Source organism: Pinus tabuliformis, chromosome 6, assembly GCF_031772625.1.
Source record: "Pinus tabuliformis cultivar Carrire ecotype Pingquan chromosome 6, CPIR1, whole genome shotgun sequence".
In the NCBI taxonomy this organism is placed as follows: domain Eukaryota; kingdom Viridiplantae; phylum Streptophyta; class Pinopsida; order Pinales; family Pinaceae; genus Pinus; species Pinus tabuliformis.
In genome coordinates, this window is record NC_142292.1 from 758,287,964 (window position 1) to 758,360,052 (window position 72,089).

A 72,089-nucleotide genomic window follows, 5' to 3' on the forward strand; every position below is an offset into this window, starting at 1 on the left:
GGATTTAAGATTCATATTTGGTGAATCCCATGATGTACGAGTAGTTGATTAGATTGATGAAGTACTTGGTTAACACCAGGATAAATATTTTCTTTGCAACGAAACTCTTGAACAAGTTTATGGTTGAGCTGAGGAATTTCCAATGGCTAACAACAAAACATGTGGTACCTATCTTGTTCAATTGATTTGGTTTGAGATATGTCTCATGAGGTGTAGTGAGTCTTTGGAAGAATATCACAAGTCATGAAGTAATGAGGCTTTTGAAGCCAGAAGGACATGGCTGGGTCACTTCATCTAAGACATGAGGAGTAGTAGAGCTATAATATATATCCACATATGAGTAGAATGTGGACATACTTCAAAGACGAGCTTAGTATGATGTTGAATGTCTCCCTCATTGGAAAGGAATGATCAGGTCTTTGTAGGATTTATTGACCATCTCCTGAAGCCATAAAGGACTTTGGTTGGTCATAAAGGAATTTGACCAAGGTGAGATGAATACATTCACCTTTAAAACCTGGAAGGAATTGGCTAGGTCATAAAGGAGATTGACCAAAAGGTGAATGTGCCAAGTAATTTATAGGCCCAGACAAATCTTCTCCTTAGAATCCAAAAAGACTTGGCTACTAGAAGGACTTAGATAGGTTATAAAGGACTTTTCCCAAAATGTTGAATGGTCCAAAGGCAAATTATCTCCTAAAAAGCTAGAAGAACTTGGTTTCCAGAAGAACCTGGTTAGGTCATGAGTAGGGGAGATTGATACATTTGCCTAAGGAGCCATAAAGGACTTTGGCCAAAAGCCTTAGCTACTCATTTACATATTACATTTCCCACTCCAGGTCGAAATTATTTTATAGACATGCATTAAGATGAAAAGCTCATGAACTTTTCTTAAGGAGAAATTTTAGCAAGGAAAATATGTTACAAACCTCCATTGCTAAGAGGGAGTGTTGATTTTTGTGTAGCATCAGGAGGTATTCCTGCATGCCAAAAAGGCCTCCAAAATTGGCCAAGGAAAAGTATGAAAATGAAAATGAAAATGAAAATTATTATTTTTGGGCATCATGTAGGCCCCAACTGTCAAGTCAGCCCCACAAATGAATGGGTATGACTCTTGGTGAAATTCCACCCCATTCGATTGATATAAATATACATAACACTCCTCCCTTTTGAACAATTTGGACATCACATTCTCTCTTCTATTTTAATCCACATGTGTGAGAGAAAGAGAAGGAAATATGATGTTTGATCGAGTATAGGACCTGGCTCATTCGACCAAGTTTGATCTACTTCATTTGACAAATATCTTGGCCCTTTGACTGAGAATTTGGAAAAAAATGACCACAGGAAGATGGCTGAAATTAAGCGCAGGAAGAGATTATTTGATTGCAGTTCTGACTGTAGGAAGTCAAATGTAGTTCCTTTCATCGCAAGGTTCAACCACAGGTCTGACTGTAGAAGATAGGTTGACAAGGACGGAAATTGACAAGAATTGACCATTTTTAAGGTTTGACCGTTGTTGGCTAAGCTGGGATTTTGACCAACTTTGATTGGTAAATAGACTTGGATTTTGGCACAAATTTCTAGAATATTCTTTGAATTGTAAATATTGTTGAAGAACAATTTCTTGAAATAAAAGTTGTTGGGTTTTTCCCAAGGTTGTGTTTTCCCACAGTAAATTTTTTGTCTCTATTGTGCATGGTTGTCTCTTATGATCCTACTATTTTTCATTGCATTACTGCTGACATTTTCTTTGTATAATTACTAAATGATATATGTGACATAAGGTAACCTGATTGGAAATCATTGGAAAATAATTATCATATCAGAAGGTCAGTTTCTACTATGCATTATTGTAGAAAATTCAACATTGGGGAGAAGGTGGAGGACATTGAGCTAGTGAACATGGCATTGAACGATTTCTTGAGTTCCCGAGACTATTCGTCTAGTGAGTTTGTGATTGTGAGAAGCTTCCAAACTTCAAGACTATGTGGTGACTATATCCAAGAGTAGACTCGAATGGAGTCAAAAGCCAATAAGAACGGAGGTGACAAGAACCTGACCCTAATTGGGAAAACAAAGAAGTAAAAGGAAATGGTTTTAGTAAGAGTAAGGGAAAGAGTGAGGATTCAACCTCATAACTAGAGAAGAAGAAGGACATGTATAAAATTAGGTGCTTCATTTGTCATAAGATTGAACATTATGCATCACAATGTCAAAAAATAAGAAGAGCGAAGGGAAGAAACAACAAGAAGTAGGTAGTGGTCTCAATAGAAACTAAGTTGAGTTAGTTTGTTGCAAATTTGAGAAGGATTTCTCATTTGTTTCTTGCCTTTCTATGAGTGCAATTTCCAAGGAATGTTTGGTACGTGGATAGTGTTGGAAAATGTAACTAGTTTTGACCTTCATAATTGTCATTGTACTCATGTCAATATGTATATCTTATGTAATGAGAAAAACAAGAAAAAAATATATTATTTTAAAGCATGGGTTTCATGCTTCTTTTGATTGGTCTTCTAGGTTAAGCATGTTCTTCATGATTCTAGGGTTTGTCATGAGTCAAGAGAGTTAATTTCATGAATATAAGACCCTTTTGGGCATGATGTACCATGTAAAAGAATTTATTTTGTTTCAAGATAGTCAAAATAAGCCTCTAGACAAGTCGGCCTTGCGAGAGACAAATCGGTCTTGTGAGAGACAAGTCGGCCCAAACAGGGCTATTCGACCTCCAAAGTGTTAGAAAATCAGAAAGGCAAAAATATTCTCTTATGTTGATAATTAGTTGTGATATTCTTATAGTCTTATTAACTTATGTTCTTCTTTTATCTTCCTTTCATCAAGCAATCATCAAATCAAAACATGAAGATCAATGACACTAGATATAGGCGCTCAACCATGGCTTAAACCCATCTATAGGGGAAAACCTAGTCAAAATCTTCCACTAATAGATTCAAATCAAATTGAGACCAACCAAGACCTTAGATCAGACTAAAAGACCTTCCTCCTCCACCAATTTAGCCTTCCAAGATAATTATTCAAAATTCAGTAGTCTCCTCTTGCTTCCAGCTACAAACCAACAATGACACAAAATTTCCGGCCCCCAACTTCCATAATTTTGACCTTATTGCAGATATGAAATTCAACCTCCCCAACAGTTTCAAAATTTCGCATGTGTGAGTCAAAGATAGAGAAAAACAACTTCTTCCTTGAAAAATTTCTCCTTTTTTGCTAGAGTTTTTTCCTTCTTCTTGGGAATTTCACTCTTCTTTTCTGCGTCCAACTACTGTAGATCAAAATTATTGATTGGTGCTTCAAATTAGGTCGAATAACTACCAGTATATAGTGAATTTGTGAGGTCAAATTCGCTTGATGAGGCTGGCTTGGTGGAGGTGGTCTAAATGACTTAATTCACATTAAAATAAATTTCTTTCTTGATAGATAAAGCCTAAGAAGGGTCTTTGACATGATGACAAAGACAAGGACTCTTGACATAAACCCTAGAAGCCTAAAATGGAGGATTTGACTTAAAAATCATTGACCCAAGCATGAAACCGATGCTTTAATAAGTTAATTTAATTTACAATAAATTTTATTTTTCTTTTTTTGGAAAATACATTACATTATGACTCAAATAGAATTATGAAGACGTCACTAGTTATATTCTTCAACACTCCCTCTTAACTAGGAAGGTATTCATAATTAGATATATACAGAGGTAGATGGAAGACCTCAAAATGATATTCTTTATGAAGATTCCAAACATGCACAATGCTATAGATTAGATACCTTACCAAGGTACTCTAACTAGGTAGGACGAAGGTGTACTCAATATTTAGCAACTCTAGGTACCATGAGGATTTTAAGCACCAACCTAGGGATCTAGGTGCTTATCCAAGGTCGGAACTCCAAGACCAATTCCACCCTCCCTACTTTAGAATTTAGACAGCAACATATAGGTTGAGTAGATGTCCTCCCAAGAATCTTATCGCCTGAGGATGCTTTATCTATCCTAATCAACTAAATCCGATATATATCCACCAATCCAAGCATGTTTCAAATGTTCAAACTTTTATGGAGAGATTCTGCACAATCACAATGCCAATTAGTAATAAACCTTCATATATATATATACAAGTAAACAAAAGCCTTTAGGGTCCTCAATCATTTTGATGCTACTTATATCATCATCAAGTTTTCCAAATACAACTTTTCTAAAGATTTCTTCTTTCACTTCTTTAATAGCACCAAATGCAGCCTCAGTACTTCTCAAGTCTTTTGTTTCCAAATCTACTTGTAGTACTTTCATTCATTTTTCAGTTCCATTCTTTCTTCAAGGTAATTACTATGACTGTCATAGTATGCCCTCCCTCTTAACTGAGGATATATACCCTTTCTTCTATCCAAACTCCCTCTCAACTCAAAACTTTGATCTTTTTGGAGAGACTTTAATCTTTCAAGGATTTATTTCTTTGGGAACATCATTCTTTCTCATGGAAATAAGGTTATCTTAGTCATCATCATTCCTATAGCTTCCTTTATTCATCATGCTCATCATTATTATCAAGTCATCTTCAATTATGAACATCTCCAACATCTTGATGATTATGTATGTACAAATATTTAATAACAAGTAAAACCAAATACAAAAGCATCAAGTCAACTATATCAAAATCATGTCATTACAATTGAAGCATTAAAACATTCAAGCTTTAGACATCAAATACCTAAACCTAGTTCATAAATATAAAGGGTCACAACTTTTATACACTAGACTTCAACATCTTGCTAGGTTTTTGACATAAAACCTAGACTCTATCTTTGATACATAAAGCCTTAGATATCGACAACTCAATCAAGATATCAATCCAATCATAAGGTTTCAACAATATGATCTTTTAGAGTTTCATGACAGATTCTCCTAGGGTTTTGTTATATACCCTAGATTTCATTAATAAAGTTAAATCATAAAAAATCAAGTCAACATACTCACATATACATATCTAGGGTTTCATTATCTTGCACTAGCATCTCATATCAATATCTACTAGGTAAAACCTATATACAAACATAAAAATGTCGAAATTAGATATACAATTTTGACTATGCTAGGGTTTCGATCATACAAAAGAATACACACCTGGATTTTCATTCTTAGGATCTTACTATAACGAGTAAGGGTTTTGTTTATAAACCCTAATTCACCAAACCCTAAAATATAAGGTTTCATTATATAACCTAGACATTAATAACAAATACTAAAGGACTAGGGTTTTCACCAGAACATTATGAAAACCCTAACTTCAAAAGAATAAGATTTTATTATATGTTATAGACTTTATCAACAACCCCTAAGTAAATTAGGGTTTCATTAATGAAATTGACATACCCTTATCATCAAGAGGCTAGGGTTTACAATGAACCCTAAAGGTTAGGGTTTCACAAAAATGATCAAATAACAAGATCTAATATAACAAGGGTAGATTCAATCTAATGATTAATCACCCTAACAAGAGTCTCTATGATTCAAAAACCCTATACATAAAGGTGCTATTAATATAAAGTAAATTTCAAGTGAGAATGATCATACCTTTTGCAAAAAAACTTGTAGTTTCATACATTCCTTGAGTTGTTCTTTAACAAACCTTGTAAAGTATTATTATGAAGGGATTCCTTTTCAATAGAGCTTCTTTCATGACTTAAATATTTCCTTTAAAGTTTCCTCCCTAACCATTGTGTATACTGCAAGTTTTCCTACCAAGGAAAATATAAAGAAAGGATTGTGAGTATACAATAAAATAAATCTCGATGTGTGGAGGAAACCAAGCATGAAAGATCAAACAAAGAACAATATACTTATCTTTTGGTAAAATGGTGAAGGCTCCCTTGAGGAATACCTACAACTTAAACAATCCAAAAAGTTCTAACAATATATATTAGATCTACAAACTCTAGAAATAAAAACATAAAAGAAAAACATTACAAAACTTAAAGTAGAATGATATTCAAGGGAGAGTATCCGTAAGAGACTTTAGCGAATAAGTATTTGATTTTAGATTCTTCAGTCTTGTTTTTCTTGGGTGGAGCTTCATCAACAATATTTTCATGTTCTCTTTCTCTCTTATTATTTCTTGGATTCTCAGGATATTGACTTTGTAGTGTTCCATATTATGACAATTGTAGCTTCAATATTTGTTAGATAAACCTTCTTCATTGGTCCTTTGAACTTATTGTATACTCACTTTTTCTTGTGATGGGCAGAGTAAGCATTTGATGTGTTTTTTTCTTCATCCTCCTTTTTGTTACTCAATAATGAGATGCGAGCTTCTTCTTGACTGAATGCATTCCACATTTTTCTAAAGGTTGTTGTATCCTTCCAATTTCTAATTCCTGATGCAAAAGAGATCCAAAGCTTTGGTAGACCTAGTAGTGCAAAAATCATGAGTTCTTTCTCTAGTACAAATTCATTAATAGCTTGGAGTTAATCTCTTATTCTACAGACCCTTACAAAGTATGATGGTACAATATCATCTTTTGTCATCTTTATTGTTCTTAGTTCATTCTCGAGACTAGCTATCTAACCAACATTCTTGATGGCAAACAACTTGGAGAGGGATTCGTACATTTATTATGTAGAGTCTATATTGGATAGCTATGAGATTAGATTATCCTTCACTCTATCTACTATTAGATTCATGGTCAAGATGTTAGTTTCCTTGTATATTTCCTTTCCTGCATCATTTGTAAGTTTCTTAACTTTTCCTTGAGAAAAATCTAAGACTTTATTCTTAGCAAGAATAAGATCCATCCTCTTCTTTCATGACCTGTAGTTGGAGGCTCTGTGTAGCTTATTTTCTGTTTTCATTGAGGTTTCCATAGACTTTATAATATCTCTTTCATGTGATACAGATAGTAGGCATTTATTTTTATATTATCCTTTCCTTAATGAGTAACCCTTGTTTCAATAGACCTTCAAGTTGCCATTTTCTTTTCTTCTTCACCTTAGCTCTGATACCATGTTAGAAAATCAAAAAATCAGAATGACAAAAATATTCTCTTATATTGATAATTACTTGTGATATTCTTATAGTATTATTAACTTTATTTATGTTCTTATTTTATCTTCCTTTCATCAAGAAATCATCAAATCAAAACATGAAGATCAACGACACTAGATATAGACGCTCAGTGAGGGATAAAACCCCTCTCTAGGGGAAAACCCAGTCATATCTTCCACTAATAGTTTCAACTCAAATTGAGACCAACCAAGGCCTTAGACCAGATCAAAAGACCTTCCTCCTCCACCAAGTTAGCCTTCCAACATGATTCTTCAAACTTCAATAGTCTCCTCTTTCCTCCCAGCTACAAGCCAACAACAACACAAAATTTTCTGCTCCAACTTCCAGAAGTTTGGCCTTACTACAAATATGAAATTTCAGCCTCCCCAACAACTTCAAAATTTCACTTGTGTGAGTCAAAGAGAGAGAAAAACAACTTCCTGGTTGACAAATGTCTCCTTCTTTTCTAGGGTTTTCTCCTTCTTCTTGGGAATTTCACTCTTCTTTTATTCCTGTAGCTACTACATATCGAACTTCTTAATTTGTACTTCAAATTAGGTTGAATAAATGCTAATATATAGTGAATCCATGAGGTCGAATTCCCTTGATGATTCTCTCTTGTCCTTATTTGAGGCCGACTTGGTGGAGGAGTCATAAATGACCAAATTTACATTAAAATAAAATTCTTTCTTGGTAGATATAGCCCATGAAGGGTCTTTTACATGATGAAAAAGACAAAAACTCTTGACATAAACCGTAGAAGCCTACAATTGAGGCTTGGACATAAAAATCATTGACCCAACCATGAAACGCATGCTTTAAGAAGTTATTTTACAAAAGATTTCTTTTTCTTTCTTTCGACAAATACATTACATTATGACTCAAATACAATTATGAAGACCGACACTAGTTTACATTCTTCAACACAAATGAGTATAAATAGAAGTTACTTGACCTCATCTGGCAACCAATTTGATCTGCAATCAAGAAGTTCGATCTGAAGTGAAAAATTACCGTAATGACATATATAATTCATTACCAGCGATCTCATACAAAAAGAAGTGAGAATTGATCTTAGAGTTGGTCGAAATGAATCAATCTCTCTCATTTGCATCATGTCAGATCTAATCATGCTAGAAGTAAGTCAAGAAAGGCAATGAGAAAAGAAGTTGAAGCTAGAAGGAAGGAAAATCGAGTTTTGGTCAAGGTTTTCCCTAGTTTTCTCTCACTCGTATGAAGATTCTAAGCTGCTGTAGGGGCTGAAGTTGTAGACCTATTGCAGGTTTGAAATATTGAAGATGGAGGCTGAATTTATGAGTTTGGTGCAGTTCTGGAAGGGTTTGACTCTTTTTGACTTGGTTGGACTTTGAACTATTTGGAAGGGCCTCTTGGAGGTCTGGCTTGGTGTTGGAGGAGGCTTTGGTCTTTAGGTTTGGGTCTTGGTTTTCTCATTTGAAGAAGATTCTATAAGAAGAGAAGAGTTTTTCTGGGTTTTCCCCTTGGAGGGGTTTTGCCTTGGCTTGGAGCCTAAGTTATGTGTCCATTATTTTAGCTATTTTGTACTTGATAATTGTTTGATGAAGAAAATCTAATAAAGAAATAAAGGAAGATAAATAATGTTCACGAGCAATATTAAGGTTAAGGAGAAATTGAATTAATAGCTTCCATATTCCATTATCCAACGGATAGTGGGGAATCTCTTCATATGACATTAGCCCGACAATTGTTTACAGGTCTAACATAGTAGGATGAACAACACAAATGGGACTTGGTGATGATGCCAAATATTCAATAGCCGGAATTGGTTTGATTTCATTTGAGCATGAGTAAAGGAGCACTTTAGAATTGAGGGATGTGTTGTTTTTTATAGGGCTCAAGAGGAATTTGCTTTTAGTTTCTATCATGGAGGAAAAGGGTCTTGTAGTGGAGTTCACGAAAGGGAAAGTATCTATAGGAATGGAAGGATCTAATCTAGATATATTTTAGGTGATTGGGGTTAGAGAAGGTAATTTGTACTTGTTTTATGGTGAGCATTTTTGATCTCTATTTCATAGGATTGATATCTTGCGTGAATTGTGGCACAAAAGGATAAGGAAACTACATCATGGAGCATTTCCAATTATGAGGAAGATGGTCATAGGTCTTCCATATTTTAGCATTGAGAAATGGGGTATATGTAGATGGAGCATGCTTGGAAAGTATGTCAAGGTTTATTTCCCAAGTAGCACGCACATGTGCAAGGAAATTTTGGACTTGATTCATTTGGATGTGTGTGAACCGAAGTTAGTAGCATGAATTGTGAAGCTATGTACACTATTTCTTTTATTGATGATTTATTTTACAAAACATGGATGTATTTCTTGACGACAAAGGATAAAGTTTTCAACATGTTTCAAGAGTTCAAATCTGTTATTGAGAACCAGGCAAGAAATAAGATGTATGTTTTGAGATCAGATGACGGAGGTGAGTATACCTCAAATAATTTTAATGATTTCCGTAAGTTGGCAGGAATCAAGAGGAAGTAGACAACTTTGTACAACCCACAATAGAAAGGGGTTGTTGAGTGAAAAAGTTGGTCCATCATGGGGGTTTCTAAGGCCATGATACTTGATCAATATTTTCCTATGTTTCTTTGGGTGGAGGCATGTAATACAATAGTCTACATTAAAACCATAGTCTCATAGGATCTTATGGGACAAGGCACTAGAGGAGGCATTCACTAGTGTGAAGCTAGAGGTGAGTCATTTTCACATTTTTGGTTGTCCACTACACATATTTGTATTTATAGAGGAGGACCAAGATGGAGCCCTCTAGTATGAAGGGTTTGTGGGATATAGTGAGACCTCCAAGGATTTATATTTCAGTGCAATGGAAAACAATGGTATGCTGGGATGTGAAGCATGAGGAGGACTTTTCATCTGGGAAGTTGCATGAGCCCATTCTAGCGAGAAAGGATGGGAAGTAGGAAGCTTTGAAGGTTGATCTAGGATGATCCATGACACCAATGTTGTTTTTCCATGATAGTGGTGTCTAGGATAGAATCTTAAATCACTGACGTTACCAAACCAAGTAGCACAACAAGTCTACTTTTCCCAACGGAATATAAACAATAGTAAATCTGCTAGTGCACAAAATATACACAACTTTTTACGCAATTTTTTACTATAACCCAACTTCGTTATATTAATCAAACTGATAATACAATAATCTAGGGCTCCTATACCAAGGATAATGGCCATCATACATCCACTGATACAAGACAACAACAACTAGGGATTGGTGTTTATCATGATGACCTCCAATGTACCTTGATCAATATACTCTAACAATTTGGCTGTAGCATGCTTTCTCAACTCCTCTTAGTCTTACCCTGAACACACTTGCTCAGTCCTTTGACTCCTGATCTACAATTCCTACCCCTATCAATGGACCAAGTCAATCTGGCCACTGGATCTTAGCTCCAATATGCTCTCTAGTTCATTTTTCATCCTTCAATGCATCAACGCAGCGAGACTCCTGTTGAGTTGTTCACAAATCTATTTGTGAAAAACTCTCAAATGCCCACTACTATTCCTCAACTACTTAGGGACTTAAAACCACTATAATCTTCCCATGCTACTATAATGAAGACTAACATAGGGCATGGAGGGATGCCACCTATCACTGCTAGAAGTCCTTCTCCAATAATGAACATGGGCTAGGAAGACTGCCCAACTTTTGCTGTAGATGTCCTTATCCACATGGCAAGTCTAGGGCTTCTTAACTTTCTCTTGGATGATAAGACCTATGAGATCTTCTTATTCCACATCTAACAATCCCTTAGTCTTTCAAGAGACTTGTTTATTCATGCTTGAAGCAAGCCTCTACAATCCTCCCAAGTTGTTCTTTAGGCTGCTCCAACTTTGCCTTATCTAGGCCCACATTTGGTCCACTCTTACGTTGCTTGCCAATAGACCACGAGTGTTTAATATAATGCTGTACCATTTTCCAATTGATTAGGGCATCCAACCACTATGAATACCCTTCCTCTTAAATATTAATAGACTTCACAAACTACCCTATTCTAGGACTACTTCCATCTCATGCGCTGATGTGTCTCTGCTGCAAAGTTTGCAACCTGGTTAGGGCGAATATCAATCCACATTATCCCTAGATCCTTGCCTCTAGACCTTCTCTGTAACTGTAGTTTTCTTCTCATTGTAAGCTATTCACTTTGCTGCCAGTTGGGGACAAGTCTGTGGTGGTTTTCACCCCTCCAAACAACCACTACAACTTCGGCCCTCTCTGCAATAATACCATGGATTTGCAGCCAACAATTTTGAGCCAAAACCACACCAAAGGCTAGGAAACACTAGCTCAAAATTTTTCCTATACTAGGATCTCCAACTTGCACCTCTCCTCCTTGAAGACATCCACAATTTGATCTTCAAATAACCTTGAAACTTGAGCTGACCTCTTTGAAGAACTTGGCCCTGGTTAGGGCATCTATCCCTGCACAAAGACAAACTTTCTCCCACCTACAATCTTCCTCCTTTCTGTGTTCTATGTTGATTTGGGTAGAATAAGATGTGATATAGCCACAAAAATTGGTGGAGAGGCTAAAGCACATGAGATCTCCAATAATTAAAAATGGTTTGGGTAGATTCTAAACAATTTGGGAGATATTAAAATAATTAATATTTTAATGGAGTCCCTAAGTCTAAACTTAGGGAAAATAAAATATTAATGTGAATTAATATAAAACTGTGTTAGAATGGTCCAAAAGTCATGGATTAAGCTGAATCTAATATTATCCATTGATTTGTCAATGAGAAAAGTATGAGAGGAGGCTTGAGGGTCACTTGGAGCATACACCAAGAGATCAAGATTTTGACTTTTTGGGACTCGGTTTGTTGAGAAAGTTGAGAGAGTGATCAGATTTGTAGCTGAGGGGTAGTGAATAAAGAAGCAGAGAGGAAGAGATAGCACCAGGAGGATCAACGTAGTAGCTGGAGAGGGGGATGCAGAAGTAACCAAGGGTTCACATAGAGCTAGCCAGGGCTCACGCAGAGGCAGCCAGGAGCTGCGCAGTGCCTCATAGGGCCAGCGTGGGTGAGGCAGAGGGCCAAAGGGATGACACAGGCCAAGCCACAATATCGTTGGGCTAATGTTGGGCCATAGAGAGGCTGATGCAGTCCTTATAGGTTGACGCTGGGGTTTCATGGGGCAGAGTGGAGTTGTGGAGCTTCCAGAGTGTTTATCGGGGTTTCAAACAGAATATCTGCTTCAGAGTAGAGGGGTACTATTACTGAGATTTTTCTCTATTGGGTGAGCCAGATTTGACACCCAGATTGTATTATAAATCAAACCCTCAGATAGCTGCACCGGTTTTCCCGCATTGGGTTTTTCCGGGGACATTAGTCCAAAAGCAATGGTGTCACTTGTGTGCTTGTTTCTATTTCCTTCAGTTGATGATTTGTAATGTGTTGAGCATGTACTTGTATTTATTTCCAGTATTTACATGGTAATTAGCTTGTTAATTAAAAGAACAAGTAGGTAGGAATAAATCAGTAAAGTGCATGAAGGGTTTCTAATGTGTCAGATTTAGAAATTTCAACATGATATCAGAGGGTGGTTGCATATCACAAGAGAACTGAGGACATCAGCCGAGCATAACAACAACAATAGAAAATAGCTATTCTCAGAGACAAATTTTGTTCCTAGCAGAGTAGCAACAATTTAGGGGTGACACAGTGCCTGCTTCATCAATATTGAGCCAATAAGAGGTTGCGTAGAGGCTGAGGGAGGTAAAGCCAGGCTCACACAGAGGCTAGGAGGGATGACGCAATTGGTTGAGGAAGCTGATTTTCTGGTGTCAGGATTGCGTAGATCCTAGGAGATTTAACCTTTAGTTTGCTGGGGTTTAGGAGGCCATGGGTAAGTTGCAGAGTGGAGCTGGTGGGGTACTGTAGTCAAAACAGTACCTAACAAGGCAAGGCCAAGGTAGAGGGAGTTGCTGTCGAGGCAGATTTCTAGCCAAGGAATCCAAATCAGTGTTGTTGTTGCACAAACGATTGGAGAGGGGAACCTTGAAGTTGGTAGAAGGATTTCTTGGTGGGAAATCGGGACTCAAAGGGAGTCTAGAAGAGAACTTCCAAATGGGAAGTAGAGAGACTTAGCAGGAGTTGAACCGAGAACTTCCAGACGGGAAGTGGAGAGATTCAGTAGGAGTCGAACCGAGAAATTCCAGATGGGAATTAGAGAGACTCAGTAGGAGTTGAACCGAGAACATCTAGACGGGAAGTGGAGAGACTCAACAAGAGTCGAACCGAGAACTTCTAGGTAGGGATTAGAGAGACTCAACAGGAGTCGAACAGATAACTTCCAGATGGGAAGTAGACTTAGCAGGAGTCAAAAAAAGAACTTCCGGATGGGAAGTAGACTCAACAGAAGTCGAACAAAGAAATTCTAGGTGGGAAGTAGAGAGACTCAAAGGAGTCAACAAGAAAAGCAGAGAGATGGCCAAGAATGGGGGATCAGGACAGGTTGGATGAGGCATCTAACTTTGTCATCTGGAAGGCTAGGATCCTTTCTCTTCTATGTTCCATGAGTGCACACACACCACTTGAGCAGAAGTGGGGAGACATCGAGCTGTAGTCAGTAGGACTACAAGTGATGAGGGGCAGGATCCTAGAGGTACCCAACCTCTTGGATTAGACCTTGCTATGGGAGCCCCGAAGAGGAGTTGCAGTCCTGGCGATGTCAGTAGAGATGGATGCGGATGGAGCGAAAGAGGGAGCTACAGTGCAGGATTCCCAAGGCAGCGTGAGGCTAGTAGGCTGCAACGGTGCAAGAGGCATGGGAGTGTTGCACCAGTGCAGGATGGTATAGAGAGGTGTGAAACGGTGTGAGATGCATGGAGTTGTTGTAGTAGCACAGAGGTTAGAGAGGGAGCACTTTTCAGTATCAAAGGGAGCTTCAACATCAGGAGTGTTTCTAGCCTGACGAAGATGTCAGGGTTGGGAGATCAGTTACTTACTTCTTAGTAACTAGGTTGTAGTGCATCAGTTAGCACTAGTAGTGCTATGGGCAGCACGATGCAACATGATGAGAGGGGTTGTAGTGAAGATGCAACAGTGGTAGTGGCAGAGCCATGGGCAGCAGCATAGATGCAGAGGGAGTTGCAGTACGAATGCAGCAATGGCAGGGCCATGGGTAGCAGTACATGATGTAGCAGTGTAAAGGATGTTGGGCAGTAGACCTAACATCAGTACAGGGACTGATGCCAGATGACCAAAGTGATGCTCAGTGATGAGTATTACTAGAACACAGTCCTCACGAAGAGGGAGTGTTGATTTTGGGTAGCATCAGATGTGCTCTAGCCATGAAAATTGGTGGAGAGGCTAAAGCACATGAGATCTCCAATACCTAGAAATGGTTTGGGAAGATTCTAAATAGTTTAGGAGATATTAAAATAATTGATATTTTTAATGGAGTCCCTAAGTCTAAACTTAGGGAAAATAAAATATTAATGGAGTCCCTAAGTCTAAACTTAGGGAAAATAAAATATTAATGTGAATTAATAAAAAACTATGTTAGAATGCTCCAAAAGTCATGGATCAATCTAGATCTAATCTTAGCCGTTGTTTAGGGACTTCTCGGTCGTTGATTTGTCAATGAGAAAAGTATAATAGGAGGCTTAAGGGTCACTTGGAGTATACACCAAGAGATCAAGATTTCAACTTTTTGGGGCTGGGTTTGCTGAGAAAGTTGAGAGAGTGATTAGAGTTGCAGCTGAGGGGTAGTGAATACAGAAGTAGAGAGGCAGAGATAGCACCAGGAGGATCAGTGTAGTAGCCAGAGAGAGGGATGCAGAAGCAGCCAAGGGTTCACGCAGAGCCAACCAGGGTTCACACAGAGGCAACCAGGAGCTACGCAGTGCCTCAGAGGGCTAGCATAGGTGAGGCAGAGGGCCAGAGGGCTAACGTAGGCCAACCCACAGTGACATTGGGCCAACACTGGGCCAGAGAGAGGCTGACTTAGGCCAAGCCACAGTGACGTTAGGCTAACACTGGACCAGAGAGAGGCTGACGCAGTCCCTAGAGGTTGACACTGGGGTTTCATGGGGCAGAGTGGTGTTATGGAGCTGCCGGAGTGTTTAGCCTAGGTTTCAGCCGAAATATTTACTTCTGAGTAGAGAGGCACTGCTACTGAGATTTTTCTCTGTTAGGACCTGGATTTGGCACCCAGATTGTATTATGAAACTGCTTAATAAATGAAACCCTCAGATAGCTTCACCGGTTTTCCCACATTGCGTTTTTCTAGGGATATTAGTCCAAAAAAAAATGGTGTCACTTGCATGCTTGTTTCTATTTCCTTTAGTTGATGATTTGTAATGTGTTGAGCATGTACTTGTAATTATTTCCAGTATTTACAAGGTAAATAACTTGTTAATTAATAGAACAAGCAGGTAGGAATAAATAAGTAAAGTGCATGAAGGGTTTCTAATGTGTCAGACTTAGAAATTTCAACATTATAAATAGAGACAGTTGTGGCCATGTTTAGGGGGCCTTGTACACTACTTGACCTCCCTAAACAATCCCTCCTTCCCATCTGCCACATAAGGGTACACGACCTGTGACAAGGAGACAACTACTGGTAATTTGTGCCTAGAATAACTGTTAACTCACATGACCATGTCTCCTCTTCAACACTACCTTCACCTACAACCCACAACCCTTGAAACAAACCCTAAAACCATCCCCAAACAGTCTCAGCCTCCATTCCTTGGCTGTGGTTACCTCAGGGAAATCGACCCTCTTATTTTAGTCTTCACATGAGGAATGGATGCCCTTGTTAGATGAGGAGTGAGGCTCCTCCTCATTCCTTATATATTGTATTGTGGCAACATCTAGCCCTCTTATAGGGATTTCCTAAAGTCTAGCCTACCTTATATTTTTTCCACAAGTCCACACATTAACTTCAAAAATTAATATCTTAACTTCCACAACTCAGATTTCGATGATTTTTGTTGCCTCCGGTTTCTCTCGAGGTCATATATCATCTCCGTCACTCACAAGTCAAATTCTCCTCACGGTTTCAAACCCACATGCTTGGGTTCTAAGCTCACAACATCATTTTGTGTGCCCATTTTCCACAACCCTCAAGCCTAGGGTTTGGAGTACCTCCCAAGCTACAAATATCAACAACCAATTATGTTAGGAGACCTTGGTAGTTTACACAAACATTGAGGGATTCTTAGGAATATGTTGAGGCTACTTAGAGTAAATTCAAGAAGAGCATGCCTCCAAAGAAGTTTCAGCCATATATGGTATTGATGAGAAACATCATTGATTTTGAATCCCATAGTCTTCAGGAGGCAACAAAGCATTGCGAATGCCGAGATGCCACAGTGGACGATTATAAATCCATCATAAAGAATGATGTGTTAGATATATGTATAGCCTAAAGGGGAAATCGGTTGTAAGTTCCAACTGGCTCTTCAAGATTAAGGATGCTACATATGGAAACATCAAAAAATTCGAAGGAAGGTTTATGGAAAGATGGTTCTACAAGAAGGTATACTTCTATTAGAGTTGTGATGTCTATTTTCTTAGTCCTGGGATGGAGGATATATTAGATGGATGTGAATAAATCATCGATTAATGGACTCATTGAGGAAGAGGTGTGCATAGAGAAACCTGAGGGATTTGAGGTACACGGGAATGAGTCTCATGTGTGCAGGTTTAGGAAATCCTTGTACAGATTCAAGCAGGTATCAAGAGCATGGTATTCTAGGATTGACAATATTTGTTGAGCTCGGATTTCATCAAAAGTGAAGTAGATACTAAGTTTTGCTACATATTTGTTGAGACTGAATTACTTATTTTGGTGCTTACACAATGCTTTGTTTCTCACAAGTGAATACAAGCTCATTGCAAGGTGAAAAGTATATTTGGAAGTGGAGTTCAACATGAAGGAGATGGGATTGATGCATTACTTCTTGGGGTTGAAGGTTTGGAAAAGACTAGGTGAGGTTTTCCTTGGATAGGGGAAGTATGCAATTGAGATCCTAAAGCGATTATGGATGGAGGACTACAAGCTTATGGCCACACCTATGACCACCAATCTAAAGAAGGTGACCTATTTGGTGGATCCTTCCTTGTACATGAAAATAATTGGTTCTTTCATCTATTTGCTTAACTTAGGTCAGATATATATTTTGCATAACACCTTGAGTTAACTTGTGGTGGAGACAACATAGGATCGTTGGATAGAAGCATAACATGTGCCCACATATGAGGGGAAAAATAAAATATGGTTTGAGGTATCTTGGAGATGGTGAAATGAAGTTGCAGGTGTATGCAAACTAAGATTAGATAGGAAATGCAATAAACAGGAATAGCACCTCAAGGTATTGCTTTAATTTTGGGATCAATGATGATACATGGTTCAACGACAAGTAGACTTCCGTGGCACCTAGTTTAGTAGAGGTAGAGTATATGGAAACAAGTAGAAAGAGTGTTGAGGCCATTTTGTCTTGCAAGTTACTTTCTGAGTTAGTTGATTAGGGGTTTGATCATATAATGTTCTACTTGTTACCCACCACCATTGGGTGACCCCATAGGAGTACTCTTGAGCCTGTCACATTTTGCCTTAAGACCTTTGTGTCCCAAACCACCTCATCATTATCCACATGAAACCTACCACTTAAAAGATGTACCTTGGACATGTCCTCCCATTTAGGGACTGGGAACATCCAATAGGCTTGTTTATTAACCACTCCTACCTAGGGTTTTAGGGGAGCGACCCCCCCCCTCGAACCTACTCCCAAAGCATACTATGGGTAGGAGAAACCCCAGGAGCACATTCCCGAAATTCGCTTCCTAATTTTTTTTCGCTCCCTTCCAATTCAGGAGTGATAGAGGGAGCTATTAAAGTTTGTAAACAATAATTTGACCCTAGTGATGATATGCAGTTCATGTTAATGTTAAATTCTTAAAGTAAAAGTGATATTCTTAAAGTAAGAATATCACTTTTACTTAAATTTTTAACATTACCATGAAGTGACTCAGGATGTTTGAGAGTGATTCTGACCTCATTAGATTTCATATGGAGAAAGTGGAATTTTAGATCTCACTCAAAATCCAACAAACTTATCATTTTTTCAGGATTTCAGGATTGGGGGGATTGCAATTTTTCCATTGGATTTTTTCATGTAATAGGGTATGAAACTTGTATTTAATCAAGAGCACCAAGCCCTCTATGCAGGGGAAAGTCCCAATAATCAAGATCACCAAGCCCTCTATGCAGGGGACACTCCCAATAATCAAGAGCACCTAGGGTACTAGGGTACGGAACTTGTATTTAATCAGGAGCACCAAGGTCATTCGAATATGCAGGTGGAGATTCCCAATAAAGCACAAGACAAGAAGATAAAAATTTATCATGGAAAGAGTGTTAAGCAGTAGATAATAGACTTACTTGTCTTTTCTAGTTTCTAGTACTTTTTATAACTATTGGTTCTTTCATATTTATTATGGTACTTTTCGGAAACAATATATGACAATTTAAGTTTGAAGTTTGAAGTTGGTAGTTATAACTCATTGGTAATAGATTATGAATATATTGCTTCATGAAAGTTGAAAGTTGCAATATTTCATTTCATGTTAGATACTATTTGCTATCATTTGGTTACTTGGTAATGGTAATGATTACAAGTACAAGTTACAACTTTTGTGATCAATGATGATAAATGTTATGTATCGAATTTTGAAAGCTTGAAACCTTAAGGTTGATGAATCATAAGACTCGATATGTTTTATGTTACTAACTTGTGGACGTGGCTGATGAAGATTATAAATTCTAGATGATTGATGTTATATGGTTCAATCCTTATTTTATGCCTTTTATACCATATTCATCTTCTACATGCTTTTGTTGACATATATGCATCAAAATATATAAAAATTCGCTCCCGAATTGGGAGCTTTTGAAAATGTCACTCCCTGCTCTCGCTCCTGCTCCCAAGTAACCTTGCTCCTACCTAGGTAGGTTACACCATTACATGCTCAAAGCCCAAAATTTGGAAGGGAAACCCATTATGAAGTGTCATTTGTGCCCTTTACTAACAATCTTGATTCATTTAGATGCACAAATGAATTATTGTACCTGAATATGAGGAGACACACTGGATCTTATACAAGATTGCTAGGTGGTTTCATCATGGGCTGGGAAACTTCACTGAGGCCTAAGCCCATTTGAGGATCATATTAACACTTGTAGGGGATGCCTTGAGAGCCATGGGACTCCATCATGTGATATAGCATTGTCTTGTCTTATGGGCGTCCTCTAGACCTTCAACAACGTGTTCATGGCCTTACATTATATGCAAGATGATGCACTTAGACCAACATTTCCCCCAACTGACTTAGTAGTATATACAGAATTTGGCAGTTGGTCCAAGGCCCAGAGGAGGTTTGTCTCATCGTTGAGACATGAGAGGGAAGGTACCATCTTCCATGCCCTTGTTTGGAGTAGTCTACAAGCTTATTTTTCGTCAGGAGATGCATGAGACCACTACTTTTGACCCAGAGCCACTTGGGACACCACATGATGTTTTTCTTAGAGATCAAGGGGCCACCCCCTTGTCTATCATTCATGGAGTCCTCACTCTCATTATGGCACTTTGAGGACTTAACAAGGCTCTCCAACAACCCTTATACACCATGATTTCATCATTTCAACTCACTTTTGGATGGCTTATTATTCACCTTATGAGTTACTTGGTGGGGTTGTAACCAAGGACATATTATTTTTCACATTAAAATAATGTTAGGGGTATTTTAAGCTAATTCTAAGTATTAGAGGATCATATAAATAGATGAGGCTCTCATTTGTTAGAGCATCATCATCACTTCTTGGAGACTTCTTTTGATGCATTTTGATATCTTTGGAGGCTAAAATTTTCATTCTCTCTTGTAGCCATTTATTGTTCTATGGATGGATATATCTCTTGTCATCTTGTAAGTGTTGTTTTGTTGAATATCTCTTGAATAATGTCTAATGTGTGGAATTTTTGCAATTAATTAATGATTTTTGTGCCCTAGTTTTATTGAGTATCGTTGCAAAAGGTTGTTTGATTAGAAATTGCACATGTTACTCATTGTATGGCAAGTAGATGAATGTTCCTAGTGTATTAGGATTTATTTCTTCCATGAAAATCCATAGAGCTTGGGTGGGTAAATGTTACTGAGTGGTTTCTAGGGCATCAATTTTTATCCTCAAATATGATTTTGGTGAAATTTTAAATCATGATAGAATCCATAGCTGAGGGATTAGGCACTGATTGAAGTAAATTTGGTGGTCACTTTCCCTTTCCTTCTCTTTTCTCTCCTCAACCTTTCAACCCCTTTCCCTAGACGACTAACTAGGGATTCCTGTGAAATCTTATAGAGGGGTGATTTTTCAAAACTGTTTAGATAGGAATCTGTGTTGGTGTCTCGTCTCTACAAGGTCTCCAAGTTTGGTTGAATTCCCTCTTTCATATCTCCGGAAATTTGATACCCGAGCTGTGTCTTTGGATTGAAACCTAGTTGTTTCTTCCCTTGTATATGGTGGTTTTCTTAGGGGCTGCAAAACTTGGTATTCATTGGAATAAATCACTTAAGACCCCATTTCTTCTCTCACCTTGACCTAGTAAGTACACTGGAGGGGATCCTCCCATGATCATTCATAAACCATAGGTCTTGTGTGGGCTTCTTTCTGGGTCTCTCAAATATAACAAGAGCCTATTTCAAGAATTAAACCATCCCGATTAGCTTCCCGAGAGGTCCTATATCACATTTCAAGTCTTCACCTCAGGCATACTCATCATCGTTGAATAGATCTAACCCTAGGTCTAGACCTTTCTTCGTAGGTCTTTCTTGAGGAGCCCTTAGCTTCTCTTGAAGCATTGAGCCCTAATTGAGCCTCTCCTTGAATAGGCCTATGGAATCACTTCATACCTTATCATTGATCCAATCATTATTTGTGACTTCCTTCATATCAAGAATCCTCCTGTTGTTGAAAGTTCGTAAAGAGCAGGGGACAATGACTAAGGTGACAGTGGGTCTTTTCCCCATTGTTGTCATTTGGTCTAGTAAATGTCCCATAGGTACCCCTTCCAGGACCCTTGCTAGATTGTGTGGCAAAATTTTTGGCAGCGTTGTTAGGGAGGATGTAGGTCTACCTCCTTGGTCTAATATTTGAAGAGGTGATTCTTTCAACAACAATATAGATAATATTCTGGTGATTTCATTGGAAGAACGAACCCCTTGATCTTCTTTGAGCTTCAAAATTCGATGGTTGTAGGGTGAAGCAAGCATTCTTTAAGACAATTTTGATTCACTCTGGCAACTCCCATGTCATTGGCATATAGAATCGAGTTCTTATCACATCTATTTCACTGATGGCGTTTAGTGGCTTAAGTCTCGAATATGCCCTTGATGGCAGTTCAAATTATATAGCCTGGAAGGATCGCATGGAGGCAGTATTAGAAGATAACGGTCTAAAGGACTTCATTGATCAAGAAGTCCAGAAGCCGACTGATGCTACTCAACTGGTAGAATGGAAAAAGAGTGTGGCTAGAGCAAGGAGAATCCTCCAGGAGGGAGTTAGAGATCACCTTGTCTTGAGCCTCCATGGGAAGGCGATTCTGTTTTTGATGTGGAAAACATTGAAAGATATTTATCAGAATAGTAGTGATCAGAGGAAGCTGGCACTGAAGGACAAACTTCAAAAGATCAAGTGTGAAAAGGGCGACAAAATCTCTACGTTCTTGAACAAGCTCACCACCTGTAGGGATGAGCTTGCAAGTGTAGGGATCGTGATTGCTGATGATGACATGGTGAATCTAGCACTCCTCAGTCTTACTAAGAGTCGGCATAGCTATCAGGACTTGGTTAATGAAAAGAGAAACTGCCATATTGGGAATGACTTTGGTCGGATTTGATGCAGGAGGAGATAAGGCAGAGCACCAGGGATGGATCTTCATCAAAACGAGATGATGAAGAAAATCTAGCTTTAGCAAGTAAAGCTAAGAAAGGGAAAGGGAAGGTGTCCTAATCCAAATCTTCTCATGGTGAGAAGAAGGTTGACAAGTCGAAGGTGCGATGCTTTCATTGTCATGAAGTGGGCCATTATGCTATGAATTGTCCACACAAGAAATCCAAGAAGGGTTCCTCTAAGGGATCTGATGGTGATGCACTAGCTTCACAATTTGAGCTGGATTTCTTCCTTATCACATGCATGGTTTCATCCATGGTGGGATGTGTTTGGTAACTAGAAAGTGGATCCTCTTTGCACATGTCAGGTGACAATAATATTTTTAGTAAATTGGAGGAGAAGGATCTCCAGATGCAGATCGAGATGGGCGATGATGGAAAATACTATGTCTCAGGTGAAGGTATTGTTAGCTCTACTATAATCCAACAATTCGAGGATCAAATACAGGCCTGATCGAGTCATTTATGCTCAGAAGGGATGTGCATCAGTCATTCTTCTCCTACTCCTTCACTCCGTTCGCCTTTTATAAACCCTGCTACCTCCATTTTTACTCTATAACTCTGTGAAAATCCAGGATCTTTTAGCCCCTAGGTGCTAAGCTTCAAACCCATGTAACCACGTGCCTTCGCCTAATCCTCAAATTCACCATTTCCCTGTCATAACACTCGGAAACCCGTGCGATTAAACCCGCACCGTTCGATCATTGCATCACAATCCGACGGTCTCCATGCTTTCCCCACTTGTTAAACTCCATTTTTTCCCCCAATATCCGACTGTCCGTCACGTGATCCGACGGCATTCGCTCATTCCACACCCGTGAACTGCCCGCACGTTAGCCCGCGGGGAAAGCGGTTTCCCACCTGTCGCATCCGCCATGCGTCGCAGTTCTATTGCATCGCTTCCCCGCATACGAATACCGCTGCAGCTCCAAAGGTGGTGCGATAATTATCGCCCACTGGTCAAAACCGTCATCCCCGCCAATTAAACCCTGCGCAGCTTCCACCCCGATCACCGTTGGATCTGCCCGCCCGCGATCCAACAGCCCTCGTTCTTTCACTCCCATTTTCTCCCGATACCCTCTGCAAAACAATTCTCGCCATTGATCCACGCAATTCAATGGTTGATCTTCCTCCTCCATTCTTCCGCCATGCAGTCTTCACCTCCTTTGACTGTCCTGTACTCCAGAAGGACGAAGGTGGCCTGCAATTATGTACCCGACGCAGTTAATCCTCAACAATTGCATTCAACAGAAAGTATGGCTGAGAAGGAAAGTACAAACCTCGAGCAGTTAAAGGCATTAACTAGTTATGGAGCTTCTTTCAGTCAACACTCCATCTGCTCGAGGAGTACAACAGAGCATCCAAAAAGGTCAAATTCATTCGCAGACACAGTCAGATTGTAGTAGAGACTCCATCAGAGAGTTAAAGCAGTTGGTGGTCCATTATGACCCCTCCACATCCAGAATAGCAAAATATCTTTGTAATAAAACTCTATATATACCCAGCAAACAGATGCAATGAGGGTTGATGGTTGTTGTTTTGATGTAAGGTTCAACTTTTGGAGACTGTAACTACTGTGATACCTGCAACGTCTGGTTTTCATTTTTAGCTAATATAAGCTTATTTTGCTATTAATTGATCACTTTCCATTACTGCTCTGTTCTAGGCTGTGCCTGTTATGCATTTTTCATGTGCTCCTGATGTTTAGCATTAGAGGGGCTGTCATCCCACCTCTGTGTTAGAATCTAGTATGTATCATTGAATTTGTTATGCAGGTTTCTGTTATCTTAGTGCCAGAGAGATGTCATCCTGTCTGTGCATTAGGAAATATATTTGCAGACCTCTTTATTGGTTGCAGTCGGCCATCACATGGTCTTGTGCATCTGCTGGTGTGATCAGTATTCTCCATGTTCACTTAATCCTCAAACCATGAGTAATTGGTGGTCTAAAGCCTTGAAGTCTAGGAGTGTTCACCCATGTCTGGGGTTAAGCATAGTAGAAGTGGTTATTTGGCTTGAATATGCATCAATCCTTCCATTCATCCACCTATTTCCAACATTTTTGTTGAGTTTGTAATGTTCCTGAGCATCTCTGAGATACAACCTAGGAGAGTTTCTTGGGGTGATAATAGGTACAATTATGTTTCAAAGGGAGCATGGTGCTCCTCTCACCCTATTTGTTGTTAAATATGTACCAGGTTTGAAAAAAAATCTTGTGTCTGTTTCTATGCTAGAAGATAAAGGCTATGATGTAGTCTTTAGTAAAGGAAAACTGTTCCAGAGGCATATCGACACCGGACAGACCAAGAGAATAGGAATTCAAGTAAAGAATCTCTACAAGCTAGAGGTAGATGACTGTGCTGCACTGAGTTCCAAAGCAGAGGTGGTGCAAAGCCAAGATGTTGACAAGCTGTGGCATAGGAGACTAGGCCACTTGCATCACGGGGCATTGAAGATCATGCAGCAAATTTCTACTGGCTTACCCGAGGGAAAACTGGATCAAACAGATACATGCAAAGGATGCACCCTGGGTAAGTATGCAAAAGCTTCCTTTCAGGATTGGGATAGTAGAGCTGGAACAATCCTGGAGCGAGTTCACTTAGATGTATGTGGACCATTCTCTACAGCCTCCATCGCTAAGAAAAGGTACTATATTATTTTTGTTGATGATTTCTATCGTAGATGTTGGATATACTTTATGCAAAAGAAGGACTAGACCTTCTTGAGGTTTTGTGAGTTTAAAGCCTTGGTAGAGAAAGAATCTGGGAATAAAATAAAAGCCTTGTGTAGCGACAATGGTAGAGAGTATGTTTCCCAACAGTTTAAAGACTTTTGTGCTGCAAAAGGAATTAAATGGGAACTGACGACACCTCATAACCCACAACAGAATGGGGTGGCCAAAAGGAAGAACAGATATATTGTGGGAGCAACTCGAACGATGTTGCATGACCAAAGCCTACCACGTCATCTGTGGGCTGAGGCATGCAATACAACAGTGTATCTTCAGAACAGAAGCCCTCATTGTGTTTTGGGGATGAAGACACCTATGGAGGTTTTTTTGAGGAAGCGACTAGATGTGAGTCACTTCCGCATCTTTGGATCACTAGTTTTCTATTATGTGACCACAGATGCTCGGAAGAAGCTAGACCCAACAACTGAGTTGGGGATACTTGTGGGGTACACAGATACACCCCACAACTATCGTGTGTTTCTACCTGCCAGTCAGAGGACCATAGTGTGCAGGGATCTAAAGTTCGACAAACAGAGAGCCATGCGAGTGTCACTTGAGAGGGAGCTCAAGTTGCATGGTGATGAGGAAATTTTGGTTCCAAAGGAGGAGGAGCCTCCTGATGCTCTGGATCAGCCACATGCAGAGGATCCAGTAATGGGGACCACCATCACTGGAGAGTCTTCCAGAGACAGGTGGAAACACTTGCGGGAAGATGACAGATTGATGAAGGATGCGAGAGAGAATGTGGGGAAGCCATCCTCTCAGCACAGACAGAGGAGATCTACCGAGAGATACACTGGCTACATGGCCCTGGTTGGGGAGTGTGTAGCGACCGAACCTTCTTATTTTTAGGAGGCAGTGCAACAACCAGTCTGGGTTGATACAATGGTAGAAGAGTACGATTCTATCATGTGGAATAGTGTGTGGGATGTTGTCTCTAGACTTGCGGACAAATCAGTGGTTAGTTCTTGATGGCTTTACAAGGTAAAGTAGGCAGTTGATGACAGTGTTGAGAAACACAAGGCAAGGTTTGTTTCCTGAGGTTTCTCACAGGTTGAGGGGATCGAATACGATGAGTCAAGGTACTCATCTATCAGATTGATGCTAGCTATATCAGCTCAGATGGGTTGGAAGATCCATCAGATGGATGTGAAGACGGTGTTCCTCAATGGGAAGATTGAGGAAGCGGTATACATTGAGCAACCTGAAGGATTTGATACCTTCGATCATGAGTCGCATGTCTGCTAACTTAAGAAAGCACTGTACGGGCTGAAGTAAACACCCCATGCTTGGTACACCAGGATCAACAACTATTTCACAGGTTTTGGCTTCACCAAGAGTGAAGCAGATGCGAACCTATACCGCATCATGGTAGATGGTAAGCCCTTGATTATTATACTTTATGTCGATGATCTAATTTTGACAGGTGATGAGCAGATGATACAGTCTTGCAAGGAGGACCTTGCAAGGGAGTTTGAGATGAAGGACATGGGCCTCATGCAATACTTTCTAGGCATGGAAGTGTGGCAGAAAGATGGGGAAGTATTTGTGTCTCAAGGAAAGTATGCCAATGAGATACTTAGGCGCTTTCACATGGAGAAGTGTAAGCCCATGCAGACTCCTCTATTTGGGAACTAAAGGAAGGAGGATGCTACTTCAGGTGAGGTAGTAGCTGCTACTATTTATTGGAAACTGGTGGGTTCACTTATGTATCTGGTGAACACAAGACCCGACTTATGCTTTGCGGTGAACCATCTGAGTCAAGCTATGGTTCAACCTACCAAGCCATTTTGGAAGGCAACGAAGCATGTGTTGAGATATCTTAGAGGCACTACACAGCATGGATTATGGTACATACGGACTGAGGGAGTGAAGTTACAAGGCTTCATGGATGTAGATTGGGTAGGTAGTCCATCAGACTGAAAGAGCACTTCTGGAGGAATCTTCAACCTTGGTTCGACTGTAGTTTCTTGGTATATCTGGAAACAAAGATTAGTTGCACTTAGCTAAGCAGAGGCTGAATAAAGGGCTGCAAGTCAGGAAGCATGTGAGGCCGTTTGGATGCAGAAGATTCTAGTGGGATTGTTTGGTCAGATGATGGATCCTATGGTGATATACTGTGATAATCAGAGTTGCATAAAACTCTCTGAGAATCTAGTGTTTCATGACAAGTCGAAGCATATAGATATCTGTTACCATCATCTACAAGACTGTTGCAGTATGTTTCGACCAAGGAGAAGGATGCAGATATTTTGATGAAGGCATTGTCAAAATGCAAGTTCGAGTTCCATAGAGACAAGATCGGGGTTGTTGATAATCCCTTTCTTGTTGAGAGGGAGTGTTGAAAAGTGTGCAAAAAGAAATGCTAAAAATAGAAATTACTAAAAATAGCACTGCTATAAATATCCAGGCTATAAATAGCAGTTTAGCCATTGAAGGTTTTAGCAACAATGGGTGAAAAGTGAAAGTGCTAAAAATAGCTTTTCTGAAAATAGCATTTCGGGATCCCTTCTTACTTTAGTCAGTCCCTGGACTAAACATAGGAAGTAAAATTTGAATTTGATATCAACAACAGTTTGAAAATTAATTAATTAATTCATCTTGAGTTAATTAGTTAAGGAAAATCAAACTTGAAGTCTATGCGAGGACATGCAACAATTTCTCCTTTGATTGAGGAATTTATCCATCAGTTAAAGAGATAAGGATGAGTTGTAATATTGAGTTGTAATCAGTTGACTTAGTTTAACGTAGTCAAGTCCAGTTAGATTAATTTAACAATTTGTTAAATTAATGAGAGTTCAGTTTGTTAATGCTTGCATGCATGTAACTACTATAATTCAAATAACTGAGTATTAACTCATGGATAACTCATGCATGTCAGTTCAGTTAGAGACCCAGTTGAGATCAGATGGAGGGACAATGTACTATCAGTTGCTAGGGTATTCCTTAGTGAATATTCCTTGCATGCAGAAGGAATATTATTCCTTATGGATTGCGCAGTTGGACTTGAGGTTACAGTGAGTGTGATGAGGCCAATTCACACATGTGGTATCGTTGGACCCCAATCAAAACTGCGCAAGGAAATAGGAGACTAGGAGGGCTTGAGGAAGATGTATTCTATGTCTATTGAGTCCGTGAGTAGTATTGTTTAAGTACAGAGAGAGCAGGATAGCTTGAGAGCTGATTCTTTTTGTAACTTGAACAAGATTTCCACTTGTATGATAATACAGAGTTGGGGTTTTAGGCTAGTGCTTTCCCCAGTGATATATCTTCTGTGTTATGGTTGATTACTTCTCATTCTCAGTTATTACTATTCATGCTTGATGTTGCTCATGTTCGATTAAGCTTTCGCTAAATTGTTTGTAGAAGTAGATCAAGTGTTTTGCTTTAGTACATTGCATTACCAGGTGATCTATAGCTGGGAATTTATACAACTTTAGAAACCCTAATTTTGGTAGCGTGGTCCCTTTTTCCCGTTCCACATTTTTCACTCCCCTTTGCACATTATGATGGGCCTCATCATTGGGAAAAAAATGGACCTTAATTCACCTCCTATCTTATTTAAATCAACCCTTCTCACAATTTATTACATGTTTTGATTATATTTTGTTGAGATGAGTCAAAGTGAAATATTATGCCTAGTGGACTAATGTGCATTGAATGCAGGTTTGTGAGAGAAAATCAGGGAATTTTGGAAAGATTAAAGGCTGAAACTCGAATGGGACAAGAAATAGATATTGTAGGAGGTATCCTCTCATTTACTCCTCCCTCATTCGAATATTCCCCCATTAATGACACTAGCTCGAAGTACAAGCAACCAAGTCATGAAGATCAAAAGGCAGTTGAGCAAGTGACAGTCAAAGAGTTAGTTTATCTCAAGTTTGGGATTTGAGCCTCCCTAGATTTAAAGAAGTTGTTGGGGACTTCAGTTATATAAATAAAGGGGCCTAGAGCCTCATGAGGATTCAAATTCTTATTGTAAAAACACTAGTTATTTTTGAGCTCCAGACTTATGGAAGACATTGCTATGTAATTTTTTGTTTTGATAATGAGAATGCATTTCTTCTTGATTTAGTGTTGAGTTAACTTAGAGAGATGAAGCTCTTGGGTTAGGACCCAACCCTAGTAGCAAAGGCTCCTCTGATTGTATCTGTATGCTTAGGTTAATTTCATAGATTCATGATTAAATTGTCCTTAGAAGTATTTCATTGCAAGTACTGTACATTTGATTAGTTTGCTTCCATTTGTGCTTTACTTCAACAATATGTTAGAAGGGATTAAAGGAGCATAAAAAAGCTGCCAGTAGGTATCTTAGCCCCACCTCTTCCTTCAGGTATCATGATTTGAGGAACATTCCCCTATACAACCCCAAAAAGACAAAATTCTACTTTCTCATAGAATTTAGAGTTTACTGTACTTGAACCACCATTTGATCAGTTTACAAGTGTAGGATTTAATTATCATTTCTCCCATATTTAGTCTTACAGTAGATCTCATCAACGATTTCATCTTATTCTGCAAATTTTCCTCATGCATGAAGTAGACAACTAGCTCATTAAACTCTGTTTTTCTATCTTATTGAAATTCTTCTTGTTTACATGATTTTTGGGCAAATATCAATGTTTGATGTAGTGCAGGTTTTTTAGAAGTGAAGAGAGATCTCATAGTCAACAAACTCCTCCCAGCTTCATCCATCCATGATCATTTCTTTCTTTCACTAAGACCCTCACCAATTTCATCATTTTTCAAGGAAACTTCTCCAAGCATGTTGACCAAATCCAACCATCTCCCAACCTTGGTTTTGAGTTCTGAGTGATCCTAGGCATTTTCTCACTCCATTCCACCCACCAACCACCTTCCCTAAGCCTTCCATCACCTTCAACACCCATCATTTTTCTCTCGTCTGTATCCTGTAGAAATACAGGAAATCCTGTAGGTTTCGAGGACATCCTGAAAGTTTTCTTGTAGTGGCCTATTTTGAGGCCAAATTGAGGGAAAACCTCTAGGAAGCCACACAAGGTCACCTAAGGGTCTCCCAAACCTTCCAAACATCCACCAGCAGCCCCAAGCCACCTGCCATGTCACAAAAAGAGATTAGCTTTCACACTTCTCCATAAAAAGGGAAAAATACAAAAAGAAAAAAACAAATTTGTTGTACCCATTTACATGCATAGTAGTAGGATGTTGTTGCTTTGAATTTACATGCTTAAGATAGTTGAATTTCATACATGTTAATATAGCATTATTTCTGAAACATAGTCTCTTAGCAGTTAGGTAGGAAATGGTGTGTTTTAGCATTGGATTTCAGTCTTTTTCCTTACTACGGTAGACAAGATTTCTGTTAGAGTAGATTTATTTTTCCATCATTAGTAATCAATCTTCTTATGAATCCATAGAAGTCTAGCTTGAAAAACCCTAGTGGTCTCTCGCCAGATGAACAGTGAAAAAAGGAAGAACCATCACTTTTACTTATGTATACATCACTGTCACCTCCAAGTTTGTACGAACCCCGGGTTGATAAAGTAAAGTTGGTAGCCCCAAGAGTTGCAGCGTTCGTGTTGCAATACTAGTGCTCATCACTTTTTGGCACCATTTACGGGGAGGTTTCTGAGTAATATGTGATTACTTCTTTCTTTCTTCCATTTCTTGTTTATGATATTCTGCTAGTAGTTTCATTTCTGCAAGAGTAATCTAATTGCTTTCTTTTCCATTTTGCACTCTTTGTTTTCCTTTCCATTCTGCAAGTAAGATTTCATTAAATTAGTCAGTTTTCATTAAGTCAGTTAATTTTCATTAAGTCTGCAATTTCAATTCTGCAATCACTTTCAAAGCTTGAAAAAAAACTCAAAACAAGACAAAAACATTTTTTTCATGCCTCGTAGGAATAGGGATAACTTAGGGAATTTTTTGTCAAATACCCCCACTGCTTCAAATATCCAACCTTCCCTCTTCTTCAGCGTAGTGAATTGGAGGAACCATTAGGTGAGCAACCTGAAATATTTGAAGACCCTACAGGGTAAGAAGAAGAAGAAGAAGCACCCATTCCTACTGATCCAATTGCTGAAAACAGAAATGATAGAGGAAATAGTGAAAGAGTTGAGGGTGCCTTCCCCATTAGGGAAACCAATGGGGATACTAAGATGAAGAATATAAGCCCCTCTGCCATTCCTCATCACCATGGTCTGGCCTCAAAATATCTAGACACTTTCCTATTTGAATTGACTGTCATCTACCGAACCTATGACTACACCAATGATGAGCAGAAGTTAAAACTATTCCCATCTACTCTCAAGGATGCATCTTTGCACTGGTTCATGGGTTTACCTAGGGATAGCATTAAAAATTGGGCTCAGATGTAGCAAGCCTTCAACAACAAGTATTGGGACTACTGTAGGTCTAAAGACACTAAAGAGGAACTTTTTAGGATGACCTTAGGGCATGATGAATCCCTCGAGGATTATGAAGAAACATTCCAGCTTAGCTACAAAAGGGCTAGGTGCACACTTGACCTTGAGTCCCTGAAGCTAGTCCTATTTAGAGGAGTAAGGGAAGATCTTCTGGATCCCCTGAGCTTGTTAGCAGGAGGGGAAATCTACCACTTACCTTATGAGGATATCAAGACTATCTTTAGAAACCATTCTAGGGCAACTAGGAAAAAGGGTGCCCTGTAGTCAACCCATGGTCAGTCCATCCTCTTCCAATTCATCCATCAAGGGTGAAATTGGAAACATGTTGGAGGATTTCAAGAGTGATATGCTGCAAACCCTTTCCCTACAGATGGACACTATGCACATTAAGAGAAAATAGGAGGAAGTAGAGAGAGCCTTAGCAATTTTATGCCCTAGATGAACCAGGAGGTACCCTAGGAGTGAATGTACATTGAATTCTATTGAAATCTGCTCAGCCTATGAAGAAAACCACTCCACAGACAAGTGCCCTTCTCTTCTTGGACTAAAAGTTATATATCAAGGAGCTGAAGGGGTAACTGAACAGATCTACTACATAAACCAAAGGATACCTCATGGGCCTAGGCCATACCAGCAGGGCATGCAAGGGTCATCCCATGCATATTACAACCCCAACCAAACTACATCCATACCTTCTTGGATCCCCTCTACTCGTACTTCATGGTCTACACCTCCTCCTTGGTCCTTTGCACCTCAGTATCATTCCTAGCCAACTAGCCAGTCATGTCAATCATATGATCCAGCACAACCTCAATGGAATGCACCGCCCCAGGGGTGGAGGCCCTCATACAACAATGCTCTAGGTTTATTGCCTTAACCACCTACTCAACCACAAATTTTACACCCTGCTCCATCTAAACAACCCCAAATGCCTGCCCAACCAAATCTGAACCCGAACAATAGACATGCACAACAAGTATACAGTGGAGAGACATCTTATCCTGCTTATGCTGTGGAGATTTAGGAAATCAACCTGAGATCTAGGAGGGTACTCCTAGACAACCAACCTCTACCTCCACCTAGGGAGGTTGAGTAAGAAAGAGAGGAAATCATGCCTAAAGTAAATCCACCACCCTTTCCTGAGATATTAACCCAACCACTCCATTCTACCCCAGAAGAGACTGAACTTCTTGGAGAATTGAAAAACCTATGTGTCAAAATTCCACTTCTCCAAGCTATAAAATATGTGCCTATTTACAACAAGTTGATCAAGGAGAAGTGCTTCAAGCATCCAGGGAGGCAAAAAAGAGATGCCCCTACCATTAATGTCATTAGACAACTGTCTGACTGAATGCTGGGGTAGGTAATCTGTCCAAAGTATTTGGACCCTGGAAGCCCTGTAGTAGATGTGCATGTCAATGGCACCATTTTTCCAGACACTTTGATTGATCTTGGGGTTGCCATTAATGTTATGACCAAGGACACCATGCTCAAGATCAACCTCAAAGGTTCATTGAGAAAGACCACGACAGTCCTGCAACTTGCAAATCGCTCCATAGTGACCCCTGAGGGGATTGTGGAGGATGTGATGGTATTCATTGACACTTGGGAATACTCTGTATATTTTCTAATTCTCTAGCCTAAAGCCAAGCTTACTAGTTACCTTCTCATCCTTAGGAGACCTTGGTTAGCCACTGCCAATGCCTACATCAGCTCTGGTAATATGACTATCAAGAATGGACATATGTCCAATAATTTAGTCCTATATCCTCCTGCCTAGCGATATCTAGAACATGAATTATGCTTATGGCTGGAAGAGGAGGAAGAAGAATATGAAGTTTATTCCGCCCAACTCTATACCTTAGAAACAACCATGGCAGGGGGACAACCAGATGAAGATGATTTGATTGAACACATACTCCAAAGTCCAAATTCTAGTACATTGTCCTTAGAAGAAGTAGTAAAGGAAACTCGGAACAACCATAAGATTGATCTATGCTTAGTAGATTCCAACCCTATCATTGTCAAAACCATAGAATTCGGTCCTGAGAGAACTTTGAAGATCAACCCATCTCTTTCTGTCCACCAAGAAGAAAAGTTGTGCAACATGCTCAAGGAGCATCTGGATTCCTTTGCTTGGAGTTGAAAATAAATGAAGAGAGTGCATCCCTTGGTGTGTACTCACCACATTTATATCAAAGATGGTTGCAAACTAGTCTAAACACTCCAAAGGAGGATGAATCCAACTCTCAAAGATATAGTCAAAGAAGAACTGCAAAAGCTACTAGATGTAGGATTCATTTACCCTATGTCTGACAGTGAGTGGGTCTCTCCTTTGGTGTTGGTACCAAAGAAAAATGGTAAGTGGAGGATTTGTGTCGATTACAAAGAGTTTGACAAAGCCACAAAGAAGGACCATTTCCCTCTACCTTTCATCGACCAAGTGTTAGATGGCCTTGCAGGGAAAACATTTTTCTCTTTTCTAGATGGATTCAATGAGTACAATCAAATCCATATCAACCCGGAAGACAAGGATAAAACCACCTTCACTTGTCCATGGGGTACTTTCACCTATAGGGTCCTTCCTTTTGGCCTATGCAATGCCCCTGCCACTTTCCAGAGAGGAGTCCTGAGTAGCTTTGTCAAGTTAGTCCATGATGTAAGAAAGATTTATATGGATGATTTTACACCTTATGGATGTGATTTCCAAGAGGCTCTGTCCAACTTAGGTAAGGTGCTGCACAAATGCATTGAAATGAACTTGTCCCTTAGTCTAGAGAAATGTGAGTTCTTGATCACTGTAGGGACTGTGCTAGGTCATTCAATATCCCAACAAGGACTGCAGGTGGACCCAAACAAAATAACTATCATCCAAAGGGTCCCACCTCCATAGAAGTAGATAGATTTAAGAAGTGTCCTAGGGTTAGCTGGATACTATCGAAGGTTTATAAAATACTTCAGTAAGTTAGCTTCTCCTTTATTTGGGTTGTTGGCCAAATACTATGAGTTTGTATGGTCGAGAAGCTGTTAAGAGGCCATGGACAGCTTGAAGGACAAGTTAACCACTGCACCAATTCTACGAGGCCCAAATTGGGCCCTTCCTTTTCATATACATGCTGATGCCTCACACAAAGCCATAGGAGAAGCTCTAGGCTAGACAGATGAAAAATTTCCTTATGCTATTTACTTTATCAATAAGAATCTTAAAAGGTCGAACTGAACTACATAATGATAAAAAAGGATCTCCTGGCTGTTGTGCATTCATTAAACAAATTTAGGCATTATATTACATGTTATCAAACATTTGTATATACTGACCATGATGCAATTAAATATTTAATGAATAAACCTAATGTGAATGCTTGGATTATTAGTTGGTTACTTTTATTACAACAGTCTGATCTAACTATTGTCGATAAGCCTAGCATCGAGAATGTTGTTGCAGATTTTTTGTCCAGATTAAATTTTCCTGTAGGTGAGGAAGGAATAGCTGATGATTAGTTACCAGATGAACACTTATTTTCCGTTTCAGTTCTCTCTCCTTGGTTTACTAACATAGCAAAATATTTGGTGTTGGGTTGTATTATATTCTTTCCACAACTAGCCCACATAGTTAACTGGGGGGTTAGAAGGGGGGCGGAGCCCCCTTTCGTTGCGCTGATTGCATAGCAGGGGGGGAGTCACAGGGGGTTTGAGGGGTGCAGGTAACCCCACTCTATATGGTCCAAGGCAGTGCCCAACGATTTTTTTTTTCGACACTATATTAGGTTGGGCAGACCTACCTATGGTTTTGTGCATGATTTTTCACACATGGTTTTGGATGCGATGGTTTTCGATCCATGGTTTTGGACACAATGGTTTTCGGTCCATGGTATTGGATGCTTGGGCATGTATAAATATGTATTGTAACATTGAAAGGAAAATAATGAAAATTCAAGCTGGTGGTCCCGATTTTGGGATCCAGTGGAAAATCTTTGTGTATATGTGTTTTATGTGTTATGCTCTCGCATTGTTTATTTTCTGTGTTTTAGAATTCGCATGCAGGTAATTTCTGTATGGGGTTAAAACCTACATTTGGTATTGAAGCTATTTTGGCTTCAATGGGATGCCTTTGTTGCTGAGGGGTTTTTCTCGGGCTGTTGGTAGACCTTGTTTAGTGGGAGATCTACGAGATTGATTCTGGTGGTGAAAGGAGATGGAGAGCAGTGGAAAGATAGATATTGAGAAATTTAATGGTCAGAGTTTTCAGTTGTGGAAACTCAAGATGGAGGATTTGTTGGTGGATAAAGATCAGTGGATCGTAGTAGATCTGGGTACTAAACCAACAGGAGTGTCCAATGAAGAATGGAATAAGTTAGATCGGAAGGCAAAGAGCACAATACGATTGTGTGTCTCAGATTCAGTATTGCTGAATGTATTAGGGGAAGCTACGGTTGAGGTTTTTTGGGACAAGTTAGGGGCTTTGTACCAATCTAAGTCTATGGTGAATAAACAGTTCCTGCGAAAAATGTTATAGAACCTGAGGATGAAAGATGGAGACTCGGTGACAGAGCATCTAAACCCATTTCATACTGTGGTAAGTCAGTGATTATCTGTTTATATTAAAATTTTAGATGAAGATAAGTGCATCAGTTTGTTGTGTTCTCTACCAGATTCGTGGGATAGTCTGGTTATTACAATAGGTAGCAATGCAACTACCTTACAGTTTTATGAAATAGTCTCATCCTTGTTGATGAAGGAGATGAGACAAAAAAATATGGAGAGCCAGAATGGTGATGCCTTGTCTATACGAGGACGGTCCTTGAACAGAAACAAAAATAAGTCATCGAGTGGGAGATATAAATCTAGAGGGAGATATAAATCTCCAGGAAAACCTATAAAGGTGGTGTGTCGGAAATGTGGAAAGAAAGGGAACTATAAAAGGGATTGTAAATCTCAAGCTCCTGACAAAGGAAAGGGATCTGATGATGCTCCTTTTGTAGAGGTGAAAACCACCTCAGATGAAGGTGGGGATGTGTACTTGGCTTCTTCAAGTACACATGTAGATCATGAGGCATGGTTGATTGACTCAAGTGCATCCTTTCACTTCACTCCCAATAGAGAGTGGTTTTGTGAGTATGAGAAATATGATGGTGGTGATGTCTTCTTGGGGGATGATAGGAAGGCTAGAATCGTTGGTCGTGGAAAAGTAAAGTTGAAGTTGCAATGTGGAAGGGTAAGAACACTTTTGGGTGTTCTGGATATTCCTACATTAGCCAAAAATATGATTTCTGTAAGCAAGCTAGATGATGCAGGTGTAAAAAAAGTGTTCAAGAAGGATACCTGCAAGATGGTTTAGGGGGCACTGGTATTGATGCGGGGAGTTCGAATTGGAACTTTGTACAAGCTGCAAGGTAGCACTGTTGTTGATGGGTGCAACAATTTTGTTGTTCCTAAAAGTGGAGTAGAAAATCTAGTGGTCTCTGGAGTGAAGACGATGTTGTGACATCAAAGTCTTGGACATATTGGAGAGAAGGGCCTTCGAATACTTCATGGTAAAGGTATGGTAGAAGGTATGAGTAATAGCTCTCTGGATTTTGATTTCTGTGAAAATTGTGTATATGGGAAGCAAAATCAGTTGAGTTTCCCCTCTGGTGGTGATGCAGGAGCATCAAGACCCTTTTTCTTCATTTGTAAATATGGGGTATGATAATATTAATTTGTAAATATGGGGTGTGATGATTTTTAATATTTTATTAATTAATTTGAATAAAATAGGAGAAGGTGAGGATTTTTGTAAATATCTTTTTATTAATAAAAGGATATGAGGGAATTTAATTAATTGAAGGATTTTAGGGATAAAGAGCTATCCTTTAGGGATGTTGAGGGATTTAGGGGTTTGTTGAGGAATTGAAGGGATTGAGCATTTAATTAAATGATTTTTTAAATTGTATAAATAGGAGGGGTTTTGAGAGAAAAGGAGATTGAGAATAGGAGAGGAGTAGAGAGCTGGTTTGGAACAACCAAGGCTGTAAGCCTTCAGAAATTGTAAGGGTCATCAATCTGGAATATCAGGCCAAACAAAGTTTGTAAGTAATCTTGTTTTGGGTTCAGATTATATATATACATTTGGTGATTAGCTGCGAAAGTTATAGTTATTTCTGGTTAACTGTATATATGTGATTGAAGTATCGATTGTTGGGAAGGTTGACCGAAGGAAACCTGTAGTAAAAGCGAGATCGATTTATGTTGTTATCTGTGCATGAGTTAGGATTGGTCTGTATTTGATTAATAGAAAATGAAAAGAAAAGGGCGCCAGCATTTTAATACATTACAAGTCTGCAGTGTCAAGCTTTTGAAATCTTGAGGGGTCGATAGCAGAATTGCTATTCGTTGTGCGTTGAGAGCGCCCAGTAAATATAAAATCATAAGCTTATAATCAATCAAAGGGAGTTCGATTTCAAGAACTGTGTGTTCAATTGACAGTGAATGCGTTGATGCAATGAATTGATTGCCGGAATAGTCTTATATAAAAACTGAATTCAATGTGTAGGAGGATCGATATTATCAGAGTTTGGAGGCGCTAACTGGTAAATCGATTAAGTGTTTAATCTGCAGGTGGAACAGAGACTCCAATGAAATTCGGTCTACTTTGCAGTGTTTGAGCTTGAGGTTACATCCAAAAGTTTTTATGGTGAAATCGATTGGTGAATTGGAGCGAAATGTTGATAACTGGATGCATAAGCGGTGAACGTTGCAAGATTATTCTTTGTGGAGGTGCAGAAGACCAGTGGGTCGATTAGTGGAAGTGATTTATGAAAACAACCTGTGAGCAAATGATGATTGAGTCAGATTCTCTCTTCTCAGGATAGAAATCGAATTGCCAGAATTGTTTCAGTGAAATTTGACAAGGCCAAAATAGTTAAAGATTTCTTGCTGCGTTGTATTAAAAAACAGTTTTGGCTCGAGGGCAATTTGTCTTATGAAATTTCGAGATGGGAATCCTGATTAACATTTGATTTTCCATACAGCTTGCAGAGAGAGAGTTGATATATATGTAATGAAATGATATGGTAAAAGCGTTGGACGCAGAACTGGTAAGTACATTACGGATAACATTCGATTTAAAACAAAGCCTGAAATCAATATGACAGAAGATGAATTGTGAAAACAATTCAGAAATTGCCAAGGGCGATCTTCAACTTACCCAGAAGTTAATATGAGATTTAGAGATGGATTCGGTCAAGGTATGAACTGAATTTAATAAGAATTGAAATTGAATTCTGGATATTTTGAATATGAAGTAGAATGCTGGGTATTATGGTCAAGTTCGAATCTCACTTGTCCATAGGCGCATTTGTTTGATTAAAGTTTGATTGTGAATGAAATTTGAAAAGGCACATGGGTTTGAATTGAATGATCATATGAATGATGGTGTGAAAGTGTGCAAACATGGAGCTATACTTTTGTATAAAGTTTTATATGAAGATTTGAGTGGGCTTCATAATAGAATCTTGAATGAGTTCCATTATGATAATAATGAGGACTGTGGCAAATTGAAGGGCGCAATTCAGTCGGTTGACTTCTAAATTGGGGTTTAAATAACTTTGTTAATTTGTTATGATAACTCAAGGGCGCATTTAACTGAATCTGACACATGCAGGAAGAATTTGTGATGATGTATAAACACATGAGGAATGTTGGAGATAAAATAAATGAGGGACTTAAGGCATAGTTCTGGTGTTAAGAAGCAGGTAAATTCTGATTGATAAATAATTTGATGTTTGAGAAATGATTATTGTGGAAGAGTTTTTTTTCCACTGGAAAAATCGTAATCTTTCATTAATATTGAAAAATTACATGTTGTAGATGCCTTCGGCATATGCTGTAATCAGATGTCAAAAATGTTGCTTTTTAAAAGATGCAGCAATCCATCAACACCGCGCAGGGTGTACGAATACAAGGAAGTATCATGTTAGGCAGATATGATTATGTACATGTGGGGGAAAATCAAAATTTTCGCCCCTTTTTCTTCTCAACTTTTTTCCAAACCCCCTGTGTCTCTGTTGGACTTATCAGCGCAAGTGCAGTTTCAGCCACAGGTTGTGGGACTTCTTTATCAGAGTCTAACGAATCTGATATATGATGTCGTTTGTTGTTGCCCATGTCCATAGTGACTGTTGTAATTGCTTGTGTTGTTTCTACTTGTTCCTGTGGTATTTTGTCTTCCGCTGTTGGTTCTGTGTTCATCTGGCTGGGCTGTTTGGGATTTGTAGTCTCCATCTCTTCTTCCTCCTCGTCATCTGAGTCAGGTGGGGGGAATTGCCATCCCTTCACTTGTTTTTCTGTTTTCTTCTTTCTTCGATTGTCTTTTTTGGCTGCTGGGCATGTGTTTTGTAGGTGTCCTGTTTGTCTACATACTCGGCATCTGAAGGCAGTATTTTCGTAGTCTAGACCTTGTGTCCAGCTCCTCTGTCTATGCTTCAGCTGTATCTGGTCTGGCAGGCCTTTGCTGAGGTCTACCTCCACACATATCCGAGCATATGTGTAAATTCTTTCCTCCAATCGTTGTGTGTCCCATTTGATGAAGCGTCCGATGGTATTTCCAATTCCAGCTAGTACTTGATCAGTCCAGAGATGTATTGGGAGGTTGTGAAGTCGCACCCAAACTGGCATTTTGGTAACAACCATTGTATTTGCGTCAAATTCAGGAAACCATGGTGTGATGAAGAGACCTGTAGATCCCCAAAACCAAGGTCCTTCCTGTATTATTGCGTCCCTGTCAGCTGTTGATAGGAATTTTACTATAAAAAACCCTTTGGAGCAGAGGTGTATTTCGCATTGCAGGGTCCAATTCGTGAAGATCCAGTGGAATAAATCCACTGGTTTGGGCCAAAAGCTGTTAAATCTGCATATTATTGCTTGCCTTTCATAAATATTACAGTAATCCTCTGTTTCTGGTGTGTCTATGTTATACACTGGGGTATGATCCAGTTGTTCCACAATATATGGCCTGGTATCCATCCCTGTTTGATTTGATGCTGTTCCTTCTTTATTTTTCCCCTGTAGGATGTCTTTGAAGGAGGTATTACTTGGTTTTTTCCCTGCACTTGTACCACTCCCTTCAGCTCTGTTATTGTTCTTGCCATTGACAGAAGCTCCCCCTCTCATTCTCAGATTGAGTATGATTGTTGACAAGGGTTCAATCTGGTATTCCCAAAGATATTTTGTATCTTGAAGAGCTCTGCCTTTATATATCAGATTTTGTGATCTGATGGGGAAACCTAGTTGTTTCATGATCATCTCCTGCACCTGCTTAACCGTATCCGATTCTTTAACCCAGATAAATTTCGATTTTCCTTCAGGTAGTTTAACAAAAACTTGGAATCTTCTTGCCGGAGTTTCAACTCTTGTGCTCGATGGATCTGATGCAGAGATTTTGTTCTGAGCCTTTTGCATGTCCCATATCAATGGTTGCGGGTCCAGATCTGATAGGCTCTGTGTCTGATTTATCATGCGGGATCGATCTGCCTTGCGGGGATCTGATTCAGAAAGCCCAGATCTCGATCTGAGCGAACTCCCCTGAATCTGGATAATAAAGCGTCGATATACCTTAACAAGGTCTAGATCTGATTGTCCAGGGTTCGATCTGAACCGGGTGCCTCCGAGAGATGGGAATGACTCCCATGCAGGGCTCCATGGTGGAAAGGAAGCCAGATCTACGCCAATAGTAAACAGATCAGGTTTCTGATTTTCAATAAAAAGAAAAACTCCATACCTTATACAGGGTCTTCGATTTTCCACCCTGCGAGTTCCATTGTTGCTGTAGACCGCTTCCTTGTCACGCTTGTTCTCGTTTCCAGCTATGGCCTGTAGGCAGCCTAGCAAAAAGCCGTTCCAACTATTTATTTTACCCCACAGATTGTCGGCGGTCTTAATCGTCTGGGAGTTACCCATATTTGACAGATCTTGGCGGGCAGGGTATTCGATTAGATCTGAGATCTCTTGTACAGGTGGTTGCTGTGTCGGATGCTCAACGATGGCTCTGGTTCCTCCATGCGTCAACAGGCCCTCTAGGGTACCCAAGAAACAAGGAACGTCAAACACCGCGTCCATCTCCGGATTCGATCTCGGATCTCTCTCCCGCTTCCGCCGAGTTCTCTCCTCCCAATCTCCAAGGGCCCACTCGCTCTACAAGATCAACTCATGAATAATTGTGTGGAAGAGTTTTATAACCATAAATAGGAAAGAAAGCTTCTGCATGTTGAAATGGGAGAAAGATGAATTTACCAGTGATTGATGTTTGAATTTTGGGAATTTGCTGAGTATGCATTCTTTGAAGCATGGTTATTTGATGATCCTGGGTATGGCAAGCTCTAGGCTTGCGTCATTTTTGGTATCAGAGCTTGGCTCTGTTGAGTTGAAAAATGTTTATTTTGAAAACTGAAATGTATTTTTGACTATTGATGAATGAAGATCAGAGTTTAAATTTGATATGCAAACTACACAAGTGAACAGGATTGCAGGGAGGAAAAGATCATGCAAGATCTTAAGAGGTGAGATGATTTTTCTGATTTGAAATTTGTGATGAGAGTTTATGGTTGCAAAGAAGAGGATGGCAGTGAACCTGGCATTCAGCTAAAGGCTGCATAAGGAGGACAATTGCTGTGTCCTGAAGAAGAAGGTGAGTTGAAGAGGTAGCCTGAAGAGAGCAGAGAGAGTGCTCGAAAGGTTCCAGAGGCAGTGAACTAGTACTTACCAAAAGACTGAGTGAGGAGGGCTTGGTGAGGTAAGTGGCAGCAGAAGAGATTGCTGTCGTAGAGGCTAGTACAACTCATAGTGAGTGAACAACTCATGGAGAAAGTGATCATGGAGGATCAAAGAAGAGGTTCAGAGGAATGCCACAGCGATGAGATGACTGCAGAAGTCAGAGAAAGAGAGATGGCAGTAATGAAAGTGCAATTGCAGGTACTAGAGGAATGGCTGCAAGAGCAGGAAAACCAGAGTAGAGGATGGATCTTTCCACTGAAGGGAAAGAAAGTGAAGTGGCAGAAGCTACAACAGAAAAGAGATCGACAGATAAACATGCAGTTAATGGAAGAGCTGAAGAAGCTCGAGCAGATGATGGATGTACAGTTGAAGTGTACGCAACTCAGAGCAGCTGAGTTGGAAGAGGAGGTTTCGATTGATCAAATAGAGGAGGAGATCATTGACAGTTTCTTGAATTATTAGGCAGATCCAGATCAGCTGGATAATGTGAACTCTTGTGTTTTTATAGCTGACAGTTGTGATGTGATTACAGGTTTTGTTGAAGAGGAAGTTCATGTGAATGAAGAAGATGATCAGCTGGAAAAGCTGGTATACGAATCGAAGATTAAAGCTGTTGAGACTTGTAGTTTTCAAACTGACAAGTTGTGTATGAATGCAGGGACTGTAAGTGATGGTGATGTTATGATTCAGCAATATCACAGAGAAATTGCATTGCTAGAATATTTGTTGAAGAATTCGGAGTATGACAGGGAGATGGCAAAAGAAAGAGTTCAGTACAGTGAACGAGTGCAGAAAGACATCTTAGAGACAGATGGTGTGAGAGAAAGACTGGTTGACAGTCTTGAGAATTCTTCAGAGGATTCTTTGGGCAAAGAGAAACAGCCTACTGAAGTGCTGGCAAAGGAGGATAAGGCACTGATGCCTTCTAATTTTTATTCTAACAAGTGTTTTGTGAATGCAGGTATTGTTGCAGAACATTTGACTCAGTTGAGCAGTCAAATGAAGGAAGAAGAAGTTTTCTGTTCCAGAAGAAAAGAGGGTATGGATGATTGGGTGGCGGTAAGAAATGAGAAAGTCAAAACAGAAACAAGCATAGAAACAAGAAGTCAACGAGTGACAGTACAAACTGAGCAAGCCGTCTTAGCTCAGCAGACAGCTGGAAATTATTTGGACCAAGAGATTGAAAGTATCAGAAGACTGATGACAAAAGAATCCCGGAAGAGACCAACAACAGAAAAAAAGAAAAGGAAAGACAACAAGAGAAAGACAGCGAAAGATTGCAAGAGCAGAGCAAGTGGAGCACTACAACACAAAATATGGAAGCCTGGAGGACAATAGCAGATAGCAACAACAGTAAAGCAATTGACAAGCAAGGAAAATAAAATTTGGGATCCAGGAGGAAATAATTATACAGAATTATGACCAGGTGGTCATGAATTTTCTTACATGGGGAGTCTGATGTAGGAGCATCAAGACCCTTTTTCTTCATTTGTAAATATGGGGTATGATAATATTAATTTGTAAATATGGGGTGTGATGATTTTTAATATTTTATTAATTAATTTGAATAAAATAGGAGAAGGTGAGGATTTTTGTAAATATCTTTTTATTAATAAAAGGATATGAGGGAATTTAATTAATTGAAGGATTTTAGGGATAAAGAGCTATCCTTTAGGGATGTTGAGGGATTTAGGGGTTTGTTGAGGAATTGAAGGGATTGAGCATTTAATTAAATGATTTTTTAAATTGTATAAATAGGAAGGGTTTTGAGAGAAAAGGAGATTGAGAATAGGAGAGGAGTAGAGAGCTGGTTTGGAACAACCAAGGCTGTAAGCCTTCAGAAATTGTAAGGGTCATCAATCTGGAATATCAGGCCAAACAAAGTTTGTAAGTAATCTTGTTTTGGGTTCAGATTATATATATACATTTGGTGATTAGCTGTGAAAGTTATAGTTATTTCTGGTTAACTGTATATATGTGATTGAAGTATCGATTGTTGGGAAGGTTGACCGAAGGAAACCTGTAGTAAAAGCGAGATCGATTTATGTTGTTATCTGTGCATGAGTTAGGATTGGTCTGTATTTGATTAATAGAAAATGAAAAGAAAAGGGCGCCAACATTTTAATACATTACAAGTCTGCAGTGTCAAGCTTTTGAAATCTTGAGGGGTCGATAGCAGAATTGCTATTCATTGTGCGTTGAGAGCGCCTAGTAAAAATAAAATCATAAGCTTATAATCAATCAAAGGGAGTTCGATTTCAAGAACTGTGTGTTCAATTGACAGTGAATGCGTTGATGCAATGAATTGATTGCGGAATAGTCTTATATAAAAACTGAATTCAATGTGTAGGAGGATCGATATTATCAGAGTTTGGAGGCGCTAACTGGTAAATCGATTAAGTGTTTAATCTGCAGGTGGAACAGAGACTCCAATGAAATTCGGTCTACTTTGCAGTGTTTGAGCTTGAGGTTACATCCAGAAGTTTTTATGGTGAAATCGATTGGTGAATTGGAGCGGAATGTTGATAACTGGATGCAGAAGCGGTGAACGTTGCAAGATTATTCTTTGTGGAGGTGCAGAAGACCAGTGGGTCGATTAGTGGAAGTGATTTATGAAAACAACCTGTGAGAAAATGATGATTGAGTCAGATTCTCTCTTCTCAGGATAGAAATCGAATTGCCAGAATTGTTTCAGTGAAATCTGACAAGGCCATAATAGTTAAAGATTTCTTGCTGCGTTGTATTAAAAAACAGTTTTGGCTCGAGGGCAATTTGTCTTATGAAATTGCCAGATGGGAATCCTGATTAACATTTGATTTTCCATGCAGCTTGCAGAGAGAGTTGATATATATGTAAACGAAATGATATGGTAAAAGCGTTGGACGCAGAACTGGTAAGTACATTCCGGATAACATTCGATTTCAAACAAAGCCTGAAATCGATATGACAGAAGATGAATTGTGAAAACAATTCAGGAATTGCTAAGGGCGATCTTCAACTTACCCAGAAGTTAATATGAAATTTAGAGATGGATTCGGTCAAGGTATGAACTGAATTTAATAAGAATTGAAATTGAATTCTGGATATTTTGAATATGAAGTAGAATGCTGGGTATTATGGTCAAGTTCGAATCTCACTTGTCCATAGGCGCATTTGTTTGATTAAAGTTTGATTGTGAATGAAATTTGAAAAGGCACATGGGTTTGAATTGAATGATCATATGAATGATGGTGTGAAAGTGTGCAAACATGGAGCTATACTTTTGTTTAAAGTTTTATATGAAGATTTGAGTGGGCTTCATAATAGAATCTTGAATGAGTTCCATTATGATAATAATGAGGACTGTGGCAAATTGAAGGGTGCAATTCAGTCGGTTGACTTCTAAATTGGAGTTTAAATAACTTTGTTAATTTGTTATGATAACTCAAGGGCGCATTTAACTGAATCCGACACATGCAGGAAGAATTTGTGATGATTTATAAACACATGAGGAATGTTGGAGATAAAATAAATGAGGGACTTAAGGCATAGTTCTGGTGTTAAGAAGCAGGTAAATACTGATTGATAAATAATTTGAGGTTTGAGAAATGATTATTGTGGAAGAGTTTTATAACCATAAATAGGAAAGAAAGCTTCTGCATGTTGAAATGGGAGAAAGATGAATTTACCAGTGATTGATGTTTGAAGTTTGGGAATTTGCTGAGTATGCATTCTTTGAAGCATGGTTATTTGATGATCCTGGGTATGGCAGGCTCTAGGCTTGCGTCATTTTTGGTATCAGAGCTTGGCTCTGTTGAGTTGAAAAATGTTTATTTTGAAAACTGAAATGTATTTTTGACTATTGATGAATGAAGATCAGAGTTTTAAATTTGATATGCAAACTACACAAGTGAACAGGATTGCAGGGAGGAAAAGATCATGCAAGATCTTAAGAGGTGAGATGATTTTTCTGATTTGAAATTTGTGATGAGAGTTTATGGTTGCAGAGAAGATGATGGCAGTGAACCTGGCATTCAGCTAAAGGCTGAATAAGGAGGACAATTGCAGTGTCCTGAAGAAGAAGGTGAGTTGAAGAGATAGCCTGAAGAGAGCAGAGAGAGTGCTCGAAAGGTTCCAGAGGCAGTGAACCAGTACTTACCAAAAGACTGAGTGAGGAGGGTTTGGTGAGGTAAGTGGCAACAAAAGAGATTGCTGTCGTAGAGGCTAGTACAAATCATAGTGAGTGAACAACTCATGGAGAAAGTGATCATGGAGGATCAAAGAAGAGGTTCAGAGGAATGCCACAATGATGAGATGACTGCAGAAGTCAGATAAAGAGAGATGGCAGTAATGAAAGTGCAATTGCAGGTACTAGAGGAATGGCTGCAAGAGCAGGAAAACCAGAGTAGAGGATGGATCTTTCCACTGAAGGGAAAGAAAGTGAAGTGGCAGAAGCTACAAAAGAGATCGACAGATAAACATGCAGTTAATGGAAGAGTTGAAGAAGCTCGAGCAGATGATGGATGTACAGTTGAAGTGTAAGCAACTCAGAGCAGCTGAGTTGGAAGAGGAGGTTTCGATTGATCAAATAGAGGAGGAGATCATTGACGGTTTCTTGAATTATTAGGCAGATCCAGATCAACTGGATAATGTGAACTCTTGTGTTTTTATAGCTGACAGTTGTGATGTGATTACAGGTTTTGTTGAAGAGAAAGTTCATGTGAATGAAGAAGATGATCAGCTGGAAAAGCTGGTATACAAACCGAAGATTAAAGCTGTTGAGACTTGTAGTTTTCAAACTGACAAGTTGTGTATGAATGCAGGGACTGTAAGTGATGGTGATGTTATGCTTCAGCAATGTCACAGAGAAATTGCATTGCTAGAATATTTGTTGAAGAATTCGGAGTATGACAGGGAGATGGAAAAAGAAAGAGTTCAGTACAGTGAACGAGTGCAGAAAGACATCTTAGAGACAGATGGTGTGAGAGAAAGACTGGTTGACAGTCTTGAGAATTCTTCAGAGGATTCTTTGGGCAAAGAGAAACAGCCTACTGAAGTGCTGGCAAAGGAGGATAAGGCACTGATGCCTTCTGATTTTTATTCTAACAAGTGTTTTGTGAATGCAGGTATTGTTGCAGAACATTTGACTCAGTTGAGCAGTCAAATGAAGGAAGAAGAAGTTTTCTGTTCCAGAAGACAAGAGGGTATGGATGATTGGGTGGCGGTAAGAAATGAGAAAGTCAGAACAGAAACAAGCATAGAAACAAGAAGTCAGCGAGTGACAGTACAAACTGAGCAAGCCGTCTTAGCTCAGCAGACAGCTGGAAATTATTTGGACCAAGAGATTGAAAGTATCAGAAGACTGATGACAAAAGAATCCCGGAAGAGACCAGCAGCAGAAAAAAAGAAAAGGAAAGACAACAAGAGAAAGACAACGAAAGATTGCAAGAGCAGAGCAAGTGGAGCACTACAACACAAAATATGGAAGCCTGGAGGACAACAACAGATAGCAACAGTAGTAAAGCAATTGACAAGCAAGGAAAATAAAATTTGGGATCCAGGAGGAAATAATTATCCAGAATTATGACCAGGTGGTCATGAATTTTCTTACATGGGGAGTCTGATGCAGGAGCATCAAGACCCTTTTTCTCCATTTGTAAATATGGGGTATGATAATATTAATTTGTAAATATGGGGTGTGATGATTTTTAATATTTTATTAATTAATTTGAATAAAATAGGAGAAGGTGAGGATTTTTGTAAATATCTTTTTATTAATAAAAGGATATGAGGGAATTTAATTAATTGAAGGATTTTAGGGATAAAGAGCTATCCTTTAGGGATGTTGAGGGATTTAGGGGTTTGTTGAGGAATTGAAGGGATTGAGCCTTTAATTAAATGATTTTTTAGATTGTATAAATAGGAGGGGTTTTGAGAGAAAAGGAGATTGAGAATAGGAGAGGAGTAGAGAGCTGGTTTGGAAAAACCAAGGCTGTAAGCCTTCAGAAATTGTAAGGGTCACCAATATGGAATATCAGGCCAAACAAAGTTTGTAAGTAATCTAGTTTTGGGTTCAAATTATATATATACATTTGGTGATTAGCTGCGAAAGTTATAGTTATTTCTGGTTAACTGTATATATGTGATTGAAGTATCGATTGTTGGGAAGGTTGACCGAAGGAAACCTGTAATAAAAGCGAGATCGATTTATGTTGTTATTTGTGCATGAGTTAGGATTGGTCTGTATTTGATTAATAGAAAATAAAAAGAAAAGGGCGCCAACATTTTAATACATTACAAGTCTGCAGTGTCAAGCTTTTGAAATCTTGAGGGATCGATAGCAGAATTGCTATTCGTTGTGCGTTGAGAGCGCCTAGTAAATATAAAATCATAAGCCTATAATCAATCAAAGGGAGTTCGATTTCAAGAACTGTGTTCAATTGACAGTGAATGCGTTGATGCAATGAATTGATTGCGGAATAGTCTTATATAAAAACTGAATTCAAGGTGTAGGAGGATCGATATTATCAAAGTTTGGAGGCGCTAACTGGTAAATCGATTAAGTGTTTAATCTGCAGGTGGAACAGAGACTCCAATGAAATTCGGTCTACTTTGCAGTGTTTGAGCTTGAGGTTACATCCAGAAGTTTTTATGGTGAAATCGATTGGTGAATTGGAGCGAAATGTTGATAACTGGATGCAGAAGCGGTGAACGTTGCAAGATTATTCTTTGTGGAGGTGCAGAAGACCAGTGGTTCGATTAGTGGAAGTTATTTATGAAAACAACCTGTGAGCAAATGATGATTGAGTCAGATTCTCTCTTCTCAGGATAGAAATCAAATTGCCAGAATTATTTCAGTGAAATTTGACAAGGCCAGAATAGTTAAAGATTTCTTGCTGCGTTGTATTAAAAAACAGTTTTGGCTCGAGGGCAATTTGTCTTATGAAATTTCCAGATGGGAATCCTGATTAACATTTGATTTTCCATACAGCTTGTAGAGAGAGAGTTGATATATATGTAAACGAAATGATATGGTAAAAGCGTTGGACGCAGAACTGGTAAGTACATTACGGATAACATTCGATTTCAAACAAAGCCTGAAATCGATATGACAGAAGATGTATTGTGAAAACAATTCAGAAATTGCTAAGGGCGATCTTCAACTTACCCAGAAGTTAATATGAAATTTAGAGATGGATTCGGTCAAGGTATGAACTTAATTTAATAAGAATTGAAATTGAATTCTGGATATTTTGAATATGAAGTAGAATGCTGGGTATTATGGTCAAGTTCGAATCTCACTTGTCCATAGGCGCATTTGTTTGATTAAAGTTTGATTGTGAATGAAATTTGAAAAGGCACATGGGTTTGAATTGAATGATCATATGAATGATGGTGTGAAAGTGTGCAAACATGGAGCTATACTTTTGTATAAAGTTTTATATGAAGATTTGAGTGGGCTTCATAATAGAATCTTGAATGAGTTCCATTATGATAATAATGAGGACTGTGGCAAATTGAAGGGCGCAATTCAGTCGGTTGACTTCTAAATTGGAGTTTAAATAACTTTGTTAATTTGCTATGATAACTCAAGGGCGCATTTAACTGAATCCGACACATGCAGGAAGAATTTGTGATGATGTATAAACACATGAGGAATGTTGGAGATAAAATAAATGAGGGACTTAAGGCATAGTTCTGGTGTTAAGAAGCAGGTAAATTCTGATTGATAAATAATTTGATGTTTGAGAAATGATTATTGTGGAAGAGTTTTATAACCATAAATAGGAAAGAAAGCTTCTGCATGTTGAAATGGGAGAAAGATGAATTTACCAGTGATTGATGTTTGAAGTTTGGGAATTTGCTGAGTATGCATTCTTTGAAGCATGGTTATTTGATGATCCTGGGTATGGCAAGCTCTAGGCTTGCGTTAGGTGGTAAGAAGGCGAAACATATATTAGAGCTTGTGCACCATGATGTGTTTAGATCTGTGAAGGTTCCATCACTGGGTAAGTCTGTGTACTATGTATCATTTAAAGATGACTTCTCAAGGAATACATGGATATATTTCCTTAAGAATAAATCAAAAGTCTTTGACAGCTTTAAAGAATTTAAGGCTTTGGTGGAAAACTAGACAGAGAAGAAGATAAAGGTGCCGAGGACAGATAATGGTGGAGAGTTTTACAGTAAGGAATTTGAAGAATTATGTAAGAAGTGTGGCATATAACGACAGAAGACTACTTTATATACCTCTCAGCAAAATGGAGTTGCAGAAAGAATGAACAAGACGTTGATGGAAAGGGCAAGAAGCATGCTCAATGGTGCCAGGTTAGGAAAAGAATTCTGGGCAGAGGCAGTAGAGACAACATGTTACCTGGTCAACAGATCAAATTCATTAGCGTTGGAGGATAAGACTCCACAAGAGGTATGGACTGGTAAGAAACCCTCTCTTTCACATTTGAGGGTATTTGGATGTGATGCCTATGTACATGTTCCAAAGGAGAAACGAACCAAGTTGGATAGTAAATATGAAATGCGCATCTTTATTGGGTGTAAGGATGGTTTAAAGGGTTATAAGCTTTGGAACCTAGTAACAAGGAAGGTTGTGTACATTCGAGATATGGTGTTCAGAGAGGTGAAAGATGTTATTAAACATGAAGTCCAACAAAAGGAACCTGAGAAGATAGAGTTTGAACTAAAGGAGGAAGAATTAGACTCTATAGCAGAGGAGGAATCAGAAGATGAAGATCCACAAACTCCAGGTGTGAGAAGATCAAATCGAGAAAGAAGGCAGCCAGAAAGGTATATTCCATCTACTTTCTATTCAAATTTTGATTTATCTATTACTAATGATGATCCCAGAATTGTGAACGAAGTAGCAGATTCAGAGGATGGAAAACTCTGGAAAGAGGCCATAGTTGATGAAATGGCATCTTTGCACAAAAATGAGGCTTGGGATCTGGTGGAGTTGCCAGCTGGAAGGAAACCCATTGACAGCAAATGGGTGTTCAAGAAGAAGACAAATGCAGAAGGAAAGACAAAGAAATACAAATCTTGGTTGGTAGCAAAAGGTTATTCCCAGGTAATGGGAATTTATTTTGGTGATATTTTTTCTCTTGTTGCCAAGATAACTTCTATTAGATTACGTCTATCTGTTGCTGCTGCTTTTGATTTTGAGGTAGAACAGATGGATGTGAAGACAACAATTTTTCACGGGGATCTGGAAGAGGAGATCTACATGAAGCAACCTGAAGGCTTTGCGGTGAAGGGTAAGAAAGAACTGATATGCAAGTTAAAGAAGTCTATGTATGGGTTAAAACAATCACTAAGGATGTGGTATTAGAAATTTGATACATTTATACAGGGACTTGGCTTCACCAGAAGCAAAGAAGATCACTGTATATATTTTAAATTAATTGGTGACTGTGTTATTTATATGATCTTGTATGTGGATGATATGTTGCTAGTTGGAAGTGACAAAGAAATTATCCAAGATTTGAAGACCCATTTTTCCTCCAAATTTGACATGAAAGATCTTGGTGCTAAAAACTATATTTTAGGCATGGAAATTAAAAGAGATTGGACAAAGAGGAAGCTCTGGTTAAAGCAGAGGAAGTATGTCGAGACAATATTGCAGTGGTTTAATATGCAGGATAGTAAACCAGTGAAGGTTCCTATTCCTGTAGGTGTAAATTTCTCTGCTGAACAATTTCCTAAGGCACAAGAAGAGTAAGAGGACATGTCCCTTCTTCCATATGCAAGTGCAGTCGGTAGCCTGATGTATGCGATGGTTTGTACTAGACCAAACATTGCACATGCAGTGGGAGTATTGAGCAGGTTTATGTTAAAACCATGGAAGGAGCACTGGACAACAGTGAAGCGGGTTTTCAGATATTCGCGTGGCACTAGTGATTATGGTTTGTGCTACAAAGGAAGACCAATATTAGACAAAGTGTTGGATATTCGTGGCTTTGTTGATGCATACTGGGCTGGAGATTTGGATCAGAGAAGATCTATAAGTGGGTATGTGTTTAACCTATTTGGAGGTGCAGTCAGTTGGATGAGTAAGAAACAATCTGTACTGGCAATATCAATTATAGAGGTAGAATACATGGAAGCCACTCATGCAAGCAAGGAAGTAGTTTGGTTGTAGAGATTGTTTTCAAGTATGGGGTTAGTACACGAAGCTATAAGGATAGATTGTGACAACCAAAGTGCAATTTTCTTGGCAAGGAACCCTACTTACCATTCAAAGACAAAGCACATCGATGTTCAGTATCACTTTGTGAGGGACATGATAGAAGACAAAAAGGTGTTTCTGGTAAAGGTGGACACTTTAAAGAATATTGTAGATGAAGGGATGGATAAATGAATAAGCTCTCTTGTGGCCCCTTGTGGAAAGAAAACAACAAGTGGGAGAATGTTGGGTTGTGTTATATTCTTTCCACGACTAGCCCACGTAGTTAACCGGGGGGGTTAGAAGTGGGGCAGATCCCCCCCTTCGTTGGCCGATTACGTAGTGGGGGGGGGGGGGGGTCACAGGGGGTTTGAGGGGTGCAGGTAACCCCACTCTATGGGGTCTGGTGCAGCGCCCAGTAAAATTATGTTTTTCAACCCTATATTAGGTTGGGCAGACCTACCTATGGTTTTGTGCATGATTTTTCACACATGGTTTTGGACGCGATGGTTTTCGGTCCATGGTTTTGGACACGATGGTGTTCGGTCCATGGTATTGGATTCTTCGACATGTATAAATATGTATTGTAACATTGAAAGGAAAATAATGAAAAATCAAGCTGGTAGTCCCGGTTTTGGGATCCAAGGGAAAATCTCTATGTATATGTGTTTTATGTGTTATGCTCTCACATTGTTTATTTTATGTGTTTTAGAATTCGTATGCAGGTAATTTATGTACACGGTTAAAACCTACATTTGGTATCCACATAGTTCCCACCAAATTTTTCCTCCAAAGAGAAAAGATAGATTGTGAGGAACAACACCCCATTCACTTGGATTGGGGGCAACCTCTTCAAACTAAGGCTAGATCAAATTCTAAGATGTGTCAGGGAGGGGGAAGTATTTGACATCCTTCTAACCTGTCATGATGGGCCTTGGGGAGGCCACTTTGCAGCAAAGAGGACAACATTCAAGGTGTTACAAGTCGGTTATTATTGGCCCACTCTTCATTAGGATGTGAAAATATATACTAGTCAGTGTGATTGGTGCCAAAGGATGGGACAAGCTTCTCCATGGGATGAAATTCCTCTTCAGCCTCAAGTGACTTTTGAACCATTTGGCAAGTGGGGCATGGATTTCATTGGGCCTATTGACCCTCTTTCCAAGAAAAAGTAGTATATCATTGTGTGCACTGACTATCTGACTAAGTGGGTTGAAACCAAGGAAATCAAGGTAGTAACAGAGGGGAAGGTGGCTGAGTTATTAAGGGAGAATGTATTCTACAAGTTTGGGTACCCTAGAGAACTGGTCACTGATCAAGGCGACCCATTTACCTCCAATATGATTGAAGACTTGTTAAGCCAACACAAAATTAAGCATAGAACCTCCACTCCCTATCACCCACAAGCTAATGGGCAAGTGGAGGTGACCAACAAAGCGCTAGAGGGCATTCTAAAAAAAGTAGTTAGCAACAGTAGAAAAGATTGGGCAGATAGACTAGTTGAGGCCACCTAGGCCTATAATACCACCTAGAAGACCACCATTGGATTCAAACCCTATGAACTGGTCTATGGGAAGAAGGCCTTGCTGTCCATTGAATTTGAGTACAATAAATTTAGGATGGAAACCCAACTAGATCTAGATCTCAGTAGTGCACAAAAAGAGAGATTGCTCCAGTTGAATGGTTTAGATGAGTTCAGAATGTAGGCCCTCCTACACACAGGAGTAGCTCAAATTCAGAGGAATATGTGGCATGATAAGAATATCAAGGATAAGAAATTTCAAGAACGTGATTGGGATTTGTTATATGATTCTAGATATAAATACTTTAAGGGAATGTTAGGGACTAGATGGTTAGGGCCTTATGTTATAGAGAGATGTCATGATAATGGTTCAGTGCAGATTAGAACCATAAATGCATAGGCCATTCCTTTACTTGTTAATGGGCACAAATTGAAAGTTTACAAAAGGCCATTGTCAAAGCAAGAGTTCATAGATGGTATCAAAAAAATAGTGATGGTGGTGGAGCAAGTCTTAGCTCCTGCCTCATCAAGTCACTAAGAGAAAAAAAGGAAAATAATGAGACTCAGGTGAAAACCTCCATGAGGTGCCTGAGTCTCACTATTGGGTTGAAAACCTCTTAAGGCGGCCCAATGGTGTCAAAGAAAAAAAGAAAAAGAAAAAAAAGACAAACAAAAAGATCTTTGGGTGAAAACCTCTCTTGAGGTGCCCAGGGTAAGCAGATAGGATGAAAACCTCCTGGAGGTAGACTAGTTCTTTAAAAAAAAAAAAAAAAAAAGAGAGAAAAGAAAAGTATGAAAATGTTGTTTGCAGGTCAATAGGAGGATGATCAAAGAAACATGGAGAATCAAAAGGGACCTATTAAACTCATATTTTTATTTGTCCATTCATTATCCTTCACCATTCCACCACTCTCATTTTTTCACTCATTTGACTCAATTTACAAGGATTCTGTGTTCTCTACATGATTCCCTATAAACCTACAGGATCCCCTGAAAACCTACAGGATGATCCTATAGGAATTACAATGACTTGGGAACCCTAAAATAAGAAACCCTAGGGCAAATAAATTACCTGCCCATGTCAAAAAATTAAATTCCTACATCACCATCTGATTACCATACCACTCTCCACCTTGATCACCCCTGCATTCATCATTAAAAAAAGCAGTTTTCATTTTTTTTTATAGTTTTCAAGAAAAGAAAACAGAGAAAAAAAAGATGAGACATAGAGCAAGGGGAAGAACACCTGAAGGTTATTTTTCATTATTCACACACCTATAGAACTCTTCTCTATCCATGCTCATCATCCTTAGGTCCCAAGAGTAGAATATGATTAAAATTTTTGAGGGAGAAGAAACTACATGACATCCTGTAGGAAATCCTATAGCAGCCTATCCCACCAAATAGAAATCATAGGTTGCAACAAGTTTCAAGCATGGAGATCCGAGGGCAGAAGAAGCTCCTCCAGAGCAATAACAACATCATCATCCTCAACACCAGGTACCTGCACATCAAGAAAATCATCAAAGGACAATATATAAAAAAAGAGTGAGGGAGAAATCACGTGCAGCCAACATACAACAAACACCTCATTTCTTCAACAAATTGCAACAAGTTATTGTTACCATAGGTAAGTATCTCGCTTCACTCTCTCATTTGCATAATGTAATAAAAAAATGTAAATATTGTGAATGAGTTGGTTTATAAGTGAAAGGTGGCTAGTTAACTTGGCCACCTTCGTTTAGTCAACGAGGAAAAAACAATTAGTCCCCACACACGTGGCAGTAGTCAAGTCAAAGAAAAGGAGGATGAGGTCGAAAGCAGTTAAGACTACAGATGCTAAAAGTGGGAGTTGATTATGAGGTGAGGGGAATGATGATGTGGTAGTGGGGACCAACGGTCCAAAAATATAAATTCGTACCTCGTCTGCGAGTACACCACCTCACTCAAATCGATCATAAGATGAAATAAACGTTGATCCCCATGCATACATGCATTCATATTCTCGAGGCTCACTCTAGCAAAGTCGCTTTCGGCAGTCGAGCAACCTACAGGAGAGGGAAACTTCATTTTTTTCCTGCGTAGGACCTCCTACAGGAAATCCTATAGGATCCCGCAGGAACCTGTTAAAGCCCAGAAAATCGGGTCGACAACAAGGGGGATACCCACCCAGTCCGGACCTTGGTTGGCAGCTCCTTATCCGTTTGGTATAGCGGGTCCGACTGGGGATAATGGGACCAGTTTCCCAATCTAAGGGTGTGTGTGTGCAGAGTTGGATTATGCTGATCTAAGAGTTCTGATCTAAGCTATTTTAATCTAATTCTATACTATTGTAATCTAATGAAAACAGCACATCTAATCTATGCTAACCCGGGGTGTATTTATTCTATTATGCGATCTAAAGAGATTTCAAACAATAACTGGTAATAAAGATCATTCAGTCATCATAAGAATGGAAATCGATTAAGATGAACCACTTTGCATAAAAAGTTAGGCAAAACAGTTGTGAACAACATATCGCATAATAAGTCATTCATATATCAAACATAAATAAATGACTCCACCATACAAAAGTGCCAAATGGTAACTCACACATTCATGCAATAACATATAAACAACTAAAAACTGTATATCACTTTAAGAATATAAGTAGAAATGGCCAAGAGATAAAAGTACCATTTATGACTGGTCCTACTCATAAGCTTCAAGCAAAAATGATTTATCTCTACTTGTTCTAACATCTACTAAGAGTAAAAAAGTGAAACATCAGTAGCAAACATCAAATGCAAACATTAATAAACCTCGATCCATCCATTCATCAAAAACTCCTCTCAGGGTGCAGAAGTGCATGTTCTGAGGACAAGTTTTTGACAAATTTCTGGACCCTTCTCCAAATGCATGAGAAGGGTTAAAATACTACTTCCTAATTCTAATAATAGTCAATTTACAAAATTTAGGATGCGGTTTTCAAATGACCGCCCTTTTTCTAATCTAATTTTAAAGAAAAAACAACATTCTAAACAAGGTTACTTCTGAATCTGATCCTTAAAACTGCATGCATTCATCATGGGCTTGAGGAGAGTCGGCTGGCTGACTTCTGCTTTGAGCTGGGCTGAGAAAACAAAATCTATGAGAGCTGGCACTACTTTCTCGGCCGCATTTATGATACATTTCACAGTCATCTACTGACTATGCGGCTTCACTAAGTATGCCCAGTAACACTCCCAATTTAACCTGTCTAGTGCTTGGACCGCTTTTTCCTTTTCCTGTGCCTTCTGTTTCCATTCTGCTTCTAGTCGCAGTTTATTTGGCAAATACCCTGGGGTGGTCTCTTCGATCAAGTTTGCTCTGTGCAAATTTTCATTTACACAGTCGACAAGAATGCTCGCTGTTGTAGCCGCTGCTTCTGCTGCTTGTTCCGCTTCCCTGATTTGATCGTCCCATTTGTTGAAGAGCAAGTCTTTATGATTTTCATTTATCTTGGGTGCGCCTGCTCTTTTTCCCTCGTCTTCTTCCTGCCAAGCCAAGTACTCCGTCACTCGTTTGTCAATCTGATCATAGTCACTTCGCAAGTCTACCACTTGATTGGTGATTTTATCACTCAGTTCACAATAATAACTCCACTGTGATATATTCTGTCCCAACTCTTCCTGTTGCTGCAGTAGTCGTTGGTTCAAGGCAATAGACTTTGAAATGAACTCTGTAATTTTGGGGTCGTCTCTATGCATTTCCTATACAGCCTGCAATTGTTTTCCCTTTTCATCCAAACTTCTTTGATAGCTTATTTGCATTTGCTGGAAGTCTTCCTGCAACTTTTCAAGCTGTTTGCGTGCCTCATTATTGGCATTGGCTTGTTGCAATTGTAGTTGCAGTACCTGTATCTGATTTTCTTGCTCTTTCAGCAATTGCTGTACTTCTGACGCTTTGTCAATTGTCGCAGAGGCATACGCCCCTGCGATCTGAGACAGTTTGGTGAGATTTTCAGTTGGATTATTGACAGGATCTTTCCATAGGACGTCTAAGTGTTCAGTATCCTGAGAAAGTGTGTTTTCTAACTTTCTCTTTTTTCTTTGCCTTCTCACAACTACTTTATGTTGGGGACTGTAAAATATGTCCAGTGGGGGAATTTCTTCTACATTCAGTAGAAGTTCAGAAGATGGAGCGATAGGAATATGCTCCGTTTCTGTGACATTGCTGACTATGGTTGAGCACACTTCTTGTGTTACCTGTGTATTGCTCACAGGTGTTTTTGGGGCCTGTCCTTCAAGATTGATCAGTTCATTGAAGGTTTCCCATTCTTTGTCTAATTCTGTTGTGACGGGTGGTGCTTCAACGATGAGAGGGGGAACATCCCTTGACGGGGAGGCGATAACTTGCTGTCGTGGAAATTCCATTGACTGCGCGGTGTCCTTAGCTGACTCTTCACCTTTATCTGGGTCGTTTACGGATTTCTTAGAATGCTCAGGCATCTCTTGTCTGCTCCTAGATTTAGATCCAACAGCGCTTGAATTCTCAGTAAGGCTAATGCTTGGAGTAGGTTCTCTGGCAGGTAGTTGCAGCTTTTCTAGAGGAACATTGGCTAGTCTTCTTTCCCTGTATACCATGAACTTTTGGAGGTCATCTGGAGACAGTTGCGATTGAGATTCCTGCAAAATTTCCTGGGGTGAGCTTTTATTCTGAAATAAATCATCAAACAGATCCTTCTTTCCAACAAATATCTTTATCTTGACGTTCGTTGTGAAATCTTGGGCGACTTTATTTGGGTCAAATGGCCTTGCCGGGAATTTAAATAATTGTAGACACGTCATATTCTCCACTTCAGTGAACGCGTGACCCACATCGAACAATGAAAAGGCCCCACAAGCTACAGGAAATTGGGGCCATATGGCCTTCTTTTTGTCTTTTAGATCTTTGGTTAGGCCGCCTTCTGAACAGGTTTGATATGCAATTTCTCGAGCCAACAGTTTGTTAGGAATATATAAAGGTAGGACATGAGGAGGGACGGTGCTTCCAAATACTCTAATATAGGTGAACCATTCTTCCCCGAACCATCTTGCGATGGGGATGATATCTATCTGTGCCTCAGGTAAGCACCTCAGGGGTTCTTTGTCATACATCATTCTATACATGGGTAAGATAAGCCGATGACAAATTTGGTAGAAATGCGGAACGAACTGAGAATCCCATAATATCTTATGATAGACATGTATGGGTAATGGGTCCTGAGTTGTACATTTCCAACCCATAGAGGGAAATTTAGACACATAACAAATAGAATCCATAACATATGCGGATAGGTAAAAAGGAGGATAGATCCTTTGAGACATGGATCTCTTAGACCGGTATTTGATAATAGCTGTGAACAGGTTATCAGAAAATATCTTGGCCCAATCTATAATAACGACATTTGTGGCAGCATCAATCAATGGTAACCATTCAGACGAAAACTTATTGATATTTGGCATCCCAAATAATCTGCAAAGCATGGCCGCTGCAAAACAATACGGAGAGGTGAGGGAACCAGTGTTGTACATACCGTTTTTATCCTTTTTGAGCGGTTCATCTTTTCTGGACCAATCTTTAGTGGTCTCTGATAGGTTCGGGTTCTCTGCCACAAATTTTTTAATGAATTGTGCATTGTAGGTCGCCTGCGGTTCAGGAAGATGATACATGAGCTTTAAGTCTTGTGCAGCGAATGACCCGATGAGCCCATGTCCTTGAATTTTGAACTGTCTGTCGTCCATTTCTGCATTGTCAAGTATCCACTTGATCATATCCGTATATGGGAGAATTTTAGGCCTTGCTGCTATCCGATGAAGGAATGAGCACGCTAGTTCTTCTAAGGATGCTTCAGAAGAGCCATGTGAATCTGCGACAGCAGTAACCTTCATTATTCTGGGGTTTTCTTCTTCAAGCAGTCTGTACATGCTTTCCCACATTGATATCCCTGCATCCTTGTTACAAGATGTGTCTGTATATAAAGGTGCCATCTCCTTCACCTCAGACCCCTGAGCCTTACTTTTCTTTCCCATTTCTTCCTGCGTATGGCTTTGTATCACCTTTCGCTCTTCGTTCCTGCAGCTCACAAATGGAAATAATTGATCAAGAAAGGTGATGAGAGAGTCTTAAATGCAGCAGATATATCAAATATGCCACCTTACGTGAAGTAATTCTTTGCAAAAGCACGCGCCTACATTAATAGATGACAACTAATTCCTTTATTATCATTAAAAGCGCATGATCTTAAATCAGATTATGGTAAGTGGCTTTTCTTGAATAGCGCGCCTGAAAGTTTCGCGATGGGGTGATTTTGAGATTTGGTTCGCAATCGTCGCAGATCGCGACATCGCATTTTCGCACCATCGCGCTCTCGCATTATCGCACCATCGCGTTATTGCAATATCGCACACATCGTAGATCGCATATTTTTATGCTTGCCAGATTTTTGTTAGCCCATTCCTGCGATATGCGATCTTGCGATTGGGGTTATCGCAAATAGGGAAATCTTGAAGGCTTTCCCACTGGCACTACTTTATTGCGATGTGATATATCTCTTAGTATGGGACTCTTGCACATACCAGGATTATACCCAAATGGAGGAGTTTTTCTGTCATTTTATGATGCGACTTTAAAGATTTTTCTTATCACAAACTTAGGTTTTAAAGTATTCAAAAGATTTTCCTAAGCTTACGATGGTAACCTTATTTAGAAGAAAGGAAACTCTAGCTTTTCCTAAAGTTTCAACTAAGGGTCCCCATTCATTTAGTATTTTGGACAACACTTAAATGAAAAAAGGGGGGGGGGGTTGTTGCTGGCCACAACAATTGGCGATTCACTTGGGAGAACCAGTTATCTCTGATTTTCTATTGAACTTTTCAAATTTCCAAAACAAATTTTTTTGGAAAATTAAACTTTATTATAAAAGATAAAGTGTATTATACCCCAAACTGTCAACGATATTTCGTTCCAACCTCTTTCTACTTTAATTATTTGCTTCCTCAGCTGGTCCTTGCATTTACATCAGCCATTACTTGGTCTTGTAAAAATAAAAATAAGGTCTTCCCTGTGTACCAGTTTTAAAATATGCTCATTTGTCGTAGGTAGAGCCTCTGCTGCCAGCAGGCGTTCATAGCCTCGACAGGGTTACCTATTACCCAGTAATGATCCTTTATCCTGCTTAAGGTGATCTACAACTTTTCAAAGAAAAACCCATATTGACACTTTTTCCTTTTTTATTCTCAAAGAACAATGTCTTGGTTTGGTAGCCAAATTATGACACAGTCATTCACTTGATTTACACTTTTGCTGAACAAGCTGGCTCGTGATGAGACCCCTTGTCTTTTGATTTCAATAATCTTGAGTCATTGCCCTGTTTTGATGGACAGTGTTTGGCAAAGTCAACAAAGTTTATAATATCTGTGATCATGATAAGCCGGCTCGTGATGAGACCTCTTATTCTTTGAGATATAGTGTTTCTTGGATTGTCTCTCTGAATGCTGCGATTTTCTTTAACAGGGAGGATATCATCGCTTTCCTTAAGAAAGCTCTGGACGACAATAATAGAGTTTTTTGGACATGGCTGATCTACAGGGAATCCTCATTTCGTTATTGATACCTTTCATTGTACTGATATAAAACAATTTCTTCACTAAGATTGCTTTCGTCAAATTTTTTGGAAGTTGAAACTAGTATCATATCTGGTTTAAAGTTTTTAACTGTATCTATTAATAATAAAGATTAAGTTTCCAAAAGATTTGCTATTTATACGAGCAGAAGTTCAAAATCTGATAGAGAAATGGTGTCTTTAGTAAATGTCAAATGTTGTTAACCACAAGCAGATTTTATTAGGGAGGGGAAAATTTAAAGAAATGAGAGGTAACTATTCCCTTGGATTATGTACATGATAGGGATAAGTTCTTCTCTTATTTTGCCTATTAATATTTAAAACACTAAATTATCCACTTAACAACCTAGCTAAACTACCCCTACTCCTATCCTAACTATAAACAGAGAAATTAACTAGGTAAAATGATATTTCCAGTGGAACCATCTTTTCATTTTTATTCCTACATGTATGTACCTTTTAAACATTAGTGTTAACAATAAAAATTTTCTTGGACTGTAAATATTGGATGTAGGATTAGAAAGTGTAACTTCAGTTGGAAATCCACCTGAAATTTCTTTCTTATGAAATCTTTTGTCCAATTGGATACCTATTGTATCATAAAAATCAGGATGAATTTCTGTTATGGATTGGTGATCACGTAATAGGAAAGATGACAAGCCAGATTGCGAATATGATTTTTTAGTTTTGATGGCCCGTAATCTACTATGCGTAAAAGTCAAGCTTTTAGCAATTTCTTGTAAAAGGAAAGTTTCCACATATAAATCGCTAAATAAATTAATGCAGAATAGATGGAAATTTTTGGAAAGAGATTTATCAATTAACGCGAATTGTTGGCAAGTTTCCAAAAATAATTTTTTTTGTTGATGATGTTTTGGATGACACAGAAGTTTCTTCTAAAAGGCTGATATTGATTGATCGTGGAATTGAAAAAGTTCTGTATTTCCTTGACACAATTTAGTTTTCCAAAATGGTAATACATCTTTCGAATGTTCTTTGATAAGGTGCTCAATATACCATAGTAATTCATCGAAAATCTGAAAATTTAAAACACAATCCGATTTTGTACAAAATGAGTGCAAGCGAAAAAGAATGCAATGATTATCTGTACAGCTAATGTTACAGCACAACTGGGACTGACATGAAATATCTTCTTCTTCACAAGAACTGGCCAGAATTGTTACCGGGAAAAGTGTCTATTTAGAACTGCTCTATCCCACTAAGGTGTGACAGTTGCCTTAGAAACAAACATAGAAAAACTACTTTTGTATTTCCTTTATGAACTATAGACAAAGAGGAATAGAAAGAACCAACCTGTGTCTTGCGCTAATCCTTTGACCCAATCCCTCTCTACTTTGACAGTCTCTAGCTACCTACTCCCTTACTTGCCCAGCTTCACCAAGTACCTGTGAGATCACAGAAGAAGAACACTATACAAAGACATGGATCTATATTCATAAACAACTTAGAATCAGATTTAAGTTAACCATACAAATGTAACAAGCATCAATGATACAAAAGCATGGAGGAAAAACTCAAATAGTTTTTATTGATAAACAAGAAAAGATCCATGAGGAGTTACAACCGATGGTTCCTGACCCAGCATCAACCTCCCAGCAAAGAAGCCCCTCTTCACCTCCAACAAAGCATAGATCACCCAATACTCTGATGTTTACCTCAAAACCAACAGCAATTCCTTACAATATGCAAAATTCCAGCCTCTGGATCTCTGGGATGAGGGATCCATATATAGATATGTGTAAGGAGGATGAGTCAGCTTGTGATTTGATTAGTGTCTTCTCTCTGTCAGTTCTTGGTTCCACTTGGAGACTGAAGGCCTCTTACTCATCCTTGGTCAAATTCAGTGAGGCAAGTGTCACAGGAGAAGATTCTGGAAGCTTCCATTGTCTCTCCACCTCGCGGAATGACACTGCCATTTGTCATTTCTCACCCAATGCACCCTCACAGTGTATTTAGGTGCATTGCAACGCACCTAGCCAGTGTATTTAGGTGCAATGCAATGCACCTAGCTAGTGGAGCAGCTGAAATGATCCTGTTTTGACTTATTCTGAGCAGTTTCTGGTGGAGAACTTCTGGGAGAAGCTGTAATCTGTTGACCTTGTTCCTTTAGGGGTTAGAACAACACTTTTAGGGACTTAGGAGCCCTTGGTTTATGGACATTTCATGCTTGGAGTTGTAAGGCACAAAAAAGTCTATAACAGTTGCCCCCTAAAGTATGAGGCCGTTAACCTTTTGGTGTCGGGTGAAATGCTTTATTATGAGGATCCGAAGTTCTTTCAATGATGGGAGGAGACCTGTAATAAGATACAATACAATACATTATCTTCATACTGTTTTTCATGATCTAGCTGAGGCGGGAATTCCCATGCTCAGCTTTATAAATTCATTTTCATGTACATAGGACAGGCAATCGTCTGAGTGTAGACTGATGATTCTGATAGAGCCATCATCCTTTTGGTAGGATGATTATCTATGCTGCAATGCTGTACATTTAATGTATTTATTTCCCTGGATATATATCGTAGCCCGGATGGATGAAACTAGATCTGGGGTCTTCAATCTCGTCCGATCTTCACTCGAAGTACAAGTCGATCCATGTGAGAAATGTTCTGAAGTCGAACATGGAAAGACATCACTTGATTACCAGTCAATGATGTAAACTGTTAACAAGAGCGAGAGGAATCACCAATAATGATAATGATCCTCAAGGTACTGTAGTACAATTCACGTGGAGTGAATAAAGGACTTGGTGTCGAACACCATGCAAAATCTTTCGATCGAAGGTCATTGACGTAAACCTGTCGACGGAAGTGAGAAACTTGCCATTGAGGCATGCAAGCTTCAAAGTACTGAATGGGGTGTTCCTAGACCAACTTCTTGGATAATGAGTTGATGTTGACAAGAAGTGATCCGCCAAAGGAGGGCCTTAATGAATCCCACATCAATGACATGGAACGGAGCAAATGATTTTGATGGAGGTGAAAATGATCTGATGATATAATGTTCAGGGTGGCGGTCATGAAAGAATGGAGTATAATGTATGGTAGTGGGTGAGACACAGGTGACTTATCTGGATGACTTCTCTTGAACATGTCGGCGACACTGATGTGATGGATTGGTAGCATTAACCCCAAATGTGGATGGTATGGTGTGACCATGGCGATGTGACCGATGAATGAAATAACCCAACTCGACTCAGACACAGAGTGGAAGTGTCATGTTCAAGAGTGACTTGCTACCAATAAAGATTCTTTGAGTTTTCTTCCCAAATTTTCCCCAGTCATTGCTGACCAGTACCTCTTTATTTTTGTCAAGCTTGAGGAGGATAGCATATGCTTGTTCTATAATTTTCCCTTCGAGCAAAACCATCGCTACGTTTTAACGAGCCTAGCGATAGTGAAACTCGTTCTCACCTAAAGACAAGTTTGTCGCTATTAATCTTTTTAACGAGTTTAACGACAAAGATAACTTGGTCCTTTTCAATTTTAGAGAGTCTGAAAAGGTACGTAAAGGTAACTCCAAAATTCCTTTTTCGTCATCTAATCCCTTAAGTCCGAAAAAGTATAAAACAATACAGAAGGGATGAATTTTCGATAGTTTTAACGAGCCGAACAAAACAAGCGCTCGATCTTTTTGTGCAATAATCCCTCAGGTCCAAAAAGATTAAAATCTAGATGAGGGATAGCACTTCCTGTCCCTTTAATGAGCTGGAAGGCTAAGGACTCGGCAATCTTTTCATATTTTACAAGTCAGTTGAAAAGAGCTTAAAAAAGACTCGTCTTTTGAGGAACGAGTGATAAAACGGGTAGCAGCTAATTCCAGGTAAGGTTTGGAATTTTCCAATCACGGTAGTGTCACAAGGATGGCTAGTGGAATCACTCTTCGCAGCTGTTCCTCAAAATGGGTAAACAATCAAATGGAGGTGAATGATCGGCCAATGAAAAAGTGGAGGTGACATTGCAAACACGACCAAGGCTTTAATGGCTGAAGTACTACATTCACGGTGGTTATTTACCGGGGAATAGTTCATTTTTTAACGAGCTTAAATGCGGGTGGAAACATTTGCTCGTGTATTGTGTTTATTTTTTAACGAGCTTGAACTATGTGCTAAAACTGCTCGATTAATCCAGTCGTATGATAAGAATGTCTCATATAAAATGACAAATTTTAGAGTTTTGCCCCACATCCTTTCTTTATGCAAGTTAGGAAACGACCAATCCAAAAAACAAATAAATGATCACTCTTTGCTTGCACTCCAAAAGGTTTGCATGCCCCCAGGTATAAAACAGAGTTTCAAGGTCACCCTCTATTCGAGCTGACAAAACATTTGTTTTATCAGGAAGGGTATACCTCTTATAGGTTACCCAAAGATTGTTCTATTCACAACGCAAACAAAACACTTCTTCGACGATGTCTACCGAGATAAACAAAGGTGAGTGAAGGAGGCTACTCCACTCACATAACTTTGACAAGAGAATCTTGTTCTAGAATAACCCCCTCTTCCAATCACGAACGGGGGTACAGACTAGTCATATTCTCCCGCAGAAACCTATCCTATACCCGAAGTTTTCCTGCCGAAGCAGACCAGGGTGCATGCCCCCTGGGTTTCAGTCATATCCCTCCGAATTACTCGCGCTCATCGGGAGGACGAACTGGAGATTGAGAAATTTCTTGCGTGAAAAGACCATTCAGGGATGGTATATGACTATTTGCTCTGTATGATCTGAGAAATGAAAGCTGGTCCACGAGATTGACCACTCTTCCTTCGTGCGGAAAACACATTACTCTAAAGAGTGAGGAGACAATTGCTCCCATGCAATAAATATAGTCTCGTCCAAGGAGTAGATTGTAATCCAGGGGTCCTTGAACTACCATTACGTTCATGTGAACTGTTTTCCTCCTCAATGTTATGGGCACATCGGGAAGGATCCCTAACGATCGACTGGTTCCTTTATCAAAGCCTGTCAGATTTCTCATCTCAGGCAAAAGCGATGGCGAACCAAGCGCTTTCCAAGCAGTTGAGGAAAGGATACTCACAAAAGCCCCCTCATCTATGATGGTACCAGCCATAACCATTCTATATATTTGAACGATAATTCGGAATGGTACGCTTGCTGGTAAACGGGGTCTACCTAGTTGATTCCAGTTGAAGGAGACAGCTAGGTTGCTTGGAGGTGGGACCGAATAGACGGCCGGGTACAGCTCTGACGAACTTCCTTCCTGCGGTAAAGGAATGGGTAAATCTCCCCCTTGTTCGTCGGAGTCTGTGTTTATGAAGAGAATTTGGACGGTGTCATCCTTTTTCTCTTCAGTGACTGTATCATCTGAAGATCAAACCTCTGAAGGCAAGACCGGGTCAACTGCCACCTCGACCTTTTGACTTTCATCTGGTATGGATCCAGATGGTTTATCTTCAATGATAGGTGCTTCAGCCGACCACCTGAGCGGGCCAGCCGGATTTTCAACTAGTGACGGACTTGGCAAGAGTTTTCTATATCTAGGAGGAAGTCATAACGGTGAAACCCGACGATCATCCAAAACTCTTTTAGCTTCATCTAAGAAGGGACAACGGTGGACGGCATGATCACCTTCACACAGTTTACAAGGAAATCTACATTTCCCTTTTTGTCCTGGGGCTTCACTTTCACTAGTTGATGGTGTGCTTTCAACATGATCATCAGAGGTTGATGACACCGGGTTGTGCAAATGAGGAGACCAGTCCCTTAAGATCCGAGGGATGCAAGGACAATCTCTGTGAAAGTGGTCTCCTTTGCAAATGACACATGGCGATATAGGCCTGGTCGGTGCAGTGTGTGGATTTTCGTTAGACGACACTCGTTTTCCCCCATTTGCCTTTGGCTCCTTCTTCTTCTTCTCTTTCTTCTTCTTTTCCTTCTTCTCCTTAGGAACTTGACTTTTGGCTTTAACAGCCGCATCAAGCGAAGAGGAAGGAGGAGAGGAAGAATTAGAGGAAGTAGAAGGTTGGTGGGCAACTATGGACTCGTCTAATTGCTGATTCGATTGTTCAGGAATAGTGGTGTTCTGAACGACAGAGGTTGAGAAGAGCCATACAGGCAAACCAATTGTCAGCCCTGGAAGCGACAATGTGGCCATATGGGGCGCACCAACATCTCCCCAAGAGGAGAAGGGACTAGGATTTCCTCCAAGGGGAATTCCTTGGTTGGTAGACTCCATTTTCTCAACCCAAGATCAACGTAGGAAAGGGTAATGAATATTCCGTTTAAAATAAATTTTTACACGCTTTGACACAACTTGTTTTTTCAGTTTTTAAGAGTCGAGAAAAAACAAAAGATGACTCTAGTCTCCTTCGATTTTTAATGAGCCTGAAGTGACAAGTGCTCAGATGGACCTTTTCCATTAAGGAGTCTGAAAAGGAACGAAAGGGACTGCTCTGGAGATCTAGGTAGAGGGAGTACCAAACCAATCGCAAAACTGCAGAATAATTTTTACGGTATGGCAGTCAATCTTCCCGAATGCTGTGTTCAATGCATTGCGATCGATAGGGCAGCATACACGGCTTCCTATGGATAAAGGATTTAAGCCTATAGGGGTCTCCAAAAATATACTCGACGATACGTGGGAGCACAAGTCCGTACTGGCACTTATCGTCTCAAAGTGGAGGAATCACCCAACCGTCAGTGAGGACAACAGTTACCAGGCTTTACGACGCCGGAATACGTCTCTAGCCTAGACCTCTAAGTGTTGTGCGTTAAGTTCCAAAGCGTTGTTAGATTCATTGAATTTATTTTAAGTTGATCTTGCTTATGAAGTTTGCCTTTTGGGTTCACCACGAGATGTAGATGTAATTCCTAAAATGCAATCTAAAGATGATAAACAAACTTTTATCTCTTTTGTGCAATGAAAATCCTAGCTACTAGAGGAAAAGAAAGACACAATCTTTTCACAAAGAGAAAAGAGCACACTGTAAATGCACTTTCCTAAATCAAGCAAAACAGGCTGTCTATATGCAAATGCACATGCATGTATTTTTTTTCGACTTTCTTAGTATTGATGCTAAAAAGAAAGTTGATGTATAAATCTGAATTTCTTTTCAAGCGACAAATATAAACAAGTTCTTTTTCGAAATAAAAAAACAGAGATGATTACGATACCTTGCGATTTTGAAATGAACACTTGTACTTGACACTAGAAAATCACAAATTCAGACCAAAGGTAATAGTAACAGTATAATCGACCATCAACAGCAATCAAAATTTCTCCTATGATCGAAATCGACACTTGCGACAGATCCAAATCAAAGGACGACAATACGACTATTCTACTTTTGCAATGGAAAACTGTAAATGACTCAACAAACACACAAAAACATCTACAGTTCTTTTGTACAAAGGAGGCGGAATAACAACAAGGAAAAGGGGTTTTAAACAGACATATACTGATCACAGGCAGCAAAATTCAGAGACAGAACTGGAAAGAATGAAGCACAAGAATCACAGCTGCACAGGGCTAGTCTGATCAGCGCACCTGTAACACAGAGAAACTGCAATGCAGCGCAGGTTGCCCTTTCGGGAAGTGTGCTGAAATTTAGGATCTCTTAACAGTACCTACGCTGGGCCAGAAATGAGAATCTGTCCGGGTTCTGGGTCACAGTTTGCAGTTCAGTCTTTGGTTTTTGGCTAAGTAAAAGCAATCAATAATGCACAATCAGGGGTAGATCTAAGGAGGGTCTAAGAGCTATCACAAGGGCAATCAGATAGTTTGTGAATCAGCTGTTCAAATCATAAACAGATCCAGTGAATGGATTGAAGCAGCAAATGTCTACTTTGCATTTGTTATGGTAAATTCAGTTCGAATGCTACTTATAAGTTTATGAAACAAACAACAAAGAGATACACAAACAAACTAATTAGACATTCCCCAGTGGAGTCGCCATTTTGTTACCGGGAAAAGTGTCTATTTAGAACTGCTCTATCCCACTAAGGTGTGACAGCTGCCTTAGAAACAAACAGAGAAAAACTACTTTTGTATTTCCTTTATGAACTATAGACAGAGAGGAATAGAAAGAACCAACCTGTGTCTTGCGCTAATCCTTTGACCCAATCCCTCTCTACTTTGACAGTCTCCAGCTACCTGCTCCCTTACTTGCCCAGCTTCACCAAGTACTTGTAAGATCACAGAAGAAGAACACTATACAAAGACATGGATCTATATTCATAAACAACTTAGGATCAGATTTAAGTTAACCATACAAATGTAACAAGCATCAATGATACAAAAGCATGGAGGAAAAACTCAAATAGTTTTTATTGATAAACAAGAAAATATCTAGGAGGAGTTACAACCGATGGTTCCTGACCCAGCATCAACCTCCCAGCAAAGAAGCCCCTCTTCACCTCCAACAAAGCATAGATCACCTAATACTCTGATGTTTACCTCAAAACCAACAGCAATTCCTTACAATATGCAAAATTCCAGCCTCTGGATCTCTGGGATGAGGGATCCATATATAGATATGTGTAAGGAGGATGAGTCAGCTTGTGATTTGATTAGTGTCTTCTCTCTGTCAGTTCTTGGTTCCACTTGGAGACTGAAGGCCTCTTACTCATCCTTGGTCAAATTCAGTGAGGCAAGCGTCACAGGAGAAGATTCTGGAAGCTTCCATTGTCTCTCCACCTCGCGGAATGACACTGCCATTTGTCATTTCTCACCCAATGCACCCTCACAGTGTATTTAGGTGCATTGCAATGCACCTAGCCAGTGTATTTAGGTGCAATGCAACGCACCTAGCCAGTGGAGCAGCTGAAATGATCCTGTTTTGACTTATTCTGAGTAGTTTCTGGTGGAGAACTTCAGGGAGAAGCTGTAATCTGTTGACCTTATTCCTTTAGGGGTTAGAACAACACTTTTAGGGACTTAGGAGCCCTTGGTTTATGGACATTTCATGCTTGGAGTTGTAAGGCACAAAAATGTATATAACAAGAATCATGGGATCTGAGTAACTTCGAATTACGTCTTGTGAATCATAAAAGAAGTTATGATTGGGAACATGCATAGGGGTTTGCTCATGATACGAATCATAGATCGGGACATTGTTTTGAATAGTAAAATCATGCAAATGATCTGTCACTCTGGAATGAGGATCAACTGATATGATTCTTGAATTAGAATATCTCTCATTATCTGAGCTCTGTTGAGTTACTTGAGATAAATCAACATCAGCATCATCATCACAATAGCTATCATAAATGATTTTACTCGTCTCTCTAGATTTTTCTTTTTTATCCAATATTTTCAGAAAAGAAAGGTCAAGTTGTTCTTGTTCACTAATGACCAAAGGATGTTCTATAGTTGCCTCTTTATTTTGAAAACCTAATGGTGATTTATTTGAATAATCCTCTGTACTTTTTGAGATATCATTAATACTAAGGGGGAAAAAATTATCATCACTAAATACATCAGGATAAAGATAAAAATGCGATTCCGGAACAATGCATTTGAAAATATCATCGTGAAAAAATTATTTTTCATCACATTCACCGTAGACATCGGGCTTTAGATCATACCTTTGCGTGTTTGTATTTTCCGAAAGAGAATTAATTTGCTGTTCTAACCTGGGCGTTTGACTTGCGATGATATTATTGAACCTTGTCTCCAAGTTGTCTTCTGGTTCCGAGGCAGGCTTTCTTTCAACATCTTCGCTTTTATCTTCTTGCGTTAGAGCAGGCAGATCTCCTAAGCTTTGGGAATTTTCTTCATCATGAGTGATTCGCATATTTAAATTGGAATTTTCATTCCTATTAGAAGAAAATAAAACAAGACTCGAACTAATTTCTGATGGATCAGACATAGGAGGTAGGGAATGTTCAGAATAATCTGAAGATTCTTCATTCATGAGTTCATTTTCAAGATCATATTTTAAACAATCAAGATGAAATCGCATATTAAAATCCCTAACAAATTCATCTTCTTTTCGTAAATACTCAATCTCATCATATACCTGATCATAATCATAGCAATCAAATTTACAGATGAAAGCTTTGACAAAATGGTCCCAGCTGTGAATTGAGGCAACTGGGAGGGTTCTACACCATTTTCTGGCTTCCGCCGTGAATGTAAGAGTAAAAATTCTGCATAAAACGCCTTCATCAATTCTTTGAACGTTCGAACTTGAAACTCTTTGAATAAATTGAAGAGCATGATTAAAAGCAGAAGAATTATTCTTACCATTGAATTTTACCTGAGACAAGAGTCTTACCACTTCAGGTGGAGTGTTGGAATAGGCATGAACATGGATGCAACTCCAAATGGGAAGTTTGTGAGTGGCCATCCTAATTCAAATGATTACGATTTCAAACCATTTCAACAACCACTATGTTCAGGACCTCCTTCTAGTGCCAAATATGTTGAAGCCCCGAAAATCGGGTTGAAAACAAGGGGGATACCCACCCGGTTCGGACCTTGGTTGGAAGCTCCTTATCCATTTGGTATAGTGGGTCCGACTGGGGATAATGGGACCAGTTTCCCAATCTAAGGGTGTGTGTGTGCAGGGTTGGATTATGCTGATATAAGAGTTCTGATCTAATCTATTTTAATCTAATTCTATGCTATTGTAATCTAATGAAAACAGCACATCTAATCTATGCTAACCCGGGGTGTATTTCTTCTATTATGCGATCTAAAGAGATTTCAAACAATAACTGGTAATAAATATCATTCAGTGATCATAAGAATGGAAATCAATTAAGATGAACCACTTTGCATAAAAAGTTAGGCAAAACAGTTGTGAACAACATATCATATAATAAGTTCTTCATATATCA